Here is a 54,482-nt window from a genome sequence, read left to right as displayed (position 1 = left end):
AAACTGTGTCTGAAGCTGGAAGGAAACATTAGCATAACTGCAGTTTGGTCACAGGAAATTTTACCCACAGTGCTTTACACCTTCTGGAAATGCAAAATGGGCATTTTCCAGTGAACCGCTCCCTCCTTTGCCTAGCTTCCTGCCTCTTCAGCACAGGCTCTCTTTATCAAGTATTTTAGAAAAATGCTCTTTCGATCACGCACCACAGCACATGCCATGTTTAATATCTGTGCAGAAAATGCACATTCTGCTCTGGACCACGAGGTCCCTGACGATAGCCACACCAGGCTGTGGGATCTGAACATGTGAGCTCAGCTGACTGTCCTTGTGCCGCAGGGGCTGCCCATCCTGCCCTCACAGCAGAGCCTCACCTGTCACACACTGTATTTGCTTCCAGAAAGCTCTTCTGTGCACGTGTGAGGAGCAAGGCCACGGGGTGGTTGGAACACAGCCCCCAGGTGCAGTGCCAGGCGTGCCAGCAGCAGGCCACCAGGCCAGAGAAACAAACCCTGCTCACTCTCCCACCAGGGACAAACACCTCCAGCTCCCTCCTGCCGCCTTTCTGGAGCTGAGCTGAGTGGTGAATACTTCTTCACCCTTGCTATCCAAAGACAATGGAACAAGGCAGGAGCAGAAAAAAGCATGGGAAGCAACATCTCTTGATAAAACCGAGAGCAGGCTCCCGGACTAAAGTGATTTCAGCTTTTATTATAAGAAAAAGAAAGCCTAAAGCATGGGGCCCATGGGCCGAGCAGTAGGAGCGCTCCGGTCAAGGACGCTGCAAGGCCGGCGGCTGGGTCTGCCTCAGCAGCGATGTAGCGATGTCCCCGATGGAGCGGCACAAATTCAGTGGGTCAGAAGCCCCTTTTTACCCTGTTTTTTGTCCCTTTGGACTGGTTTCTTTTTGGATCCTTCATTTGCATGGTTTAAGGCGCTTGATTGGCCCATTGCATTACACCCCATTGTAAGGCTGGCTCGTTTCGCTTGCGGTGGAGCACTTTACTTAGGTGTATTATGGGACGTTGAGTACCGTATTTTTCATAACTACCCTTTTAACTCCTTTTACAATATAAAAACCAAACTAACAGTACATGCTTAACGATCTATCAACTATTTTACAACAATTTCTAACCTATTTTTAACATCTCTTACCAGCCATGTCCGGGAAACATAGCTGGAGATTTCTGGATCACATAATAACTCAGTCAACAGCTGCTGGGCGGGTGATTTCACAGAGCCGTGAATTACACACAGCTCTTCACAGAGCCAAAGGACGCCACCACCACCCACCAGATCAGCCTCCAAAGTCACCTTTCTGCTGCTCCTGCATTTATCCCGGTGCAATATGCTTACAATGAAAATTACATCCTGTGTTCTGTTACAGCTGCTTAGCAGTACATGATGCCCACAGCATGCACTGAACATCTGATCAAGATTATCCTTAACCCTTTCAGTTTTTTTTCTGTAAATACTTGCAGAAAGGGCTGGCTGAAATATTTCACAATAAGGGGATTTGTAAGCAGCAGTTCCAAAACTTTTATTACTTTTATTAAAGAACACTTTTATAAAAGTTTATACAGAACACTTTTATTAAAGGCAGAGCACCTCCATCAGGGATCAGGTTTCCAACGGCTGGAATTACCCTTTTCTCTTCAAAGATACAGAAACTGAAATGTGAACCATGAGCAAACACCCAGGCTTTTAATATTCACCTCAAATGACTGTGTTTCAAAGGAACACCAGCTGTCAGACACCACAGACCCGAATGCCTTTTCCCCCTGCCTGAGGCATTTGCATTTCACTCACCACATCTTTCCATGCTTTTAAATAACAACTTGTTGGTCTACTGATGTTACCATATGAAAGAAAAGCAATGCCTTCACCAGGAAGTACTCCAGTGGAGCAAGCTTTCAGTGAACTGTATCATGCTGAATCAAAAGATTGGGTAAATGTCAAAGTTTGCTACAAGAACCATCAGCACCATTTGGGATTGCTGCATATAAAGGTGATGAGCTAGCAAAGCCAGAGGGTTTTTTCTGCACATTGTGTCCCTCTGAATCACTACTGTAAAGTGACACAAGAGAAGCTACCTGAGAGGGAAGGACCAAACACAGCATGACTCAAAGACCCAGCCCAAAAATTTGTTAGCAAAAATACGATGATTGTGCTGAAAGCACTAACTTGTGCCTAGCCCTTTTCTCTTCAGAGAAAACTTTTGGTATTGACCATGCCTCTGCCAGGAAGAAAAAATAGCAAACCCACAAAATTTGCAGTGTCATTTGCATCCTGCCTTCTGATCTGCTGCCAAACAAGCTGCCATGTTGGCCCAGGAGCACTTGCCTCCTTGTCTCCTTCCAGGACCAAATTCCTGTTTTCTCTCTTACCACACATGTAATATTCAGCTTCTCTTTGAGATGTCCTCTCTGTGCCCTCACCTCCATTCCAAAGCAACCCTGAGCCAGACACGCTTGGAGTATGTGACCAGAGGATTTCTTAGCCCTGGTATATAAAATCTTATTTGTTAGCAAAGAAGAGGGAAAGAGGCTCTATGTAACATCCAAGCAGCAAGAGTAATGCATTTCTACAACAAGTTCTTCTGTCTCACCACATCACAGCCTTTTACAGCATGGCAGTGAACTTGGAGCTTAGGACTTGTAAATGTTTCAACATGCTTTTATGTCCCCTCCTGCTACTCTGACTTCTCCTTCCAGCAGTGGAGGGACTGGAATTTCCCTAGGAAAGAGCAAGGGAAACATGCTTTGGATACCATTTCAGCGCACACTGTGAAGAGTTCACACCACAGGTCTGCAACACTGAAATAGGATGGAAGCAGATGGCACCTCAGCCTCGAGGTAACCCTAATTTTATTTTTACTTCACATTCTTCATACCAAGAAGACATATTTAGACTGAAAGTTACTTAAGTCTAAGCTTTTTACTGAAAGAAAGCAGCATAGAGCATATTTTGGAATGGAAAAAGAATTTGTTGTCAAATCTCTTTTGCTCCTTTCTCAAACCTCCTCAGGACCTGTTTTTGTACTCACTGCCAAAATGAACTTCTTGTTATCCTTTTAATAAATTAAGCATTCTTATTGCATTAAATACTCCTATGGCACTGGTGGTTTACTGGTTCTCAGCTAGCCCTTTGCTTTTGAAACAAAACAAAGCCAAAGGGTCTTTGCTCAGCTTCCCTTAGCCCATGGGTGCATGCCTAACATGGACTATGCTTTTAAACTATGGCTCATCTTACATCCCCAGATTTCAGACCCTGGAAATGTATGCAACAGCTCAATTCCAAACTTCTAAGCCCTCTGAGAAGGAAGAGACTGGAAGGCAGAAGAGCAAAACCAAGCATGCTAGTTCTAAGTAAATGCATTGCTAAGCAAAGTCTACTTGGTCCTGTCATTTGTCTCTTCTATTCTTAGGCTTTCTGAAGTCTGGAACTTTTCCATGACTACTTTTAGCTTTAAAGACACTTCTATTTTTATTTCTTAAACCCAGCTGTGCACTCTTGGCCTCATTCAGCTCCAGATCTGAACTAAGAGGGCCATTCACATCATCTGCTGAGCCCACAAAGTAAAAGAACCAGACCTTTGAAGGGGGAAATGCATGGGAAATATTTTTCAGTCTCTTTCACACTTCTATTGCCTGTTCTTCATTGCTGTGCCAGCTGGATATTATATTTTTTTTTCTGTTTTTACCACACTGACCTACCTCACAAAAATGAGGAGCTAATTACAGAAAACCTTTTATCAAGTCGTGCTTGTTTTCAGTTGAACCCTAACCTGGCCATTGCTAAAATGCGGCACTACAAAGATGTAGTGGGATTCCTGTGAATTGGTTGGCTGTATAATGCTTGCTCCTCTGCATTTCCAGCTGCTTCTTTATCCTTGCAAGCTCTTCACTATGAATAGGACTCTATGGTTTTGTTCAAGATAACTGGGCACAAGCAGACAGAGCCACTTCTACTGCCTCTGGGGGAAAATACTGCTGCATGAGAGAGAAGCTTTTGTAGCTCTTCTGGAAGGAGGGAAAACCAGGAAGACTATGGCTGTTATCAGAAGTAAAAATGCAAAAATACTACAGCTCTAGCTACTACTACTACCTAGCCTTAAAGGAAAGAATATTTATTATCAACAAATAAACAGGTAAGAAGCACCAATTGTTCCTTATTACTTATGCAATAGAACAAAAAGGCTGTATGGTTGAAGCTAGTGGCTACATACAAAAGCAAACTCTATCTACATGCATAATATTGTTCAACTTGTTTATCTAGAAGCTTTCTAGAGCAGTAATACTGTTAGGACACTCAAGCTTTGCAAAATGTGCTTGATTTTTCTTTCTACAACAAGGACTACCTGCAAGAGTAGGAAAAAATAAGGCTGTACAGAGAAGCTACAATTATGGGAAGCAGGTAGCAATGTGGAGGTTTGCTTGGATGCCAGAATTTCACCTCAGAGATTAACACACCCTCTCAAATGAGGTGGGGAAGGTCAAGAAGGAGAACAATTAAGTTTATTACGAAAGATTCTAAGTGGTAGGCTTACAGCAACTGAAGTAATTCCCAGCTCAGAAATTTTTTGTGCATGAAGACACATATTTGGCATATCTAGCATATGTAATTACTCAAAGTAATTGACTAAGGTAATTTATTGCCTAACAGTGATACGCTCCTAACCATACAGGCACAGTGAAATGAAAACCTCTTCATTTACATCAGGCAACAGTCTCAGCATCCAGAAGAAAGACACCTCTCTAATAGATGCACTGGGAGCTTTTTTACACTGTGCAGCCAAAAGCCAGGGATGACCTAGATGCTGGTGCTGCAAGAGGCACCATGCGACTCTTGCTGATGCCTTTGATGTTGTCTCGCTGGGCACTGCAGTGCAAGGAACTTCAACCACCACGGTATTTTTACCACTCCATTACACAAAACTAATTGCACGGGAGAAAAGGAAGGAAACCTTTAAAAAAAATAAAATTGTACGACCTCTTAAGATCAAACCTCGGCATCCTTATTTAGTTACTGCCGCGCGGAACGACGCTTTCTCCAGCAAACACAGCACTGGCAGGGAAGGGCTCCCCGGCTGCCCGCGGAGCGCTGCGGGCGGGGCCGTGCGCACCGTGCCCGCCCCGCCGCGCCCACGGAGCCGGAGCCGATGGCGGCGGCGGAGCCGCCGGGAGCCGCGGAGCTGCCGCAGCTGGTGAGCGGGGCCGGGCGGGTGTCCTGCTGGGGGGGCCGTGCGGCCGGGCCCTGCCTTCTGCTTCCCCGCTGTTCATTTTCCCCCTTCCCCCCCAGGCGGAAAATCTGCTCTGCCGGCTGCAGGAGAATTTTGAGGCTCTGACGGAGAAGCTGACGCTGAGAAATATCCTCTTTGGAACGTGGGATGCCGCGGCTGGGCCCCCTGCGCGCTGATGGGTGCGGGCGGGCTCTTTGCTTCTAACAGCGGGGTGGGCTTCTCCCGTAAACATCAAATTAGCCCAGGATGTGGGCCGGGGTAAACGCCTGTGACGTACAGGCACCTGACTTACCCCCGCCCCAGCCTCTTTACAGATCACTTTTTCTAAGAAGGGAACCCTAAAAAGTGTTTCACTACAAGTACCACGGTAGTCTCTGTGCAGCAATTCTGGCTTTCAAGTAAAATAAACATCGAATTATGTGTAAAGATTCCGAAGGTGCATTTAAAAAAGCATCCTTCTCCAAAAATGCAACTCAAACGAGCCACGGTTTAAAAGCAGCTGTTGGCCTGAGCATGACAAGGTGAGCCCTCAAAAGAAGAAAATCAGACCTGAAGGGCCTCTGAGCTGTCTTATTACATGTGCTTACAGAAACTACCTCTGCTTTCTGAAGCTTTTTTTTTTTTTTTTGCAAGAAGCGGCTACTTCCTGAATAATGTTTGAGTAGCACTCATATTCTAATTCTGTAGGTTACCTGTATGGTATCACCTAAAAGAGTTCCTCAGAAAGAAAACAATCACACAGTTCACTCATGAGTATTTGCAAAGGCGTTTGATACTAAGAATTTGAATGCTTATCTGTTGTAAGAGAATGAGGGATTGTATTCTAACAATACCACCTTGTGCATGCTTCATCTTACATTAAACATGAACAAGTAAAAGACTAACACATCTGGAAGAAAGATGCTTGTTCTTCTTACAGAAGAAAAAACTTGTAAACCCTTACTTACAGAAGTTATCTTTAACTTTTTACTGGAAGAAATGGGTGAGCGCATCAATGACCTTGAGAAGCGTGTTGCTGACCTGATGACAGAGGCTGGGGTAGAAAACAGTGATGAAGAATTGGGAGTAAAGACACTTAATTAAGTTTTTCTGTGGTTTATGCATTTCCATTTAGTTTTGAGTGGTGGGCGAGTAATGGTGTTTACGCATTTAGTGTACCTGCATTTTCTTGGATTTGAAAGTGTACTTTAAAAAAAACATATTTAATATACCTTGGGGTTTTTTATTTTTGCCAAGAGACAAAGAACGTGACCACTTTTACAAAACAAAAACTGCATCTTACTGCCTCTATTCCAGCTGAGTGCAATATACAAGGGGGCAGTGCTAACTCACCCCAAGTGTGTAAACCGAGGCTGTCCATTCATAGGGAAATGTGTGTGGCTTGAAGTGTTGCTGGCCACGACTCCTGCCCCTCAGGTATGCTGACCTAGCTGAGGATGCTCGCTGGTGTCAATTTATGTACCTCTGCTTTTAAACCTGCTACAGCTTCCCAGTGTGGTTTGGAGCACACCCCTCACACACACTCACCACAAACACAGCAGTAAGCTATAGTCAATCACTTCATAATATAAAATGATACTACATATCAGGATTGTGTTCTGGATTTTATATCTGTCTCATGCACATGCTGGCCCCCTCCCTGATGGGTGGCTGACTCTGTGCTTTCAGTATTTATGGGGCAGCACTGCTTCCGTGTGCTGTGGATGCAAGTGATGTTGTCTTCCTGTTGTTGCACACTTTCCTGATTCAAACTGAGACACATGAATTCCTCTTGTCATTGGAACTTCTTAGGCAGTGAAAGACATGAATGTCTGTCAATATTCTGAATTTAGGTATCTATTAATTCTGATGCCTTTTGCGCTAGGTATGCAGTAATTTTCAGAAATGCAGAAAGACAATCCACAAAGATGTATTTAACGGTACAGAGAGAGATATCTTCCTATCTCCATGCTGAATCACATTCATGAATAAATCATTAACCTACTTATTCACTGTATCTGTGCAGCACTGAAATGAGGATGTGTTTGAGGAAGACTAAGGTAGAACAGCATAGCACTGACTCTGACATTTTCCAGTCTAGAGTCACACTGACAAAAAATGTTAAGGGAAAACAAATGTATTTGTATCATGTCATAACAGAATCTTGAAAAAAAAATTAAACTATTGTCCCAGGAAAAAAATAGAAAGCTGGGTTTGTTCATCTAAGTGGGGACACTATTTCCTGGAGCTGAAAAAGAACTGTTAGTTTCAGAGAAGGCAAAGCCACTGTTTTGGATAGAAAACTATAATCTATAGAGTGAACTTATCCAATCACAAATGTTTTCAGTGAATGAAAATGTATTTATTTTAATATTAAAACAGTAAGATTTGTTGCCTTTTTAACTTATATGTTCTTAAAATGAGCCATTCTGTACTAAAAAAAATGGCAGTATTTGTAGGCTACAACTGCTCAGTTGTTACTCTTTGCACAAGCCCACACAAAGCTGTGCACACCAGCGCAGGTAACATCACCCAGGTATTAACATTGTGACAATTTCAATTCTTTAATGTTAGCTGTTTTGATGAAAATAGTTTATTTTATTTAAAGACCTGGGAATAGATGAGGAATTCTAGTTACCAGGCATGTCCAGAAGAAGAAATTGGTAGTCAGAAAACATGACAGCTGCACTAAATTTAAGGTGGTTGTATACCAAAACATAGGTACTCTGCAGGGAAGATTTAGTTTGAAATGTAATGGGAACCTTTTACCAGAAATGCAGAAACTGAAGCATTGCCAGCTTAGCAAAATACCTCAGCTAATGAGGGAGAAATGCTTCTATTACAGCCTTCATTAAGATCAAGAAATCATTCCAGTTAAGGCTTTAATCAGTGTAGACTTGCACATACTGTCAGACTGGGGGGAGAGGTTGGTGTGCTGGAGGACAGGCTGGGGAAGTGGGCCAACAGCACCTTGCTGAAGTTCAAAATGGCAAGCTGGGCAGGTGTGAGGGGCTGGCTGGCACTGCTTTGCAAGAAAGGATCTGGAGGAAAGGTTGGCTGAGTGGGCAGGGTGCCCAGGTATGAGCACAAAGTAGGGCCAGCAAGTCATTCCTCCTCCATTCACCCGCTGGAACACCACACCCACAATATTCTGTCAGTTTGGGGGCTGCCCATTCAAGAGATGCAGTGGTGTGAGGGAGGTGAAACAGCCATCAAGATGGAGTGGGCTACAGCAGATACAAGGTTTGAGAGAAATCTCTTAGTACAGCCTAAAGAAAGGACTGTGGCTTTTTGCTGCCAACCATGACCCCACAGCAGAGCACGGGGAACAGACTCTTGTTGAAAGTGTTGTACACCAGGGTTACTTAACACAAGCTGAAACATGGAAAATTCCAGCTAGGTGCAAGGAACATCTTTTGCACCTACGAAGGTGCTCAAACAGCAGAACAGGACTTCCAGAAAGGCTGAAGAATCTCCATCCTTAGAGAACATGGAATCATCAAGGCGTGAAGGCATTTTGAAGATCATCTAGTCCAACGAGCTCAACACTGGACACAAACCTGCACAACCTGACCATGTGGAACCTACTGTGACTGGGAGGCTGACATTCCCTTCCAACATAAATTATTCCAAATCAATAACCACTCTAAACCAGATTAACTTCAGCAGAAATTGAGACGCTTTTGTTTTACTTTCTTCACCCTTTCTAAATCCTCTACAACACACTTGGTAGTAAAAATAATTCTTTGGCTTGTAACAAACCAGGTTTCTTCTTTCTGGAGAAGGGAGCTAGCCTGGTTTGGTTTTAATTAATCCTGTAAATATGCATGTATCAGTTTAAAAAACAAACAAGCCCCCACACAACATCAACTCCATTACCATAAAAGTTGTCAGAAATGCAAATGGAAATTTCAAAAGCTATGCCACAGTGGAATCCAATCCGAGTCTCCCAAGTACATGTGCATTTTGGTATACTGTTAGACAAACTGGAGGTCAAGTGACAGCATGGCTTTTGGTTTCTTTGGCTGCTGTCAGCCAGCTCCAGAAGTGCAATGCACTTTGGCACTGCAGAATTCACCAAGTGCTTCAAAGTGAGTGCCCAGCCACCATGGAAAAGGAGTCTGGCACCACAAGTCCATTAGGCTGATGGGGATGTGGTGGTGAGCAAAGTCACAGGAGATGTTTTCTGAGTTCTGTTAAATACTAATAAATGCACCTTGTTTTAGTCACATTTTAGTGGATACAGGGGACTAGTATGATACGCAAGGAAATCCCAACAGAAGTCCCAACAGACTTGCACCCAATGCACCCATCTCTACTCACTGTCAAATTTCATTAGCTGAAAAAAAATCAAGGTGAATAAGTGGAACTCACTTTATTCTTTAAAAACACTATAGTATAGTTTTCCTAGATATTTGTGTAATAAAAGCAAATGAAACAATTTTAAATGCTTTTTCTGCAAACAGGCTTTTTGTGTACAAAAATATGTAATACCAAAAGGACAACAAAGGAGTCTTTAAAAAAGAAAACCCCAAAATTCAGCTACAATATTACTGCAGTAATATTCAAGATAGTTCCAGGCTTTAAGTTTTCTGTTTCTCAAACAGAACTCAATTATTTTAAATCATTCAAATTATGCTCAATATTCAAGGACTTGTAGGTTTTTTTTCTTTCAATATACATTTATGTACACACATACACAGGAATAAGTGTAACTGGACATAGGATTATGAGAAAAGGCAGCCCAAAGCAACATCAATATCTGTATTTAGTGGAATAATCTTTCGGCGATACCACCAAACCTCGACCTTTGCGGGCTCCTCTATAAACAGTTTCTATAATGTCAATCATCTCCTGCTTATCTTCCATTGCCCAGTTGATCTTGTTGTTATTACCTGTACCTAAATCAATCATGATGTGTTTGTTCCTTTAAACGGGAAGAACAAAAAAACAGGTTAATATGGCATTATAATTCAGAAAGAAATCTTATACCCTACCCCAAATGCTTTGTAGGATCAAAGGAAGCCCTTATAACATAAACAGGCTTGCAAAACAATCATTACTCCTCTCACTTAAACTGAGAATTTTTAAAGGAAGAATAAGAACTCCTAAGATGCCCCCAAAATGGTTACTCAGTGCAATTATACTTCAGCATATTCCTTATTGTTTGTATTTCTTTCCCACTACTGTCTATCTCCAGAGAGACTTCCATGCTTGTCAGTAGAACATTTTATCTCATCAATGTAGAAACCTTAACTCCAGAAAAACCTTACTACCTTTGATTTATCTTGAAAGCAAGTTTGGCAAGCTTGACTGCTATGTTACTACAGTATTCTCTACAGGAAGTTTGAAATTTAAAACTAAGAAAAATGGATAATAAACCCGGTTTTCACTATCATTAATTCACACTCTATTATCAAACATTGTTACAAGGCTAATTGGAAAACAAGCCATTTTCCTATAAAATCAGTTTATTCTTCTGTAGAGCAATGTAAATATAGGCATCAGTGTGCTATTATGCATTTGGAAATGATCTGCTGAGACACTGCATTTGACAAACAAAGTTTAAATGAGTTACATTCCAGAACCATCACATACCGGAAGAAAAACATGACGGTACAGGGATCATACAACTCGTACATCTTGTTGAAGTCTGGTACTTCAGTGATGTCCACAAGATAAATAACAGCAAAGTTTTTAACCTAAACAGAAGAAAACAGGAAATACAAAAGCTATATATATTACCAATTAAAAGGCATAAGCTTTCATTATTGTAACATCTATTTTCCAAATTATTAAGTCATAAAATCAGAATAAACAGCCTTGCTTTTATTGTTAATCACAACAACCAATTAACATGGAAAATATTTTTCAATATAGCTCAGAAGCTCATTTCACATCCAGTGTAAACTGGAAAGATACTATGCTAAATCAACATCCAGAGAAACAAATGCCCTTTATATAGAGCTGAGAACTCACAGTGACATGCACAGCTCTAAAGAAGCAGAATACTTGCTTTGTGCAAGCCAAGCTGACACATTTTGCCTGTGTCATCAACTGCTTACAGACTTCAGAAAATTAATGATCTACTATGCCCTGGTGCCTGCCTCCAAGCATTCTTCCCCCTCTAAAACATACAATTTGTGTAAAATTGTAAACTTATAATTTAATTTAAAAACTAGTAGCTTTTGCTGAGAGGTGCAAAGCTAAAATTTAAAAGTGCAATTTCTAAAGAAGTAAGACCTTCATGAGAAGCTCATGTCTGGACAATTCTGGTAAAACTGGCTTTCATTTTGCAGAGTTACTCAGATGTAAAAGAATCCCTCCGCTCTAGTGTCACACATAATGCCTTCATTTCTGCAAGAAAACCATGGCACATTTTTGTTTCCTTGATGTAGCATACTTGTAATTAAGTGGAATTAGGGGAAATTTTGGTTTCTAAACTCAGCTCATAAGTGCACAGTAAAAATTAACACACTCACACACATTACATTCTAAGTCAGAACGCACAAACTGTAAGGTATATTATCAAATGCTTTTGCACTACACCAGGAGCCCACAATTGTGTCTCCCCATCCTCAGTTATCTGCTAACACAATTTTGGTCCTTCCCATTTGGCCGCCCAGAATTACCAGCCTGAGGTTGACACACATGGTCTAAAATCTATGGCGAATGCACTCTTCATGACAGTACTTCCCACTTGTTAATTTTTTGCTATCAAAAGTCTGGAAATGCTATTATGAGTATAATATCTGCCTGATGGAACAATATTTTATTTTAGTTCACAGAGCTGGATTAGTTTGTATGAGAAAAATATTGTCTAGCTTGTACGTAGACATCCTAGCAGGCACTTTACTGAGAAAGTATGGAAATGGTTATTTACAAAAAAAAACCCCTCAGAAGCACAGAGTAAATAAATTTTTATGGACTTCTGCTTCAAGACAGTTTCAAAGTTATAAAAAATAATCACACTTCAAGAATGCATGTAAGCATTACTAGCAAAGAAAGTAAAAGCTCTTCTAGAGAGAAGCAGCATTTAAAGTCTTTACTGCGCTTTTATGGAGCCAGTTATACTCCTAGGTTCAGTCAACATTCCAATGAAAACATCCCTATGTTCTAAACCAGGCAAGAGGTAAAGCCTTGTAAACTAAAACAGTCACAATATCAAACTCTCTGAAGGGATCCTTCACACCCATTTCAATTTTACATTAAAGACTTCTAAGAACCTTAATGGGATGTTGAAAGGCAGCACAATTTAGCTGAGAAGTGACTGAGGCTAGTCCCTGGTGAGCCCTGGCAGGCAGTTGTGGGGTGGTTGATCCTTTTTTTAGAAAACAAAACACCTGAGGAGCCATTTTCATTTTATCCTATCATTACTTCTTCCACTCTGCTGGCATTTTTAGCAAAAACACCTTCACTATGTGGGGGAATTTCTACAACACGCTCAGCAATTTTGACAGAGCACACCATCTCTGAACAATTACTTAATTTGGAGCTTGCAAAATTATTTTAATAAAATATTCTTGGGACCTCTTTTGTTCGGTGACAGATTAGTCAAGGAGATTTACATGTTGCACCAGAATACCACTCCATAAGCACTCCTAAACCAAAATTTTACTTTCAAGAACTCTGTACTCCAGATAGTACTAGAACAAAAAAATCTTTTTAAAGTCAGTTTGATACTATATGCATTTAATTTAGTTGAGTTGTTGCAGAACCAGAAATGCATGTCACTAGCAGTGCTCATCAACAGCCTAGGATTTCATACAAGAGAAACAGACTATGAAAGTCTTAGTTTGTTACATAAATCTTACTGAAAAGGAGTGGATCACTCAAATCCCCTTTGCAGAGCATATGTGCAAGTCATCACCAGGACCCAGGCATCCAAGACATGAATTAAATCTTCCTTCTCTGACCTACTTTCATAGAAGTGAAACTGATGAGAGTCACCTGCTGAAAAGCTCACATTAAGTCTGAAGCAGAGCTTAAAGCTGGACTCAATTTTTAATTCAAAACTTGAAAAGCTGCTCTGTTCTTTACCCCTCGCTTTCCTAATTTCAAATTTGGCATGATCACCACTCCAAAACAAGCTAGCTTACAAGCACATTGAATGAGGGTGTGCTCTGTTGAGTTTGGGCACTGGCTGCCAAGGACAGCAGCAGGAAATAGGAATTCAGGCCTAAGGAGGGATGAGACAAACACATGGAGAGGGTGATGCAGAAGAACTGCAGGCCTATGGAATGTTTAGGGGCTGGGCAATTTAATGTGCCAGGCTGGGCAAGCTGGTCACCAAGAGGCATTTCATTTCAACACAAGACAAGCCTTGCAGAAACTCAGATATCTGTCTCTTTTTGCACAGTACTGACCAGTTTTAGAGCCTGAAGAAGCAGCTCCTGTCTCAGACACAATATTGGATGCAAGACAGCAGCAGTACAGAGCAACATCTGAGCCAGCTTCACATGCAGCCAGCTCTAATTCACAAAAAAGCTGTGATTTAAGCAAAACCAGGGGAAGTATTTATGGATTCAGACCAGACTGCTGTGGATGTGCACGGTTTGTGGAGACAAACCAAAGGCTGACCTCTCTCTGCTGGGATGTGAATCCATTGCTCAGACAGAACTATCCATTGAAAACCGACATTCCTGTACAAAACCAGCTTTGCTCCCCTGTCAAGGCAGTGGTTGCTGACGAGTTTTCTACCTGATTTGTGAGTTGTAACTGAGGATACAGTATGAGCACCTCAGAACAAGAATAAAATACAACTCTAAACATGCAAATCCAAGTAAATACAAGCAGTTGCAGTAGTTACAAGGGGGACTACACTGAATTTGTTAATATAAATCAAAATTTTACGGTAGAGACAATATGAAAAAAACCTTGTAGTATTTTAGAAGTTAAATACATAATAACACAAGTTTACTCTGAAAGTGCTTAACCTCATAACATACACTAAATACAGTAAATTTGTTGCAGTAAGTCAACTGCTTTCTGAAGAAAAAATCAAAACTCTAGTGAGACACCTCCTTCAGGGCAGCACCTCACTTGTGCAACAACTGAAGATAAAAGCATTTTCAGAGACAGATATTAACTACTTCTGACACTCCTGACTTCCCCTACCTCTCTTTCAATTCAAAACTCTCTCTGCCTTACCAGGCTGTTGGAGCCGCTGTTCCATGGGGACAGAGCAGAGTAGGAGACATAAGTCAAACAGCAGCACAGATTCAAAACTGTGTGAGCTGTTTTCATAGGTTGGGCTGCAGTTTTGCCCCTTCTCCCCAGTGATGGTAGTTTCATAGATCAGCCCCATCAATCCACGTGGCTGAAGATGCATGTAGAAAACCCAAAACTACATTACTGCCTGGCCACTGAAATCTTTACACTGAATGGCTCAAGACTATAAAGCAGAGGAATCTGCAGGACTTTTAACATCAGATAAAGATTCTGTATCCTGTCTTCACATACTTGCTAGTAAACAGGAAACACAGATGTAGGAAAAATCATTTGCCATGGGACTCATTTGTCCTCTGAAGTTCCCCTCCCTGACTTCTTTAATTAACAACATCCTTCTGAAAAATAAGTAAATTCATTCCTACAACATGAGGTTGACACTATGATTAATGCCCAGGATGACTGACAAAAATCGTGAAGTTTCTTAAAATTTCTGTCAGAGGTAAGTAATGCTCCTGTTTTTTCAGTTGTTAAGATTTCAGCTGCCTTTGAAAAGCAAACCTTATAGCCCAAATATCTAAGGAAATCTGGAACAAGATCCAAGATTCCACCTTCTCATCTTTCTAATCAGTTTCTAGACAGTGTTTTTTTTTTGTTTAGAAGAACAAAATACTGCTTTACAGTCAAGAAACTTGCAGGAAAAAAATACAGGAACAGAGACTAGCATTTGCAACAAATGACTTGAACTGAAGGTAGCTGGCAGACTTGCATTAATGAACTGAACAGAGCAAGTACAAACTTGAAAGTCTGTACTGGTGATATTTATTTGAACTTTTTTCTTGCTAATTATGCTGTAAGTTTAGGTGATAAATTTCTAGGGGGAAAGAGGAAGATATTGTACTGCCAAGAGCAGCACTTACAGCTAATTTTGAATACTACAGACATCAGTAAATGGATTAACTTCGCTCAGCTTTTAACTACAAACACCAGTAGCTAACATACCTATATGCTTTTTTCACAGCTACCTCTTTCCCTGCCCCACATTCTTTTCCTCTCTCACTTTTCATGTAACCTTAGCAGAAATGCAGAGGCACAACTAATGTTCGAGGAAAACCCACAGCTATTCACACTTCTGATTATGGTTAAATAAATGCACAACATTTGAAAAATCCTCCCTAAACCCAAACTGATCCAATACAACAGTTACCTCATTTACACTATTCACTCATAAATAAATAATTTCTTAAACAAGGTGCATTAATTTAGCAAACCAATCCCTGTATTTCAGGGGATAGGTTTATAATTATGAGTTCCCTTTAAAGAAAAGAAAAAAGTATATTTTTAGAAAAGGTCATTAAGACAAAATTTGTGAAACTCAATTCTTGCTTCAATCAATGTTTGATTGAAACCTTGACAAAGCAAAAAAAAAATCCAACATCTTACAATTATGATTTGTTTTGACATTCAGTGAAACTTTGCTTCTTTTTCATATAACACAAGGGGAAAAACTCAGTCAGCTGCAAGGGGAGTACATTTCAGTGAAAATAATCTACTTTGTACTTTCACATAGCATTCTAGTTTCTCTTTCCACAAAAGCTGAAAAGAAAACCCTGTTCTCCTATCATAAAATACAGATAAATATTACTGCTACCCAAAAATATGCTGCTGTCTAAAAGAATATTGCCCCAGGGTAACAAATGTAAAATATGGCCACATTGCCTTCACACGTAGCCTGCAATTATAACCCATTAACATTATGTATTATTCTCTAGAATAAACACCTGGACAATTGGAACTTTTACTCACTCTTTAAAACAGCAGAGATCCAAATATGGCTTGTAAGCAAGAGGATGAGGTAGGATCTCCCCCTTTAATTTGCCATTTCTGCAGAGGGAGATTTTTAAATAAGAAGTTACTTTGTTCTTTCTTCCCCCAGTCACCCCTAGCTGCCAACAGGTCTGCCAAATTTCCAAGCATCCTGCCACCAGTCCATACTAACAGTATATGAGCATAACACTCCCACCAGGCTGAATACAAAACAACGGTATTAAAACATGTCACAACTCTTTCCTACATTCTAATACTGCATTCTTAACCCCTGGCTGTGGGTATAGATCTTTAATTGTGGGGATTTTCAAGACACAAGTTATTTAAGAAAACTTCAGAAGGCAAAGTAAACCACAAAAAAAAAACTCCATGTCAATCTATGCAGCATGCACAGAACTTTCTATTAAGGCAGCAAGTTCTGGATGCTCCGTTCCTGGCAGCATTCAAGGCCAGGCTGGATGAGGCCTTGAGCAACCTGTGCAGGACAGCAGAAGAGTTGGAATGAGATAATCTTTAAGGTCCCTTCCAAACCAAACCATTCTGTGATTTCTATGATAGCTGACACCTTTTCCTACCCAAGTTACCATTTCTGATTCAGATATTTTTGTTTCTTCCTTCATGTGGTTCAGTTAAAGAGCTGTCAATATTCGACATCTATCATGTGGCAAAATCTTTAGCAAATATATGAAAAGGTAAATTGTAGCTGATTGTGTATCCTAACAGTCTAATTTTTCCTATCTACGTGTCTTTCTTAAGTAAGTGATCGTCTGTTTATAATCATTCAGTTTCCATCTAAAAACAGCTGTGGGGTTTGGCTCTTAAAATTTAATTCAGTCCATGCAATTCAGCAGAATGCTACTGGTGTCCATGGATAACATCATTGGCAGATTAATGTTGCTGATAGATTAATCAGAATTATATGAGTGACAGATTAATCAATACCATCCTGCACATTTTAGTGTCTCACCATTTTTAAGAGCCAAAGTGAAAGTAACTTTTCAAGCTATTCAGATGAAAATCTAAAGGTACGTTTCCAGTGTGAAGCGAGAGTGCTGCGTTACCTGGAGCCGCAGCAGCCCTAGCACCGAGCACTGTTTCTGCCTGAACGCCGATGCTCCCTCGGTGACGGGTTATTGACTGGCAGCACCCTCGATTTCCGAACACCTGCGACGCTCTTTTCACCCTCCCCCAGAACACTGCAAACATCAGAGCACTCTTTAGGAGACATTCGTGAAAGTGAAACCACACAACTTTCCCGCTGCCTCCTAAAGCTGGAATACCTGTGCAGAACCCCGGTTACAAGCTGCCCCAGGCTCCGAGCAAGCCATGGGGAACACTGAGCTCAGAAAGAGCGGAAAGATCCCGTTTACCTTCTCGGCAATGCTGTACAGGACCTCATCCATCTTCATGCACGTGGGGTCCCAGTCGTGTCCGAAGCGGATGACCACGACCCGGTCCTCCTCCGACAGGATGGCCTGGTCCACCTGCCACCCATTGTGCAAGTGCGGCAGCATGTACGACATCCTGGCGGCCGGCTGGGGAGCCTGCGGGACGACAGGGATGCCCATGCAGCTGACAGCCCGAGCCCTCCCCGGGCCCTCCCGGGGCGCCGGCGGGCACCGAGCGCCAGCAGGGAGCCCCCCCCGGCCCGCCCATCCCGGCGCGGCCCGTCCCCAGCGCACCCGGCGGGCGTCCTCCCTCAGAGGCCCGGAGCGGCGGCAGCGCCGGCACGGGCGGGAAGCGGAAGGGCGGGCACGGGAACGCGCATTTCCGGCAGAGCGCGGGTGGGACTGGCGCGTTCCCGACGGGAGGAGAGCCGGACGGGCGGGCACGGGCTGGGCAGGGACGCCCGCGTCCCCCCTCGCAGGTGGGATGTGGAGCCGTGCCGAGGGGTCGGTGACGCCGGCCAGTACGGGGAGGGTGAAACAGAGGTGATCAGAGCCCAGATCTCCTACTCTCTGCTGCTGACCGCTCTGATGTTGTACATTCCCTGTAACCTCCATGGGATTTGATCAAAGAGATATGCTCAGAGAAGCTGTGGATGCTCCATTCCTGGAAGAGTTCAAGGCCGGTTTGGACGGGGCTCTGAGCAGCCTGGTGTAGCGAAAGGTGTCCGTGCCCATGGCAGAGGGCTGGGTCCAGGTGCTCTTTAAGGTTCCTTCCAGCCCAGCAATTCAGTGGTTCTGTGCTCTGGCATCTCCTGGCTGTGGGAGGTTTTCTCAGTGTATTCACCCACAGCAATGACGATTTTCATGCCCAGCACACTCCCAGACCCGCGCTGGGGTTCCGTGGGGGCTCCCATGGCTACGGTGTTCCAAGTGCCGTACGGGAGCACTCTGGGCAAACGCTCCAGTGGAAGTGGTCAGCAGCAAAACCAGCACATTTCAGCATTGGCTTCCAGAATCGAGCTGGCCATTGGCATAGGCCATCCCAGACAATCTGTTTCCTTAATTCCACAGCAGACACTCATTTGAAAGGTTAGCTTGCAGCAGGCAGGGACAAAAGCATAGTCTCCACTATAAAAAATCCCCACAAACTGCAGCCAGGGCCGTGGGGAACAATTTCAATTGGTGGCAAATAACTTTGCCCCATACTTGCTGAGCTCTCCAAAAGCTATCCCAGTCCTCGTCTTGCTTTATCACCTTTTTAGGACGTCCGGGGAGGGGAGAAGGACCGGGAGAGGGCGGGGAGAAGGAGAGGGAGAGGGCGGGGAGAAGGAGAGGGAGAGGGCGAGGGCGGGGAGAAGGAGAGGCAGAGGGCGGGGAGAAGGAGAGGCAGAGGGCGGGGAGAAGGAGAGGCAGAGGGCGGGGAGAAGGAGAGGCAGAGGGCGGGGAGAAGGAGAGGCAGAGGGCGGGGAGAAGGAGAGGCAGCCCGGTCCGGCTGCCGACAGGGGCGGAGGCAGCGGGGGCGGTGATCCCCGTCCGGAGCTTCCCTGGAAATCGCAGCCCCGGGGCCCGCGGTGCCCGGGAAGGGTTAAGGAAGCGGGGCTGGGCAGAAGCGGGTGTGCCCGGCCCCGAGCAGGAGCCGTGAGCTCCCGGCTCTCCCAGCTGCCGCGGGATCCAGCTGTGGAAGGCGCGTCGCCGGAAAGAAACCAGCCCTGGTCAGTGCTTTGTGGTTGTAATTAGGTGTAATTAGTCTTCTTCTTTAGAGAAGTTAGTCGGAGGAATTGATCCTGGATAATGCAGGCTGCTAATTTTTAATTGAAAACTGGGCTAGGAAAAATTACATCGTTTATTTTGCTATGATTTGTTTAAGTCCAAGGTGATACAGCAGTGCCAGTCAGCAAATCTGCGAGTGAGTGAAACTCCGCTGGAGGAGTGAGTCAAGCTCCACAGATGAAATAAGGTCAATTTCAGTTAGCGCTGAAGTTAATACTTAAACGTATTTGCCCCTTTGTCTCAATCTAAGTCGTATTTTCAAAGTTTTCTCTGCAATGGCAGGACCAGAACTTAGTACAGTTACCTTATATTAATGATTTACTACGATTATGACTGTTTACCTACATGGAAGCATATAGTCTTATGTAAATACAAAAGGAGAAGAGACAACTTTAAAAAAAAGGAACTTGTTGATAATGCAGATGGAACTAGTCCAAAACCAAAATTGTCATATCCTTGGCAGGTGTTACATTTAGCACACTGGACAAGACATCTGATAACTGAATAATTATGTTCAGGAGCAAAGCATTGAGTCTGTCAACACTGATTCCCTTGATGTTTGGCCAGTCAAATTTGGCTTACAAATTTTTTCATCCAGTTACTGCTTCTCATGGACTTTGCTGTCACAGAAGTGTAATTTACAAACAGAGATACAGGATGCACCAACTTAGTGCTGGAAGACAAGCAATAGACACTGGGACCAAGCCTGGTATCTGGAGAGCCCCCTTCCTTCTGTGAGGTTCCTTTAAGTGTTTTTAGTTTCCTGCTATCAGTGTGATTTTTTAAGATTGTACCTGGGGCGAGCAGAACACCAGTTGTTGGGCCAGTGCTGCAGGTGGTGAATGGGTCACACGTGTATCAAACACAGCTGGAATGGAATGTGGCCGGCTCAGTGGCTCAGTATGCCCACACTCGTTGAGAGATCCATCAACATGCCACTAGCCTGCTTCTAGTGCACAGGTTTGTTTATAACTAGACCTTCCTCATGGGTCACCTTTCTGCTTCTGAAGTGTAGGAAGTGCTTCCAAAGTGAAAGCAAGTCTGGCTCTGCCCATCATGTGTGGTGTATTGTAATAGGGCAGGAGTTGGTGATGAAAGCAAATGGAGTAATACGGTGCTGCCTCACTGGCATCTACCAGTCACTTGATCATGTCTGGTGCCCAGTTTTCCCTGCTTAACAGCAAAAGTTTAGCTGCCCTCCAGGTTTACCAGATTCTGATAATTCATGAAGCTGGACAATGCCATCACAATATGACATCTACTCCTGTTTTATTCTATGCATCATTCATTCTGCAACACAAATCTAGTTTATCCTAGTAATGTTGTGTGATACTCTTTAAGAAATGCAGACTACACTTGGGGAAATTTGCACAGTTTTGACATCTACATGTGGCTGACAACTTCAGCTGGCAAAAAAAAAAAAAGATGAGATATATATAAAAACATGGTCTAGCTTTGCAATTTGGCTGCACTGTTCACCTCATTGCTTTGTTTGCAGCAGTTGAGAACCAGATAGTATTATCAGAGACATTGTGGTGAACTGCAGACCTGTCCTAGCATGGAGGCCCCTTCAAGCCCATGTCCAGCAGCAGACTGAAACTGCAGCAGAAATGCACATCAAGGCCAGGATAAAAGAGCGGTACTGGTGCCAAGATTGTAACCATTTAATAGATGTGGTTGGGATAAGTCTGAGTTTGCTCAGGACAAGGGTAAACATGGCTGACAAAAACTTCCAACTTACATTGACATCTTTTTGTCACAGGTTTGAGTTCTGATTACTCACAGAAGGCTTTTGTGAGAGGAGTGAAGCAGCAGGACACAGCTGGCCAGCATTGTGTGCCCAGAATAAATCAGCATACTGTTGTGGAAAATTGTTCTGATTCAGGTAGCAAAAGATCAGGTTTCTTGGATACAAGCCTAGGAGATAGAATGGGATGGAGATCAAAAGTCAGTAGAGCACAGCAAAAAGAATTGTAGGAAATTAGGCACAGCTATTGTTAAGATATGCAGGAAATCTTCAACTACCACTTTTGCCAATAGGAGCTCTAATTAGGTGTTTGGTTGTATGTGGAGCCCCTATCTTATTACAGAGTGCATTTGCTGGAGTGCTGTAGAGAGGACTGGGCTCAAAACTCTCAGGGCAGAGGAAAGTTCTAGCATGAAGGACTGTGTTATCAGTGGTATCTCCTCTAGTGCTCTTCCTCACTGGTTCAGCATGTAGGTGTGCTAAATTTTGCATGAGGTAAGTTCAGGTACAGATCTGAATATTTAAAACACTGAAGGCAAACAGTCTAACAGCTATCCAAGGGTGGCCCTTCATTGTGCAAATTTGTTAGACATAAACCATCCTTGACAGATGTCAGAACCATCTGGGCCTCAGTGCCATCCTACATTGCCTCTGGCTTCACCAACCATAACCAACAGGCAAGAAACTTTGATTAAATTTCTAGCAGCCTCTGTTTCATAGCACTGCTTATAGAAGGCATTGGTGAGTAAGCTACTGGAAAAGCTACTAGTTTTGTATTAAATCAGTATTGATTCTGGAGCAAAATGAAACTCTTTGAGAAGAACAGCTTGTAGGACTGGATTTGGATATAAGAGTGTGGATATTCCTTGGTGTTATAGTCTAAATCAGCACTTGATAAAAGTACTTGGAATTTGTCTGATGTACCACACTAGTACCAAGTGCCTGTGGATTAAAAGCACTATTGAGTTCCATCAGTTTCCTGATCTACACATGTGAGTTTAAATGATAACTTTTAAAGGAACATCATTGCTCCTTTCAGAGTGTTCTCCTAAACAAAGGAGTATTTCTTCTATTCCTCTGTTTCAGGTCATGGCAGAAGGAGAGTTGCCATCTGTTTTGATCCTGGATATAGGAGGAACTCATGGCGTGCTAGAAGACCTTGCAGCACTTTTGAAGAAACACTTTCACCTTATCACCATGAAGGAATTTCTTGGAAACAAAGAGGAAATGAGAAAAAAAATCCAATCCATTTTTGTGTTTGAGTGCAGGCCAGCTATTGACCGTGAGCTTCTAGAAAGCCTGCCTAATTTAAAGGTGATTGCAAACTCTGGGGTTGGAGTGGATCACTTAGACTTGAAAATGATCTCGAGCTTTGGTGTGAAAGTGACCAACACCCCGCACGCTGTGGCAGACCCAACAGCAGACATAGGAATGGCCTTGATGCTGGCCTCTGCCAGAAGACTAGTGGAAGGTAGTGTTTTAAATTTTCTTGGTCCTAGCTACTTCTTTGGCACACCTCGCTTTTGCTGTGAGAGAGATGATCTTTCTGAATCAATGTTTGGGATGCTTTTACAGGGAAAAATTTTCAGAGGCCTTAACTTTCAGAGGCATCTACTTCTCCTATGTCTTACTTCTTTTTAGGGCAACAGTGACAAGAGTAAGGCTTTTGTCTAAATTTTGCGCTTAAAAGTCTTGTGATATCCTGTTTGGAATAATGTCTGGGGCTTCATTCTTCTCTGGCTGTTCACTGAGTGGGTTGTTTACAGCTGTGAAAACTGAATACAGAGTGCATCCAAACTGAATGCCATCACTTTCCATTTCCCCTTGAAAGAAGCATTAGGAGCTGCAGGAAGATACAGAGCATTAGTGGCCACATCTCCAACTCCAGAGCAGTAATTAGTATAAATTTTTCTTTTTCCTACCTCTGTGATCAGTTTGTCTAAACCAGTGGGTTGTATTTCCTGAAGAGCATCAGCATTATTTTTGAAATAGATGATAATCCTTTTGACAAAGCTGTTATAAGTTGTGCCAGCAGCATTAGTCTGTGTCCCTAAAAGCAGGTTGTTTCCCCGCTCCCTTGCTGAGCAATGCTTTTCTGAGGAAGAAAGGTGTCAGTAGAGACCTTCACAAGAAGCCGCCTCCCTCTTCAGGGACTCATGGTCGTCTTGTCACTGCTGCTCCACCCTTGAGCATGAAATAACATCTCTTTCCCAGTAATGTTTTCTCACTACTGTATCTTTTTGAACCTCAAGTTCTTTGTGTAAAAGGTCACTGAGATCCCTGGCTGAGCTGGAATTTGAAACCTTCACCCTACTCAAGGAATGAGAATGGTTTGAGTTGTGATCCAGGAGACAAATGGTGAGATTTACCCCAGTTGAAAAGAAGTGAAGTCAGTGCTTGCAGGTGGTTTCAAAGAAGCTATTTTTGAACTTCCAAGAAAACACATCATCTGTGGAAAAGTTAATTCCCCAAGGAGTTACTCGTTCTAGCACAGTACCCAGCCAGGATCCCACTGTGTTACACAGTCTTCAGGCCTGGGTGCAGGAATTGGCCCTATCCAGGCCCTTATATAAACTGGTCAAAATCAACAAAAGTGTTTTGTAAGGGGTGCTGCAGAGCCCCACTGCTGTAATGGTGATGAACCTTTTCCTTCCCCCAGGCCTCCATTTATGGCTGATTTGTACCCATTCAACCTGTATTTCCACGCAGGCTGCCACATTGCCGTGTCTCCAGACACAAAGTATTTTGCTGTTGACTGGCTGGGAGTGGAAGTAACCAGAGCGACACTTGGGATCATTGGGATGGGCAGCATTGGATACAAAGTGGCTCAGAGAGCCAGAGCCTTCAACATGAGGATCCTGTACCATAACAGGAACCAGAGGTAAAGGTTTCTGCATTTCTGGTTTCTGCAGTTAATTGTCCATGAGGCAGTGACGGAAGCCACAGCTCTGCTCTGTCCTCAGCCTTCCTGTGCACTTGTGGCAGTTGTAAGCAGTGTGACAAGCACCATTGTGCCACCACTTCCTCACTTTGGGTCCCTCCTGCTCCCTTCAGGAAGCCGTTCCCCCTGCACTTGCCCTGTCCTGGTTAGCCACTACCAGTTTGAAACAAGGACTGTGTAAGCATTTGGGAGATGTTGTCTAAGCAAACCCGGTCTTGTGCCCTCATGGTGTTCCCTGTCCTGTCAGACTCTTCTGCAGGCTTCTGGCAGCATCCCTGTTCCTCCCAGCCAGTCTCTTCACCCTAGACAGAACTCTCATCACACTGGCACCAATGACAAAGGCCTTCATTTCTCATGGATCTCTAATTCCCTTTCTTTCATACTTCATTTCTTTTTAATCACAAGTTCTAACTGGCATGTCAGACAAGGAAAGGCTCCACAGGAATTGGCATGGACACAGGAGAGAAGAGCAGGGTCTGGCTGCATCCCCAGCCTCCTAACCTGATCTTGCCTGTGTGCTGTGCTTTCACATATACATCACTCCTCCAGTGTCCCACCACTCCTATAGCCTCTTGCTCCCTCTAGCCCACATCCTTTTCTGCATCCATTCTACCAACTGAGCCTATCAATGCCTTATCCTTTGTATTGGTCTCAAACCTCTCAGTTTCTGTGCTTTCTGGTACTCTCCTAGGGCTGGCTGTTTGTTAAACTCAGGTAGAAATAGTTGTTTCAATTTGGGGATTTGTGCATTTTTTCTTCAGAAGAAAGGAGGATGAAGAGGCTGTTGGTGCCCACTACTGTGCAAAGATGGAAGACTTGCTGCAGCAATCTGACTTTGTTATGTTGGTTGTGAACCTGACTCCTGAGACTCACAAACTGATTGGGAAAAAGGAGCTGGGGCTGATGAAACCCACAGCTACTCTTATAAACATCAGCCGAGGTAGGAGGATCTGAAATCACTCCAGATTGTGGCTCCACACTTAAGGTCATGTTTTGTCTGATTGTGTTGATATTTCCCTCTCCAACCTCAGTCTGTGACATCCCTCTGTTGTTTGAGTCATGAAGTAGCTGACAGTCTACAAATGTGTGACTTACATGGATCATATGCTATGTCTTCAAAGGCCCTGTGGAAATTAGGGATGCTCAGCAGATGGTTGGTTCTCTTTGGCCTTATTCTAGAGACAGAGGGTTTTAGTGGAAATAACTGAAAGGTTTATCATCAGTGAGGGAGAATGGGGTACAAGGGAAAATATTAAGTAACATTTGGAACAGCAATGTAGAAAGGAAGCCTCACATGGGATGACAGCTCCGTTGGCACTGAATGAGCATATGAGAGAGATTATCAGTAAACAAAGCAGAGATAAAAGAGTGGAAAATCTGCAGAGATTAAATTATTTGTCTGTAATAATACAGGAAGTGTCAAAATGAGGAAAAGACTGAAACTGGTCTCATCCCAGGAAAAATCTTATGCAGTGGACCATAATCATCTTATAATTAAAGGTTAAGAAATAAAATCTTTGATTTGTTTGGTTAATAATTATTAAAAAGGCATTCTATTTTCTATGAAGATAAAGATCCTCTAGTTTTTCTCACTTGACCCTGGCGACCTTCCCCCCCCCCCCCCCCCCCCGCAATAGGTAAAAATGTATTCATTAACTCATCAGGATATCAAGATTTAATTCCAATGCAGGTGCAGTTATTGATCAAGATGCATTGGTTGAAGCTCTCCAGAATAAGGTTATTAGGGCTGCAGCTCTGGACGTGACATACCCTGAGCCTCTGCCAAGGTAAAGAAACTTTTTTCCCAGTCTGTTAATCTGAAATGTTTTAAACAGTGTTCAAAGTGTGCTCATAATTTTGCTCTCCACGGGGAGACTCATTGTGTTAGGGCAAAACCTCAGACTGTCTTGCACAATCATAAATAAACAACAAGTTATTCCCCTTTCCCACCTCTGATGGGTCTTTGCCAGCCTGGCTCATGGGCCAGGCAATGAGCAAGATGGATGGAGAAGAAGAAGAAATGTGTAAGCAAGTATCCCCCAGCTTTGTGCTCGTTCTGTGCTTTGGTCTGAATGTGCTGTTGCTGAGGTTCAGTTCTTCACAACTAGCATGGGATAGCAGCAGAGTACGTTCCTTGTGTAACACATTCTGTTCCTTCCATTTCTTCCAGAGATCATCCCTTATTAAACCTGAGTAACGTGATCATAACCCCGCACATTGGAACCGCAACAGTCCAGGCCATCCGTATGATGGCAGAAGAAGCAATAGCAAACATGCTGGCTGTTCTCAATGACCAGCCCATTCCAAGTGAAGTGTTTCCCAAATGATGAGTGGCGGATGATGCCACTAAATTTCCTGTGTACTGGAAAGCACTATTTCTTACCACTTTTAAGCTGAATAAAAAAGTAACCTGTTCCTGCACTGCTCATCATGATGCTGCAAAACTGTCAGACTTGATCTGTTCTGTTACTTACAATTTGTGAAAAATGCCAATCACTTGTTCCAAATTTTTAAAAGTTTAGTAGTAATAAAATGGTTATAAAAATAGTAATACAAATTAGAGCAATAAGAATTTGGACAATCAGAGTTAGGACAATAAAGGACAACAAAAGCAAAGAATTATGAATGTTTGGATGCTTTCCTCTTGAAAGCATGGCTCCCTAACAAAGGATTAACCCTTAAAAGCAATAGCCTGTTGCATATTCATATGTCTCATACATGATGCATACATTCCTTTCAAATGAGAGATTTCTCTGGTTTCTGTTAACTTCCCCTCCCTTAATCCTGTTGGCACCTCAAAGACAAGAAGGAGGTAGTAGAAAGTGTGTATTTTCAGATAAGGAGGCAATAATTCTTCTCTTGGAGATTTAGGTGTCTTGTTGCTGTTATCACTCTGCGAAGAATTTCTCGAGCTAGTTAGAAAAATTATCTTATATCACATAGTTTTTATTTTAATACTATGTTATAGCCTAAAACTATATTTAACACACTACTGAAAAGGATTAATATAGTATAAATTTTTAACATAACGCATAAAATACCCATTTTAATATTTGTGAAAAGCCAATCACAAAATACACATTTTTCACACCATTAAAAAAAATAAAGTGGAACTAATAAAAGAAATTTGTTTGAAGATTTTAACTGAGCAGTAATGCATTTTGATATCTTCAGTCTATTTCGGTGAATAGCAATGTTCTGTTCCCAGTTTTTGCTGCTACATAATGATAAGCAAGTGCATCTGGCAATTTGTGTAACACTCCCCAATCTGTTGAAGATGAACGAGCATAGATTCCCTGCAGAAATTTGACTGTATCCTGAAACGCTTTTCAGCCAATATTCCAATATTCTATTTTTGTATGAAAACACTGAAGAAATGTTCTTTAAAGTGATCATAGGCCTAAGGTTTGCTAATTTAGGAAGAGCCCTACTTCATCTACATGTTAAAGCAAAGCCAATTGTTGAAAAAGTGTCTTTATTTGTTATTAAGGTATCCCTTGAAAACCAAAGTAAATTCCAAGAGATTTAGTTCCTCCATGCAGATACAAATGATGCTTTTATCTTTACTGGTCATGAGAGAAAAGCAGAATTACCATCGAAATCACATTGGTGAGGGTATAACCTAAAGCAAAATTTGTGATCAGTCCTGACTTGCAGTCCAGGGCCAAGCTTCTTCTTACATTCTTTCCTATTAGCAATCAACAAATTCAGAAAATTCAATAAAATGGTTGTCACCTTCATAAAGTCAGGAAGACTTTCCACTATTTTGCAACATGGTCAGGCTCCCTGAAGGGATAGTAAAATGAAGTTCTAGCACAGGAAGTGTAGGCAGGCCAAGAGTTAGACATTCCATTGGAAATCCTAAAATAATACTAGCAAGGCAACAGAACTGCTACAGGATTGCTACTCCAAGATCTTCAGCTCTTGAACACTCCCCACAAGCTCTTCCCAAAATTGCTATTGAAAATCAAAGGTAGCTATATATAGTCTGTCAAAAAAACCCAAAGTAACTCAATTCACAGGCCCTCTTGGGACCAAAACCAGATGGTCAGGGATTCTGAGAAAAAAAAAAAAATCAAAAAATTTAAAGTGTGTATGTCCTTATTGGAAAACATTTGCCTAAGCATATATTATTTTGTTATTTTGGTAATTTACAGTAGGCTTAGGAAAGGGCTCTTCAGTCACTGGGGTCTCTTCAGGACAGGTGGCTGCAAAAAGCATTTAAAAATTAACCTGATAACTCAAAGTTCATGATGAAGCTGTGCAATTTATTTTCATGACGTAAATTTGGCAAAACATTTTTCTAAACTACTTAGGGTACTTTGTGATTTCAGGGTAGCAAAGGAGATTTATTGCACTATGTACTGCAAGCTACTGAGGATCTGAAACTAAGTAGTTAATGGCAAGTGTTGTGTTTTGAGCATAGTAGCAGTAATATTGCTGTGGTGCATATTTTTGACTGTAATTCGGTCCTAGTAGTCAGATTTATAAACCCCCCCCTGCATTTTGTATTATTATAGCATATTTTATTACCAATGGATTGTTCCTTTCCCCCCTGTGTTGTTTTTTTGCCCTAGTTGTTGCTTTTTTTGTTGTTTTGGTCTAGTTGTCCATCTACCCACAGACCTGCCCTTTTGTTCCCTGTTCCTCCTCCCATTGAATGTCAGTTCCTCCCCTTTCTCTAGAAACTTCCCTATCAATTTTGTATCCTTCAAAACCCCATTGGTTCGTCTAAGTTGTTCTTCTTCCCTGTAATCTCCTATCAGTTTAAATATTGTTCCCCCTCCTTGTGTTCGACCAGGAGTTTCTCCCAATTGGCTAAAGATTGTATCCTCCCCTGGACCTCCCCCGTTTATAAGTTGGTGTATGGTTTTGATTTAGTGTATTTCTGTCCCTGACAGCTGTCTGGGGGTGGTTACTCTTGCTGACAGTGTTGGGAGTTGGTCGGGCAGAAGAAATCTGGCACGGCAGCATAATATGGAATCTTAGATCACAGGGACAGAACTTGTTCAGACTGATTATGTGAATACCTCTGTGTATGTATGTGGGCACCTGTGTGTCTGAGTATAAGTGGTAGCATATTTAAAAGACCTGCTTGCTTGTCTTGGTTTTCTTATCTTCCTTTGTGGTTTACAGGATCTCTTGACATAAATGTCATTAAACAGGACATGGCAGTGATTATTCTTTAAAATGTCTGGAAATAATAATATGTGTTTCTTCTGGGACTTTGTGTCTTTCTTCTTTGTGCAGATCATGGAAGAAGGAGAACTACCTTGGCTTTTGGTAAATGAAGTTGGTGGCATACGTGGGATATTGCATAGCCATGTGCCATTCCTGAAGAAACATTTCCACCTCATCACCATGAAGGAATTTCTTGAAAACAGAAAGGATGTAGGCAAAAAGGTCCAAGCAATCTATTTGTGGTGGCACAAACCGGTCATTGACAAAGAGCTCCTCCAGAGCCTGCCAAACTTAAAAGTGATTGCAAATTCAGGGGTGGGGATGGATCACTTGGATCTGAAGCTTATAGCTAGCTTTTGTGTGAAGATGGCTAATGCTCCACGTGCTGTTTCCAGCACCACAGCAGATACTGGGATGGCTTTGCTGCTAGCCTCTGCTAGAAGACTTGTGGAAGGTAACATCTTAATTCTTTTGTGGCTTGTAAAAATAACACAAGATTCGCCTGCTATTAATATGACTTTTCTTACGGTTACCTGTGGTGTACACGGTTTTACATGAAATGTGAAAATGTAAGTATGTTGGCTTGGCAAACAGAATAATCAGTATTTTAATATATTTTATGTATAATAGGTATACTTAAATTACTACATTTGGCATACATAGCATTTATTTTCAAGCAGATATAAATAAAACATGATGGCATTACAGTGCTATGGCCAAAGATCAGATATCACTGAAGTCACAGCCTAGCAGAAGACCTTGGTGTGGGAGGCAGCAATGGGGTATAACAAGATTATATAGAATTGTGGGAGATCCTGAGTTGGAAGGAACCCACAGGGCTGATAGAGGCATGGGCATATTCTTGGAGACAGAAGTGTATTGGTGCAGAATTTGGGCATTTAAGGGGCATTAGGGAGTAATAATAGAGGCAGGCTACTTCAGTTTTTGTTAATAGCGTCGTTTCTAGTTTCATCAACAATTTTTTATTGCTATTTTGTCACATAGACCTACCCTTGGCTTGGTTAGAAAGCCTCTTTCTTCAGAAAAAAAATCCTTCAGATTTATCCTTTTATATTTACCTGACTTTGACTTGCCATCTGTACTACAGGATTAGTAGAAACTCAAAGGGGATTTGCATCCCTCTAAGTTGGTTTCTACCTCACAAAGGGGAGACAGTTTAAAAGAAAGATTAATTTATTGTTCCCATCTACTTGAACTATCCCTGGTGGCATTTCTGATAGTTCTGAGTTTTCTGATAGACTGAGCTTTTTCCTGAGTCATTTTTTGTATCCTTTCACAATATTCTGCTTGTGTTTTAGAAAAACTGGCAATGTCAGAAGATTGAAATATCAAAAGGCTGTCACCTTGCAAGAAGTGCTGACACTGTGTACATAACTGTATTTTATGTGTTGTAGAACTATCCAGAATTGTGCAGGTTTAATTACAGACATTACCAAGTTGTGATTTTTAAAGAAGTCTCACTTTTCTTTCCAAGGAAAGTGGCAGATGTGAAGAGGAAACCCAATATCTGATGGTGTTCTCCACGTAATATCTTCAAACTCTGCATTGTTATTGGCAATAATTATTTTGATTGCTAATGAGGAACAGGGCAATATTTTCATGAGTAGTAATAAAAATTTTGGAGGGATTATATCAAAAGGCTTTTTGTAGTATGGTGAGAATAAATTGGATTATCATCTATACATGTAGCAGGGAGTGATGATATGTTAGGGTGTTACCTAGGACATTACATTAAAAATCATGTTTGTAACCATTACAAGTATGCTATAGTAGCACAACAAGTCCAGGCTCTTTTGCCTTGTTCCTCCGTGTTGGACCCCATTAATTTCCCATATTTATGTGTTTTTCTTGCAGTCCATAACATTTCAGTTTCTCCAAGTATGGACTACTGTGAAGCTGATATTCTGGGAGTTAAAGTTGCTGGAGCTACTCTGGGGATCATTGGCATGGGCCGCATTGGGTATAAGATTGCTGTGAGAGCCAAAGCATTTGAAATGAACATTTTGTACCACAACAGGACACGGAGGTAAAGATATGTCTTGACCCTAATTGCAGCAGAAACTCTTCCAGATAGTCAGTATTTTCTTTTCAAGAAGTTATGAAGAAATATAGCAAGAAATGAGGGAATAGGGTCAAGATTAAAACAAAAGAAAAAAAAAGAATGGTTGCCTGTAAAGAGCAACAGTCCTGTAAATCAGTCCTGTAAAGAGTTACTTAGTGATTAAACATCTGGAAACTTAATTCATGTTTTGTATTAGAAATTTCAGGGTTTCTTGCAAAAAAGTGGAAATCAAGCTTATGCTTTTTTTATTCTTATCACATTGTACTGTGGTGACAACATAACTCTATTTGTTGTTCATTTTTCCCCCATATTTTGAAGTTCAGGGGGGATATTTTGGAAATAGGGGAAACTAGGAAGCATATACTTGGCAAAATATGACTGAGAGCTGTTCTTAAGAAAACCTTGTTTTTTCTCAAAGCAGTTGGAATTTTAGCCAGTATTTAAGTAGATTTCACCCTTTTTTTCTAGTTCCTCCTAGCTTATGTATTTGGGAATCTGAACCTTGTTAGACATTTAGCACAGGGGCTCTTCAATTTGAGGTGAGCAAGACCCCCATGAACAACTCAAGGCCTTTGCAATCAGGCAAGGTGCAGATAATGAGCAGAACAAATATTTACTGCTCTAAACTGTGAGCTACCCTGAGAGGACTTTACTCCTCTGTGACTGGAGGCAGAAGTTACAGTGCTTGGATGTGGCTTTCAGTGATTTTCACCATAGGCAGACTGCTGGAGGAGGGTCACTGCTTTAGCTCACTCTAGGCAAATCACAAGGGTGAATGAGGCCAGGGATTTTTAGCCATGCTTGGCATTCCTGTTTCTTCAGAAAAACAAATGAGCAAACTTACATTTAAAAGAAAGTACTCCTTAAGATATTTCAGAATTTCCTCACAGACCACAAAAAAAAAAAATTTAAAAGGCACAAATCCCTTTATTCTTTTTTTTTAATGTGTATCATCCTCAAGTCCCTCTGTTTAATAGTTTTCAGTTTTTAAAATAATATTTATGTAAGAGTGCTGTGATGAATTATTAATGCCCAGTGCAACAGAAATTAAAAGTCTAAAGTAAATTTAAAGTACATTTACACTTTCAGCTTGTGTGCTGAATCAAGGTGCCCTCTGCATGCTGCAAAACTGGCTGCAGTTCCATTCTGTTCTTTTCCCGCTTAGTCTCTGGTCGTTGGCCTGAAAAAAATAAGACAGTGAAGTGCATTTGTTAGGAGAGACATGGGTCAAAGTTAAATTGAAGTTATTTTCTTAGTGTGATCTCTATTTCTAGATTAGGGAGGAGATAACTTAAAGCCCTTCTCTTGCAACCAGAAGCAGATAATTGTACTCATGATCTCCTATCATTGCTTCTTTATTTCCCAAAGTTCAGACAGCTAAATTTACAGAGAACATAAGAAATGGCAAGTATTCTTCTGCACTGTGGAAAGTCAAAACTAAAACTCTCTCTACTCTGGTAATGTTGTCTGCTGAACACTTTACTCTATGAATGTCCTGGGGCAGCCAGGAGCCTGGCAAAGAGCTGCCTTGCTGATTTCACTCATAAAAAAATGACAGGCTTACTGGGAGTGACAATAGGATGAGGAGCACTGCCATGCCCAGAGCATGCATGGGTGAGTTCTGGTAAATACCATTCCTCTGGTTTGAGCAGTGATTGCATCCTTTGACATGCACAGGGGATCCTGGAGAATGGACTGTGTGCTGCCATTTGCTTCAGTGCTCAGCCTTAGTTCATTGCAGACTTCATAAGAAGCCCTTGGAATCCTGCACTGGAGTGGCTGTGAGGCAGGCATGCAATCTATCTTGTGCTGTAGGGCTTGAAGCTCTCCAGAAGGATCTAAACACTGAGCTGAGGGTAAATTCACCTCTGTTTGCCACCTGTTTGCTATATGGATGTGTGGATAATCAGATCCTTTGTTTGTATTCTGGTGATACCATTGAAAAATAATGTTTCCATGACTGAAATGCTTTTATCCCCACTAGGAAAGTGCAAGAGGAGCAAGCTGTTGGTGCCACTTACTGCAAAAAGATAGACAGTTTGCTCCAGCAGGCAGATTTTGTGATGCTAGTGGTGAGCCTGACACCTCAGACACACAAGCTGATCGGGAAAAGAGAACTGGAGCTGATGAAACCCACAGCTACCCTCATTAACATCAGCCGAGGTACCATCCAGATCCCTTGGCTGGCCTCACAGCGTGGTCCTGCTGTGTCCCACAGCGCCGTGCTGCATCCAGCACAGCTGGGGCACGTGGTGACGGTGATCAGGAAATTCCTCCCTCTCCCTTTCCCTTCTCTCTTTGCTCTCTGCTCTTTGCCTGCCAGGTGCACTCAGGGACACTCTCATTCCACCCCAGGTGCAGTAGTTGACCAAGAGGCGCTAGTGGCAGCTCTGCAGACCGGTGTTATCAGGGCCGCGGCTTTGGATGTCACCTCCCCAGAGCCACTGCCCAGGTTGCCATCTCTGCTTATTCTTTGGGAAGGATGGGGGAGCCCTGCTGAGGCCAGAGGCGTCCCTGCAGCAGGCAGGAAGGTGGCCCCCCTGCCCCTGGCATGAGCTGGGATAAAAGTGCCATGAATGGGAATGGGATGCAGCCCAGACACAGGGGCTGATAACAGACCAAAGGGAAGTCTGGGAGCCGGGAAACAGCAGGAGGCAGGGAAAACATTTAAACCCAGTCCTTAGAATCACCGCCTGAAGCTGCAGCAGTGCTTCACTTGCAAATTGCTTTATTAGAAAGTGCAGCTTGCCAGTTTTAATGGGTGGAAGCTGCATGAGGCCTAAGACCTGCCGCATAGGCAGGAGGTGTCCTTCTCCACAGGCTTCTTTCCACAATACAAGGCTGAAGTACTGCGAACCTCTTGGGCCTAGAGACTGCTTAGCTTCTCTAAAAAGACTGCTCTACCAGGATGGTGCCTTTTGGAATAAACTGTGCTGGCTGCATTTTGGGTTGTGAGGAATTTGGTCTTCTTGTGTCTGTGTGCAAATAACGCCATCTCAGACTATTGTGTGAGGTGAATGTGTCAGGAGGGCTTAAATCTTCTCTTCTGACATAGTTCAAATTGCTGCCTCATGGCAGAAGTGTGTTTTTGGAGAGAAGAGCTACTTATGAAGTCTTTGCTTGTCCTATTGCAGTTCAAAATTACTTCAATATAGGTGCTCAGGGCTAAGTGGGACTTGTAGAGTTGTATCAAATTAACTTTAAATACTGTGCAAAAGCTAAAGCAAGACTCCTCTTTATTTAGATGAACAACAATAGTTAACTCATTTTTTCTTTTCTTGCAGAGATCATGCATTGTTAAAATTAAAGAACGTCATTATAACACCTCACCTCGGCATTAAAACAGACAAGGCCACCTACATGATAACAGAGGAAGCAGTTGAAAACATACTAGCAGCCCTGAATGGTCTCCCCCTACCCAGTGAAGTGCTCCCTAGCTGATGTGTGAAAGGATATTGCCGGATCTTTTCATTCTTCTCTTTGTCTTTTTATTCTTATCTTTCCCCTGCACATCAGCTCTAAAGATCTTGTTAAATATAAGAATGTCCATACATCTCACTAAAGCTTCGAAGGAAGCAGTTTGCTATCCTGTCAGTTGTGTTTTTATAGTTTCTCTTGTCTAACACAGGTCCAAAAGGCAAATAAACACCCTGAGTGGCAGTGCTATGCCTTTTGTTATGTAGGATGACGTTATGAATAGTATTATTTATTCTTAAAATTTGTAGCAAAGTTGCCATTAAGTGCAGCCGGGATTTTGCCTGAAGCCTTAAGCATCTTTACAGAGCCTTTGTCTAGCAGGTATGCTGGCCAAAATACACTTTGTCCCATCACTTTTGCAGCTCCAGGAAACAAGACATTGCAGCTTTTCAGGCACAGCAAATTGGCTGTCAAGAATTTCAAGACTGCCCCAGGGGCCTCCCTGCTCTTTGAGACACAGGTGCCCAGTACACATTTCATTGTTACATGTATAACCTTGAAAAAGTAAGTTAAATTTATTCATAAATAAAAGGCTAAGCAATAAATTACAGAGCTGAAAAACAAGGTTATTGTACAATAGAAAAGAGGAAAAAAATGCCTTTTCTTAGATCAATATCCCAAAACTGCAGAAAACACACCAGTCTTTCGCACATGCAAACTTTTCTCAAGTGAAGAAGCAAACAAAATCAGATACAGTGCTTCACATCTACTTAAATAATTGTACATGCTTGGCATTTGCTTGGAGTTTTACTCCTACATCTGCAGATATTTCTTGCAGATATTAAATGCATCACTTGGTTTGGCGTTGCCTGAAGATTTCCTGCCTCAGCTTTTTTTGCCTGTAATAAAATACTGCCTTATAAAACTTAATGTAGATGTAGGAAATGTATGTCTTTTTCCAGCTTCATGCTTAAGCTATTCTGTACAACCCACCTGAGAGATGTATGCATTGCATTGTACAAAAGTCTTTTATGGTAACACAACACTTCAAAGCCTAATGCTAAGAAACAATTATTATGCAAGCACCTTGTTAACACTGCAGGCTTCAGCTCACCCTGCAGGATTACATGGATACCAACAGCAATATTTAATGATGGGGATGAAGTCCACAGACTCTGCAATACTTCTCTCTACATACCCACAGACCTCACTCATTTCAGTTCTCTGTGCTGTGCTGGTATATCAGATCCCTTTTTGTAAGAGAAAACTGGCACACAGCAATGATGTACACACAGTGAAATTCAGCTTAACACACTGCATGGAGGTCTGTAAGGTAGTCTACCAACTAAATATACTTAGAACATGATAGTGCACTGGTGCAATTGACAACTTTTTTTCACATATGATGCTAAACAGATATAATTTCTGTAGAGCTGTATCAGCTCCTGACCTATAGCTTGAAAATTGGATGTTCAAGTTGCACAAAACAGCTTTGAGAACATCCAATTCTCTCCACATCTAACCACATAAAACACTCATTTTCTTGACATTTGATACATATGACCTGGATTTTTGCTTGGAGTAACATTCCTTTGTGTGTTATTTTTTTTGGCTCCTCTGACTAATTCCTCCTTCATTTTGTTCATTCAAATTTGTGGATTTGATGTACAAAGTAAACACTACTGTGTTGCTCTCCCAAAGGTTTTTCTTTACCTTCAAGACTAAAATGTGGTAGGCCTTCTTCCTCAGACTTGTGTCTTTGAGAGGGACTTTACCAGGGTCCTTTGATCTCAGGTGAGCAGTAAGTTGAAAGCTTACTCATTACAATCTTACCACTAAAGCAGTTTGGAAACTTTTGATGTGAAAGAAGTAATGTGCAATCATGTTAAGTGTTTTTTTAAAGGAAGAAAATGCCAGCAAACTTAACTAAGAATACAGTTAATGTTCTATAACTCCTTATTACTAGTTAAGTAATCTTTGCTTCAAAGTTTAACTGTTTGAACTTGAAATTAATGTAAGCAACTGATACTCAAAAATCGTCACCAGGATAACAAGAACAATATATGGTTTTGTGTAATCAATATTGTTATCATATTTTATTTTTTTATTAGCAATTTTATAGAGGATTGGTGTTAAACTTGACTGTCTTCATGTTCAGCATATCAAAGTGTATTTGACAGAATTCAAGACACCAGCAATTTGTAATCCATTCTTTTGAAAAGCACTACAGTAGTCACGAGAGACGCAGCAGCCCCTATGGCTGGTTATTCCGTAGTGTGAAAGGAGAAAGATCCCTGGATGCCCATAGCAGTGGTGTGTCCTGGCTCCTGAGCTGCTGTGACCCCAGAAACCAGGCATGCACACACCTGCACAGCCAGGGGAATCACTTCAGCACAGCCTCTGTGAACTGAGAACTGAAGCTGTACTTCCCAGTGCCCATCACTGGCTATGGAGATCGAGGGAGCAGGTTCTTCCCCTCTATTCTGCTCTTGTGGGATCCCATCTGGAATGCTGCATCCAGCCCTGGGGTCCTCAGCACGAAAAAGATGTGAACCTATTGAAGTGGGTCCAGGGAAGCCACTAAGTTATCACAGGGTTGGAGAACCTCTACTATGAAGACAAAATGGGAGGGTTGGCATTGTTCAGCCTGGAGAAGAGAAGGCTCAGAGGAGAGCCTATAGCAACCTTACAGTAGCTAAAGGGGGACTGCAAGAGAGCTGGAGAGGCACTCTTCACAAGTAGTGATAGAACAAGGGGAATGGCCTTCAATTGAAGGAGAGTAGGTTTAGGTTAGGTAGTACAATGGGGAAGATTAGGAAGAAATTGTCCTCTTTGAGGATAATGAGGCAACAGAACAGGTTGAGCAGAGAAGTTGTAGATGCCCCATCCCTACCAATGTTCAAGACCAGGTTGGATGGGGCTCTGAGCAACATGGTCTAGGTGAAAGGTGTCCCTGCCTGTGGCAGGGGGTTTGGAAATAGATAGGCTTTAAGGTCCATTCCAACCCAAAACCATTCTGTGATTCTATGATACAGACCAAGTAACCTTGTCAGAAAAATTCTCACATATTCTCAGCTGAAGTTGGCACAGCACTGTCTGTAGCTGACCTTACATCTCAGGTGTCCAAGCACCTGAGCCTGCCCCAGCTGCTTAGCTCTCAAAGAGAGATTTTTAGGGTATTCCTAGAATCATATAGGTTGGAAAAGACCTTCATTTGTACAGTGAGAGCTGTCACTGGTGTCGGTTGGTCAGAGACAACTCTTCATCTTATGTAGACTCATATGCACAGCATGTAATGATCAGCAGAAAAGCCAGACCACGTCCAGTTTTTAAAGACAGTATGGAAAACACAGCGCGCAGGACGTTAACGCAAAATCCCGACTGTACTGAAATCACGAACAGCACAGAAACACTCCTACAAAAACACACAATCACTCATGAGCTCCCCTTGCTCTCTCTCCAACGCATCGGGGTGCCCGTGCCGTGCCCTGGCGCCGCCTCTTCTCCCCGCCGGCCGCGCAGGCTGCCCGGGCGGGGTGCGGGCGGCCGGGCCGTGCCCGCCTCGGCGGCCGCTCCCGCTCCGCCCCGCGGTGCGCAGGGAGCGGCGGGCACGGCCGGCGGGTGAGTGCGAGCGGCACGGCGGGACCGCGCCGGGACCCCCTGTGCCGAGCGGGGACAGGGTCCGGGCCCCGCGGGCGGCCCCGGGGGCAGCACCGGGCCTGAGGGCGCGGGGGCTCTGCCCGGGCTGGCAGCGGGAGGGATCTCGCCCGTTCCCAGCCGTCCTTCAGGGCTGGACAGAGCCCGCGGCCGCCCTCCAGCTCCCTCCTATCTTTAGTCCTGCCGGGACAGGGGAAAGCGCTCCGCCCTCCCTGGGCAGGGAGAACTTGCCGGGACACCGCGCTCCGGGGCGGGTGGCCGGGGCACAGAAGGGGGAGCTGGCCCGGCGGTGCCGGGGCGGGAGCACTGCCTCTCGCAATGAAGTGCGGCGTGAGGGGGTCTCGGCTTTAACCTGAGATCACAGCCTTGGCTCTTTGCAGAGTCAGCAGAGTGAGGAGTGAAGAGTTGGCAAAGCACTGAAGGAGACTGAAGAAAGAAAGGGTAAATTTACATTCATGGGTAACTCCAAAGTTCATAATTGACAATTTATAGCGCTGTTACATTAAATGAGATTTTTACTGAGATAATCTCATCAATGATAATTGCTTAGTATAATTGCAGAAGTGGCAGAATTTGCAGACAAAAGATACCTTTCCACTCACACGACCGCATTCTTAAATTATGAAGACTTTGGCTTTAAATATTGAACATTGAACAGGAGTAACAACTGGTTACTCATTTGTGTAAGTGTTAGCATACTTGGTATGTCAGAAATGTTTTCTTGTTAACAAGATTATATAGAAATTGAACATCCTTCTGAATAACACAGGGAGAAACCAAAAGACTTCTGCATGTGTGAGTGATTATCTTTAGCCAAATCCTTCATCAAGTGAGAAAACAGCACATAATTGAGCCAATCAATTTCTGGTTTTTAGAAAAAAATGTAAAATGGATCTCTTCAGATCATGCCCTTTTGGTTGTCTTTGCTTTTGTAGGGCATGGAGAGTCAGGAACTGCCTTATGTGCTAGTTGACTGTATAGGAGGGAGACTTGGAGTATATAAAGACCATCTTGGATTTCTGAAGAAACGTTTTCATCTCATCACCATGAAAGAATATCTTGAAAACAAGACACTTCTCAGCAAAAAGATCAGAGCTATCTATGTGTGGTATCACAAACCAGCTATTAATGAAGAGCTGCTCCAGAGCTTGCCTAACTTGAAGGTAGTTGCAAGTGCTGGAGTGGGAATAGATCACTTGGATCTGAAACTCCTCTCCAGCTATGGTGTGAAGGTGTCCAATACTCCATTTGTTGTTTCCACTGACACTGCAGACATGGGGATGGCTTTGATGCTGGCATCTTCCAGGAGACTTGTGGAAGGTAATAACTTAAATGATCTTAGTTTTTTCATAGAAAAGATTACTTCAAAACATGCAGAAAATGTGTGCTGATGCAAAAGTAAGCTTAACACTAGAAATATGGGAAATAGGGGCAAAGGAAGAAGTTAAGACAAATCTGTCTTGTTGACAATAACTGGCATCCTATTTCCAAACTGGCATATTGGCAAGGTAGAGTTGTTCCTTCTCTGGACAGTTCTAAATTCAGGCCTCTTCTCCCTCAGCCCACAGCCACTTGTTCATTGTACTTGTTCATTGCAGTCTTGCTTTTCAGGTTGCAATAAAAGGGGATTAAAAGAATGTATTCTCAAGGAGGTTTGAAGCCTGTCTTTGCCAAGCTGCCATGTATCTGAGTCATTATGAACAAGAAATCTGCCCACCATGCTCTGTGTTTCTTTTCCCTGCCAACCCTGGTATATCTGCAAGGAGGCTGGGAATCAGAAGCCCTTACTGCTGCTTTGGCCTTACCTTCCTTGCTTCCTTTCTTGCCAAAGAGAGGCTGGGTATGTTTCTCTCCTGAGCAAGAAATCAGTGTCAGCAGTCCTGTGTACAGTGCAGCATTACTCACTTATTGTCCAGAAACAATACATTACATGACGATACATTACTGCTTCTGTGCTTCTGCCTAGTCCTATGATAAAAAGTGTGTGTGTGTGGGGGGAAGTAGCCAGATGCTGGAACATCCTTTAGATTACATAATTCTTCTTTTGCTCTTCCAAGGCCATGAGATGGCGGTCTCCCCTAACACAGAGTATTTCCCCGTTGACTGGCTGGGGGTTGAGGTTTCTGGAGCAACCCTGGGAATCCTGGGAATGGGCAAAATTGGTTACAAAGTGGCTGAAAGAGCCAAAGCCTTTGAAATGAAGATTTTGTACCACAACAGAAATCAGAGGTAAAGCTTGTTGCAGTTCTAAGGCAACTCTATTTTGTCGCTCCTTTTATGTGTTATTTGTACTTTTCGCTGTGCTTTCACTTTTTACAGTGCTCTTTATTTTAAGTGGAAAAGTACATACACATATTCCAAGATGGTCGTTAATTTCCCAAATTTTACAGAATGAAAGTCAGGAAGGAATGGGAAAGATATAATTCATGGTTCTCCCTGTTAGTTGGGGCTCCTGACTTCTTGCTGCCATGGTGGTGACATTGCAATGGACTGGAAAGGAGAAAACTGGCAGGACTTAACTCCTGTGATTTCAGTGAGGCAGGGATTCAGGCAGAGAAATCTCACCCTTCCAAAGCCACGTGACAATATAAAGCCAGACTTGCCAGTCTGTTTGCTGTCTTCTAGATGAGGTGTATCTGCCCTGTGCCCTTGTGTTCCCATCAGGCCCATTCCATTCTTTTCTTTTGTGGGAATTTGATGAGAGCCAGCCAACCTCATCCTGATACCGATCGAGTGTGCCAGCAGGTTCTGCAGCGTGTGGTTTCAGCGAACCAGCACTGATGCGCAGCACAATCAGGCTGTTGCTGACATAGATTTGGGAAGATTTAATCCCTGCCCTGTCTTGTCTGTTTCCTCATTTTCACATTACTTACTTAAATTAATTGATTTTCACAAGACATCAGTCTCGCTTTTGGGTAGGAAAAGAATCCCTAGCACAGAAATTGTGACAAATATGCATTTGGTTTATCATTTATTCAGTGTATTTATGTGATACCCATTTCTTACTTTCCATCCCCACCATACTGCACATTTGTGTACAGTTCACTTGGTATTGTGGGAAATAGCTTGATCTTTTTTTTACTGAGTTTCAGACAAGCAGCTAACCGCTTTGAACTACACAGCAAAGATAAAGATACATTTAAAGATAAATAAATATTTTCTCTACTGGTGATTTGACATTTCCCTTGTTTCTTGCTACTGCAGTTTAATTTTGGGATTTTTTCCTTCAGAAAAAAGGAAGAAGAAAGTGCTGTTGGAGCTATTTACTGTAAGAAGATAGATGATTTGCTCCAGCAGTCAGATTTTGTATTATTGGCTGCAACCCTAACTCCACAGACACACAAAATGATTGGGAAGAGGGAGCTGGAGCTGATGAAACCCACTGCTACTCTTATTAATATCAGCAGAGGTAAGGTGCAGAATAAACAAAACTGCATTAAAGTTTGGTGGCATGACAAGTCCTGGGAAAACCTCCAATATAGAGGCTGTCCCTCTGAAATTTTCTGTAAATTTTCTGATTATTAGTTTATTTAGACACCCATGGTCATATCTCAGTAAAATATTTAAGTGTTCCCATAATAATGAGAAAGTAGACATCTGAAATGTTAGTGACCTTGGAGTGTTAGAAGCTCATGTGTATCTATATATCTCCTACTTAAGCTTTTTATTTATTTAATGCAATGTTGCTGCTCACACACATTAGGGTGGCACAGCCCACCCTGACACCTGGCACTCGGTTTCATTCTGCTAATTCCCTGATGCACATACCCAGGCTTCCCACTCCCACTCCACTGCTGCTTCTGCACTGTGACCCTAGCCTGCCCTGCTGTTTGCCTCACCACTTCACCCAAAAGAATACGGAGAGGACATGAAAATAAACATATCCTTCTTACTGTACCCCAGGTCTGATAGTGGATCAGGATGCTTTGGTGGAAGCCCTTCAAAACAAAGTTATTAAGGCAGCTGCTCTGGATGTGACATATCCTGAACCTTTGCCAAGGTAGGACATGTATTTATGTTAAAAATAAAAGGGTGTATGTGTGATGTTCAAACTTGAGTAAAATTTTGTTAATAGGAGTATATGAAGTATGTGCACTGGTCCTGCTGAAACTTTGTCCCTAATCCTGTTTCAGCCAAATAAAATTCACACTTACTTATTTGGAGTATTTGTTGCATAAAACCCCACCACGCTGGGCAGCACTTTGAACTCCTCTGAATATACGTGGGTCATGCAATTAGGTTTTGTTTTATTTTTAATTATTATTTTCCCTGGCGGCCTGCAATACTGATGAAATACTGATGAGTGTGCTGTGAGTGACTAGTTCAGCATTTCTTTTCCTCTCCCAGGGATCACCCCTTGTTAAAGCTGAAGAATGTTATAATAACTCCTCACATCGGAAGTGCCACCAAGAAGACGCGCTGGGTTATGATGGAGGAAATGGCAGAGAGCATAGAGGCAGGCCTAGTGGGTCTTCCTATCCCTCGTGAGGTGCTGCCCTGAGCAGCTTGCATTTAGGATTAATGCCATCAGTGCAGAAGCAGCAATTTGATCACTTTTCATGTAGTTACTTCATGTAATTTCATGTTATGCAGATAAAATATATAAATCACAGGTTCAATTTATTTAATATCCAGCAGCAGTTCTGTGTGGAAAACTGCAGTGTTTTGTCTTGATCTTCAATGGAAAAGTCCGGAGCACCGAGTCTTGCCTCAATGTTATCTACTTTCCTCGGATCCCCTTACAGCTGTCCGCCGATGCAGCAGCGAATTGAAGGACATGTAAATGGTGCCTTAGAGGGACCGCCCGGCACAGCCACAAGCGCAGCCGGCGTGTCGGGGCGGCTCCTGCCGCTGCTCCGGCAGCAATCCCGGCCCTTGGGTGCGTGCTCCCGCCGCGGGCCGGGGAGGGAGCCAGGGTCTGAGTGTGTGCGAGCCCTGCCCAGCCTGAGGGCGGCTCGGCCTCTCTCCCTCCTTCCCTCTCTCCTTCCTTCCTTCCCTCCCTCTCCGGGACCGGCCGGGACACCCGCAGCCGCGGGCCCGGGCCTCCGTGCCGGCAGGGGGAGCCGCAGCCGGAGCCTGAGGCACAGCCGGAGCGGAGGTGGGAGCTCCCCGGGCCGGGCCGCGGGCTAGGGCAGCAATGTGGGGCGCCCGGGTGGCCGTGGTGCCGCTGTGCTGCCGGGCCCTCCGCAGCTCCGTCGCCCTGGGCGGCTCCAGGAACTTGCTGCGGAAAATGCTACGCAAGAATAAGTAGGTGCGGGGCCCTGCCGGCGTGGGCTGTGGGCGCTGGGGCAAGGGGAGTCAGAGGGGTGTGAGGCTCGGGCGCTCCCGGCACCGCGGAGGGGAGAGAGACACCGACCCCGAGCCGCCGATCTGAACTGGTCGGCAGCGGCTGAACTTGTGCCCAGGGGACCAAGAAGGCCAATGGCCCTGGCCTCTACCAGCAGTAGTGTGTCCTGCAGGACCGGGCCACTGATCGTCCCTCGGTGCTCTGTACTCTGGGTGAGGCCACACCTCGGGTGCTGTGTCCAATTCCGGGCCCCTCTGTACGGGAAAGACATCGAGATGCTGGAGCATGTCCAGTGAAGGGCAGCGGTGAAGAGTCTGGAGCACAAGTCCTGTGAGGAGCAGCTGAGAGAGCTGGGGGTGTTCAGCCTGGGGAAAAAGAGACTCGGGGGGACCTTATCACTCTCTACAACTGCCTGAAAGGAGGGTGTAGCCAGGTGGGAGTAAGTCTTTTCTCCCAAGAAACAAGCGACAGGACAGAAGAAATGGCCTCAAGTTGCACTAAGGGACATTTAGACTGTATATTGCAAGAAATTTCTTCACTGAAAGGGAGGAATGGTCAAGCAATAGAACAGGATCCCCAAGAAAAGTGGTGTAATCACTGCCTCAGGAAGCGTTCAGAAAACGTGTAGAAGTGGTGCTTAGAGACATGGTTTAGTGCTGGACTTGTCAGTGCTGGGTTAACCATGGGACTGATGATCTTAGCCCTGTTTTTGAACCTTAATGATTCTCTGAATCTAAAGAAACCTGAGAGCTGTTGTTTTCCACCCCCTTCCCATCTATGTGCAGCTTCAGCTGTGGGTGGGAAGAATTGCTCCCTGCACCCCAGCTGTGAGGATAGCGACTTGTATGGGTGTTGTGTCCTTTCGGGCAGGTGGAATATTAATTACACAGAGAATCCTTATTTCTCTGAGCTAATGAAAGATAAGGCTGATTTCCTTTCCTTTTCCCAAAAGAAAGAAGTACTGGTATGACAGCCCTACCCTGGGATCACAAACGGTAAGTGCAAGCTCTGAAGGCGATTTGTTTATTTGTGCCAGGAGGAACAGACTTGTGTTTCTGCCATTGATTCTAACTTTGAAGCATTTTCTGATGGAGAAATAGCAGGATTTTGTGAGCAAAGAGTAGGGCTCCAGTCTGACTGTGACAGGATTGTCATTCAGCTTCATCCTTGCCAGCATCAATGCTCTCTTGCACACTCCTGAGTACTGATTCAAGTTAAAACTTCTATTCATAGAAGTTAGTTTAATGAAATTTTTTTTAATGTTTGCTTTTCAAACAAGCAAAACTTTTCAGTTTTGCTTGCTGTATTTCAGTCATGCATGCTGTATTTGAGAAAACAGATCTATGGAGCTTCATAACTTGCTACAAAATACACAAAGAACTTTAGAAACTTTGACTGTAGTACACAAATGTCAGAGATTTTGTGAACAGAAGTATTCTATATTGAAACACTTGATATGTAGGACTTATATAAAGCCTTCACAGCTGCAATAATGAAATAAGAGCATACTTCGTAAAGTGCATGAAACTGTATATAGTTGCCTAATAAAGTGTGTAACTACTGTTTAATGTGTTGTTTGTTTCTTTTTATAGTTGTATAAACCAACCAAGTTGGACTTTTTAAAGAAAAATGACCTTACAAAAACAAGGAAAGAAGACAATGTGCGCTGCAGAGTCTTGAATGGGCTTATTCATAAAGCTGTGTTAGAGATGGCCACTACCTGTGAAGTCAGTCAAGAATTTTATGATCTCAAGCTGGAAATCTGCAAGGCAAGTGCCAAGGCTACAGCTTGTGCTGAGCCACTCTGATTACGTTGTGAGGTTGGCATGGATGTGCCAAAGGAGCTCCCCTGGGTGTTGTGATGTGTGCCAAGAGGAGTTTTACAATATTGCTTCTGATGTGGCAGAGTGCAGCAATCTGGCACAGGAGTACACATGAGCAGAGCTTTGCCTCTGTAGTTCCTGACTTAGGAGACCTTTGCCACTCTAATGCAAATGCAACTCAGGCCAATTCAATGATGATTCTCATGATATGACTTTTTCCCCTATTACTCAGACATAAACTCTTTGTCTTGCCCTTTCAGAAGGAGGAACATGGTTTTACGAACATAAGTGTATCTTTCCAAGAATCTGTTCTTCTTGTAGCTGTGTGAGAGTTGTCACCTGCTTGTGTCACTCCCCAGCAATGTTATTGGCAGAAGACCTAAGTGATGCATGAGATTAGTTCAAAAAAGAGGCCAAGCCTAAGAAAATGTCATTGTCAAGCCAGATCTGAGAAAGAATTGAGATTTGTATGTAATTTTATCTAGCGATGTCATAATTTGTGGATTTGAAAGGGAAGTTAGAGTTCTGATACAGGAACTAAGTCTGTCTCTGCATTCTTTTTTGTTGTCTGCAGTTTTTATCATCTACATTTGCTGTTCTATAAAGATTAAATTATGCCAGTGTCTGGTTTAAAAGCTTGGTGGACTTAACTTTGATATTAGAAGCATGGAAAATGATACCTCATGGCTGCATCTATGACAAAAGGGTTGTCATTCATTACTAAAATAGATGTTTTTTCCAGCTGAATTCATTCTATTGTCAGACAAGCATTCAAAACTACATGGACAAGATGAGTCTTTCGGCAGTATATGTGCAGCATCCTTCACAGAGTATTTCTGTCTCACTAGAGCTTGTCTCAGATCAAATGTCTGCATGTGAAAATGCTGGCTGGTTGTGGGCAAGACAGTTCTTTCAGGAGGCATTGCTGTAAATTAAACGACTTATAACGTGAGAGATGGAAAGAAACAGCCTTCTTCCCAATACAATACAGATTTAATAGCTGCACAGTGTTTGTGCTGCACTGGGACATGACTGGGCGTAGATCAGTCCTGATTTACTCATAACCTGATTCTGGTCTGATATCATCACTTCTGTTATCAAAAGACATTTTCTATTAGGGCCTCTGCAATCCGTCACAGACTTCATTGTATATGAGGTTTGTGTGTACATATATCATCTTAAAGAGAGATTTGCCTCTTCTCTAGGTGTCCCTGTCATCCAACTTTTCAGCGTGCCGTGTGTACTGGAACCCTGCTTCCACTGTGGAGAAGGACAGTTACGTTGAAAGTGTGCTGCGAAAGAGTGCTCCACGTATTCGGTACTGCTGGGAGATAGACAGGCCCCTTCCTCATCCAGAGCCATTTCTTCAGGACTTCTGACAGTCTAGACCTGACCTATGGGGATGCCTTAGGTTTTTAGATACTTGGAGTAGAGCATCTCATCATCTCTGTGATGAACCTCACAGGGAAGGGTGGCTGTGTCAGACCAGCTGTGTGATCTTTTGCTGGAGCACAGCTGGCTTTTTTGGCTTCTGTGCTTTCCCAGGGCAGGAGTGTGTCAAGCAGAAAGCAAGAGGAGTGTGGCACAGGTCTCACTCCTGTGTCCTCGTGGTGGTGGCTTATTACAGTGAATCCACGATGTAACGCATGACAGAACTCCCTTCTGGTCATCAGACAACAGCCTCGTTTATTGTGTCTGGCCCCCTTTTATCCCATTCCAAACTCCTGGGTCGAGACAGCTCATTGGTCTGTCTGTGCCCCCAGACTCTGAACCAGTGAGATGCCTGCATCCTAGGAGAGTTCCCTTTAGCTGTGAGCTTCTGTCAGTCAGCCCAGAGGCTGCTCCCTGGAGCTGAGCTGTGCTGCTTATTGTGACTTGATCAATACTACTGCAACAGTGGCTGGCCAGGCTGTGCGGGACAGGAGCCCAGGATGGGATGCTGTACAGGGGACTGACAGCTGCAAGGATCTCCTTGCAGATTCACTGGGCAGTTCTGATTGCTGGGGATGATTTAGGCCTCCAGAAAAGGATGACTGTTATTACAGTAGTTCTTCACAATACTGATACCAAAAAACCCCCCAAATTGAGAATGTATTGTGATGCTTTCCCTCATTTTTCCAACACAGAGTCCAGTGATTTTTCATGGTATCATTGAGATTTTTGTCTCTTCCTCCCTTTCCTTGGCTTTCCCTCTGCTATCCAGGCAGTCTGTGGGAAGTTCAGGACTTCACCCGTGTGGCAGGTGGCATAGAAGCATACTTGTAAAACCATTTCCTTTGTTCCTGTTTCCATAAGCTGTGTAATTCCTGCTCCAGCACAATGCTCTCTTCTACTCCACAGCTTCCACTCTTTAAGAAGGAAAGTTGCTCCTGGGAAGAAGAGAAGGGGACCCCTGTCAATCCTTCCTACAGCTAGCATGTAGGATAAGTTGTCTTGCCCTGCTCTGAGGGCTGTATCCCCCACTGCTCTTATCCCTACAGAGGGGATAAGGATACCAAATGAAGTGGGGAAAGACCTGTGCCAGACTATGTACACAGATATGGACAAACCTAATATCATGAATACTCAGCTGGACCTGCAGCCGGTAGTTTTCGTATGCCATGCATTCAAAGTTGGGGTTCTACAGTGATGTGTTGCTTAGCATCAACCTGGATAGCTCCTCATCAGACTGAAAGTTTTGCAAGCCATATCTTTAAATGTGCAGTACTGCTGGATTTAATTTAACACCTTTTACTTGTCCTGCAGATGATATACTGATACTCATGCTGGTGAATGCTGTGTTTTTGCCAGGTATCTTCTGAAGAGTCAGCAGATTGTAGGAAATGTACCCCCAGTAGTATTTATAAAAGACAAAGAAGCTGCAGCTGTAAAAGAGGTAAATCTAATCTTTGACTCAGTGTACAAATATAGGCTTAGCAGAGAGCTGATAACTTAGTTGCTCTACCAATTTTCATTAAAAATCAGTCTTTCTCTATAGTTGTGAAAACCATTTTAATAAATAATCTTGAGTAAGATTGATGCCTATATAATATGTAGAAGTATTGTAGGCAGTATCATTAGGCCAGTGAAGAATTTTTAAAGAATTAAATTACCATTTTAAGGAATAATACAGTGCTGCCTGGTGTATATGATTATGGAAATGAGGTTGGAGGAGCTGTTTTCCACATTTCAAATGTTATGTGCTTTTAAAATTCAATTGAAAAACCAGTGATTTTTTAATTTTTATTTTTCCCCCATATCTTTTTCCATCTGTGAATTGTTAAAATGTTTGTAGGGAAGTGCAAATCTTTGCACAGGGGATGTAGGCTTATTCATACTACATTTTTTTCCTTAACTTTTAAAATTGTCTTTACTATTTTATGATTTCTGTCAAGGTGTTGATAGCTTTAAGTAGTTGACATAATACTAGAATACTGATGTTTCCTGGGAATTTGCTATCATTGGACTGTGAAGCGAGATCTCTAACATAGTGAGATTTCCAGGAGAGAAGGATGACACCAATGAGTAGAATTTGATGAGAAATGTCTCCTCAAACTGTTGATGTGAACAGAAGTTGAAAAGAACAGGTTCATGTTTCTGTGCCCTGAAGTGCCTTATTATTTATAATAGTGTTACTGTTACAGCCAGCTACTGTTAGACCCTTATGGGCTCCTGCAGTGTGCATGAGCAGAGCTGGAAGGGATAAAAAGAATTTCAGATTCTCTAGAAATGCAATTAACTGCTTGAACTTTCTGTGATCAGAAAAGTTCTGAGTTTGACAGAAGTAAAAACCCTCTTTATATCACATCTGTCAGGGAATGACACTGGGGAGCAGATAGATGGATCATTTTCTCCCACTTCACAGTTCATCAGATTTGTCAATCCCAGATTCAAATAACACGCTGAACTTGGTTTTTAAGTATTGTAAGTAAAGGGAAAAAATATCCAATTAAACTCTTAGAATAATTCAATTAATTAGAAGGGAATGTAAAGAAAATGTAAAGAAAAGCTGAAATGAAATTTCAAACAAGAGAAATTTTTCATAATTACATATAGTCTGTGAGCACAGCATATAATAATGCATTAATAATACATTAATAATTTGTAGCATTTACTGGTTAGATGCCATGTTAAAAGGGATTTGGGACCTCCATAGTTGCCTGTAAGAGAAATGCAAACTTGCAGAAAGGGAGAAGAGGTGAAAAAAATCTCAGTGTAAGGATGTTATGGAAAAGGATTTGCAAGACTGAGGTAAGAAGAAATAAACCAAAAAAGGTATATGTCAAACAATCCCTAGCCAAGGGATTAATGCACATAAGGCAAAAACCTTTGTAGGAGTCTCTGGATCCACTATTTGACAAAAACATCCCAGGAAAGAAGTATAAGCAATTCCATGTAAAAGAAGGAAAAAGCTGTTTTAAAGTGATTTTGCTAAGTAGTCCAAACATAGAATTGTTTGTTGGATACTTGCCTGTTTCTTATGTAGATGGGAACAAAGTAGATTTAAACAGTGTAGATTTAAATGAAGTAGATTTAAATATGTGTGGCCTTCATGTGTTTACAGGTGGAGGACTTACTGGCAATTGCTGATTTTGGACCTCCAGAAGAAGAAGAATCATCTCAAAATGATTTAAGGTGGGTCTTTTTGGTTCAGAATTGTACGAGTGTCTGTTTTCATCTCTGCTGGTCAACTTAAATTGGGTATTATTTGACATATTTTAATTAGGTCTGTACATTGTTACTCACAGACCTGATACTTGTTCTGGTATTAATATCTTGCTTTTTATGAGCAAAATATATGTAGAACTTCTGAGATTTCAAGCCTTGATGTGTTGATGATAATCAAAATTTTAAAAATGCTCTACAGCAGTAATGTTTGTTTTTGCTGGCAATTGTCTCATGAGGATGAAAATGGCATTTACCAGTACTGCTCTACTTGTCCACTTTGTTCTGATACAAGTTTGGTTTATTATATATGGATTGCAAGTTTACTGATAAATCTCCCTAAATTGATTTAACATTATTCTGTGAGGGATTTTTAACCTTTGAGAGATAGGGCTGAACAACCTATTGGAATAGTGGTTCTGTGCACTGGATGCTCTCAAAGCCAACAGCCTTTGCACCTGTGTGCTGTAGTCTGTTGGTAGAAATGCCTTCTGTGCCTCAGCATCTCACAGGATGGTCCATCAGGTGTGATTCAGAAATCGCTTCCTGTGGGAAGTCATTCCTGTGACAGATTTCCCAAAGGGAAATCTTCCTCTGTGTCTTGGGGAAATAGTCAAGTCCAGCCTAAGGTGTCACATCGCTCTGATGTGTTTTAGACAGAGGCTGCTCCTTCTCACTTCTCGGAAGAGCTGGGAGAAGTCTTGAGCTCCTTGGGTCTCCCAGGTACAATGCTCACCTAGGTACATTTTTTCTCAGAGACTGGCAGTTTCATCTGGCATCTTGTTGCTTTATTGGCTTTCTCCCATTAAATCTGTTGACACAACCTGTCCTTGGATACATGATATGGTGGTATCTCTTCCTTCATAACATAGGGGACACAGAGTGTTAATAAAGTTAAACTGAAAAGTCCAGTTTATTTCTGTGTTACTCAAGTTGTCAAAAATAGAAATATATGTGGGGGAAAACCCAAGCCAATACTTGTTTTCTTTCCCACAGTAAACTCTTCCCTTCAACAACTCAATCTTCAGATTCACCCATGCGGCCTAATCTGTTTGGTGTTGATCATGAACTGCTGAATAAACAGATAATGGACTATAAAAAAATGAAAGTGTCAAGACAGACACAAAGCTTTGTCTGGACAGAGAAGCAGCAGCAGCAGCTTTCTAAGATTCAAAAGAAAATGAAAAAGAAAAAAGCAAAGAATCCTCCTGACGATGATGACGTTACGCCCCAGAAACACTTACTGGACAGATGTGAAGCTGATTACTGGGATGATAACACTGAATCAGCCTCAGACTATGAGCTGCAGGATGAATTACGGGAAGAGGTGAATGAACTGGATGTAGATGATGACAAAACTTTAAGTCAGCCTACTGGTAAAAGGAAATGAAGTGAAAAAGCCACTCTCTTCGAAATGAAGGCTGCCAAGCACAAAAAAAAAGAAGACTGCCATAGCTACTGAAAGATTCATTTTGTACATGTTTACCACTTCCTCATTCAAACGAATAGATTTGCCACATGTGAACAGGTTTGCTAGCACAAAGTATGTAAGAAAAACTGCCATTACTGACATGCTGTTAGGCAGCTTTTAAGCTGCTGCAGTTGAGGGACTTTCAACCAGAAAGCAGTTTTGTAACAAATGATAAAATATACCAATTGGAGCACTGAGTTAAAACTTCTTGCAGTAATGTTGATTTATTTCCAATAAAATTATGGTTTCTATATTGCCATATTTCTTTTATTATTTTTTTTAGTGACCTGTATAAAAGTTACCACTAAGTGATGGTCCTTGTTATTCTGATAGAAGGAAGGAAGAGGGAAGCAAAATAATGACAGTAGTGTTCAGCTTCATCACACAGAGACAAGGACAGGGTCTTCTCTAGAGGACCAGTCTAATGGGGAAACACATCATCCCAATGATGGCCAATAAAGTTACAACCCTGAGGAAAATAAATTTATAGTTGTGCAAGGGGAACTGCATCAGAAAAAAAATTGAGAACTGCTCATCCATTGGGTAAAATCAGGCAAAACATTGTGACTTAGAAAATGTATTAACAACTTGAAAAGCAGAGAAAGAGCAGCGGGGAAGAATGTTCCAGAAATTGAGATCTGAAAATGAATAGGGAATCATATAAAAAGAGAATAAAACTTTCTGACTCAAAGCACATAAAAAATAATAGCAAGAGTGCATAAAGTCAGAAGGCTGCAAGCTTCAAAGAAATTACAATGAACAAGGTAGTAAAAGAGAATTCTACCAGAAATACAGAAAATTTAATTCCAGTAGTTAATGGGGAGGTAAAGAAAATCAACATGGGGAAGGAGGTTGCCCTACAATACAGCAGAACCACAGAATGGTTTGGGTTGGAATAGACCTTAAAGATCATGTAGACCCAAGCCCCTTGCCTGGGCAGGGACATCTTTCGCTGGACCAGGTTGCTCAGAGCCCCGTCCTACCTGACCTTGAACACTTCCAGGAATGGGGCATCTTGGACAAGCTTCTCTGGACAACCTGTGCCAGTGCCTCACCACCCTGAGAGAACAATTTCTTCCTCGTACCTAATCTAAATCTACTCTCTTTTCATTTAAAACTTAAGACTTGTCCTGTCACTACACTTAAAGAACACTGCAATCATCAGTCATAGTCAATGCAGGTGCATTAAAAAAAAAGTCCAGTTTAAATAATTTACTGTCCTGTAATAAGGTCACTTGCCCAGCAGATGAAGGGAATGCAGTGGATGTGTTTTTCTGGGGTTTTGCAAGGCTCTTGGTACTGTACCTCACAGCATCCTTTGGGACATATTTTCCAGCTGTGGGATGAGTGAGTTCATGGTGCACTGGGTGAAGATCTGGCCGAAGGACATCTGGCTGGTGACTGGTCACCAGTGGTGTTCCTCAGGGCTGGTTCTGTTCAATATATTTCTTGGGGATCTGGATGCAGAAATTGAATGCACCATGAGCAAGTTTGCTGATGATTCCAAACTGGGAGGTACTGTTGGCATTCCCAAGGGACAAAAGGCCTTGCAGAGGGATCCAGGTAGCCTGCAGTATTTGAGCAAACATCAGTGACATGAAATGGAACAAGGATAACTGCCAGGTTCTACACATAGGAAGGAGTAATGGCAGGCAAAAGTCTAAATGGGATGAGGAGTGGCTGGAGAGCAGCCCTGCAGGAAGGGTCTGGGGGTGCTGGCTGGCAGGAGGCTCAGCAGAGTCATCCGTGTGTGCCTGGGCAGCCCAGGGGGCAAACCATGTCCTGGCATGGATCAAGGACAGCTTCACCAGCCACTTCAGAGAAGGGATTATCCTGCTGCACTTGGTGTTGGGGTGGCCTCACCCTGAGTGTTGTGTGTACTTCTAGGCCCTACAATTTCAAAAGGATGTGAAGGTCCCGGAATGAATCCAGAGGAAGGCAGCAAAGCTGTGGAAGGGACTGGCAGGGTGTCCTGTGAGGAGCAGCTCAGGGCACTGAGGTTTTCTTGTTTGGAGAGAAGGAGGCAGAGGGGCAACCTCGCTGGTTGTCGGGAGTTTAGTTCAAGCATGGCTTAAAGAAAAAGGCCACGAAGCCATGCAGCTGAGAGAGGAGTAGCAGGTAGCTGTGAAGCAGTTTCAAAGCAGCTTCCAGCCTGACTTCTATAAACAATTAGTCTCTCTCAGGCATCCTTGTATAAGCAATAAAGTTCTCAGGCAGTCTTCCCATAACAAAGGTAACATCCTCTCTGGGAAAAGATGGCACCCTGGGAACAGTTATGGAAGTTTTGGGAACCGTTCGTATCACAGTGAGAACACTGATTTTGTTTGATGTAAACAATCAACGGTATTGTAAAACAAAAGGAGTGGTTAGAGTTTTCTCTGTTAGCCTATCATAAAGCTGTATTTTGGAATATGCATGAAGTTAATTAACACTGTTATTTAAAGTGACTGATCGATCAATAAAGTTGGAGTTCGATGCATTATAGGATGGTCGTTCTCCCCCTCACTTCAACAAATTGGTGACCCCGACGTGATAGCGGACACCACGACGATCGCGGCCATCACGGGGATTGCGAACACCAAAGGATAAGTGAGGAATGGTTCAGGCTCCGAAGCAGCGGGAGCGGCAATAAGCGCGAAATTAAAGCGGAGGAAAAAAGAAAACCGCCGATACGCGCCGTGCCCTGGCGACCATAATTAGATGGGCCAGCTGATACGTGCGGCATAGAAGTCTTGGAATACGCTGCTAGGTGAAAGTGCGCACTTAAAAAGAGGTATGGAAAGACAAGCCGCATATGAACTTTTTATTACATTTTTGCAAAAAAGGCAAATTAAGGGTATAGACTTACAGAAAGAATTGC

At 42.7% G+C, this 54,482-nt stretch overlaps 6 protein-coding genes across 7 annotated transcripts; 5 read left to right on the top strand and 1 right to left on the bottom strand.

Annotated features, from left to right (window-relative positions):
* The first annotated feature begins 5,158 nt into the window (after window positions 1-5,158).
* HSBP1L1 (heat shock factor binding protein 1 like 1) lies at window positions 5,159-6,950 on the top strand. The gene is given in 5 exon segments (XM_059479767.1): window positions 5,159-5,203; window positions 5,299-5,365; window positions 6,210-6,304; window positions 6,536-6,548; window positions 6,551-6,950. Coding segments are annotated over 5 exon segments (294 nt in total). The 3' UTR covers window positions 6,625-6,950.
* A 2,628-nt stretch (window positions 6,951-9,578) lies between these two features.
* Window positions 9,579-17,949, bottom strand: TXNL4A (thioredoxin like 4A). 2 transcript variants are annotated; one of them, XM_059479748.1, is made up of 4 exons: window positions 17,896-17,949; window positions 17,584-17,757; window positions 10,817-10,920; window positions 9,579-10,145 (listed from the first exon to the last, which is right to left on the bottom strand). In XM_059479748.1, exons 2-4 carry the CDS (start codon window positions 17,734-17,736, stop codon window positions 9,974-9,976), a joined length of 429 nt encoding a protein of 142 aa, XP_059335731.1. In that variant the 5' UTR covers window positions 17,737-17,757; window positions 17,896-17,949; the 3' UTR covers window positions 9,579-9,973. The 2 variants fall into 2 exon arrangements, with proteins under 2 accessions (XP_059335731.1, XP_059335739.1); XM_059479756.1 differs by lacking the exon at window positions 17,896-17,949 and adding an exon at window positions 16,193-16,270.
* A 1,154-nt stretch (window positions 17,950-19,103) lies between these two features.
* Window positions 19,104-26,678, top strand: LOC132076418 (probable 2-ketogluconate reductase). The gene is made up of 6 exons (XM_059477485.1): window positions 19,104-19,313; window positions 22,205-22,589; window positions 23,828-23,999; window positions 24,821-24,999; window positions 25,750-25,846; window positions 26,230-26,678. The coding sequence occupies exons 2-6, from the start codon at window positions 22,208-22,210 to the stop codon at window positions 26,384-26,386; spliced, it is 987 nt and encodes a 328-aa protein (XP_059333468.1). The 5' UTR covers window positions 19,104-19,313; window positions 22,205-22,207; the 3' UTR covers window positions 26,387-26,678.
* A 2,279-nt stretch (window positions 26,679-28,957) lies between these two features.
* Window positions 28,958-36,882, top strand: LOC132073184 (probable 2-ketogluconate reductase). Its single transcript, XM_059472014.1, has 6 exons — window positions 28,958-29,095; window positions 29,310-29,694; window positions 31,116-31,287; window positions 33,308-33,486; window positions 33,679-33,775; window positions 34,608-36,882. The coding sequence occupies exons 2-6, from the start codon at window positions 29,313-29,315 to the stop codon at window positions 34,762-34,764; spliced, it is 987 nt and encodes a 328-aa protein (XP_059327997.1). The 5' UTR covers window positions 28,958-29,095; window positions 29,310-29,312; the 3' UTR covers window positions 34,765-36,882.
* A 1,387-nt stretch (window positions 36,883-38,269) lies between these two features.
* Window positions 38,270-43,037, top strand: LOC132073191 (probable 2-ketogluconate reductase). Its single transcript, XM_059472028.1, has 7 exons — window positions 38,270-38,361; window positions 38,778-38,838; window positions 39,333-39,717; window positions 40,455-40,626; window positions 41,628-41,806; window positions 42,301-42,397; window positions 42,745-43,037. Exons 3-7 carry the CDS (start codon window positions 39,336-39,338, stop codon window positions 42,896-42,898), a joined length of 984 nt encoding a protein of 327 aa, XP_059328011.1. The 5' UTR covers window positions 38,270-38,361; window positions 38,778-38,838; window positions 39,333-39,335; the 3' UTR covers window positions 42,899-43,037.
* Window positions 43,038-43,229: 192 nt separating this feature from the next.
* On the top strand, window positions 43,230-51,881 carry RBFA (ribosome binding factor A). The gene is made up of 7 exons (XM_059472001.1): window positions 43,230-43,644; window positions 44,637-44,679; window positions 45,277-45,453; window positions 46,713-46,825; window positions 48,298-48,382; window positions 50,051-50,121; window positions 51,148-51,881. The coding sequence occupies exons 1-7, from the start codon at window positions 43,535-43,537 to the stop codon at window positions 51,539-51,541; spliced, it is 993 nt and encodes a 330-aa protein (XP_059327984.1). The 5' UTR covers window positions 43,230-43,534; the 3' UTR covers window positions 51,542-51,881.
* The last annotated feature ends 2,601 nt before the right edge of the window (window positions 51,882-54,482 follow it).

This window comes from Ammospiza nelsoni, chromosome 1 (genome assembly GCF_027579445.1).
Source record: "Ammospiza nelsoni isolate bAmmNel1 chromosome 1, bAmmNel1.pri, whole genome shotgun sequence".
In the NCBI taxonomy this organism is placed as follows: domain Eukaryota; kingdom Metazoa; phylum Chordata; class Aves; order Passeriformes; family Passerellidae; genus Ammospiza; species Ammospiza nelsoni.
This window is presented reverse-complemented; position numbering and strand designations above follow the sequence as displayed.

What these genes read in the sequence shown, in the direction of transcription:
- TXNL4A (XM_059479748.1), bottom strand. Translation starts at nt 17,736, where the DNA reads ATGTCGTACATGCTGCCGCACTTGCACAATGGGTGGCAGGTGGACCAG. An exon ending in TGTACAGCATTGCCGAGAAG is followed by an intron (nt 10,921 to 17,583) that starts GTAAACGGGATC and finishes TCTTCTGTTTAG; the next exon opens with GTTAAAAACTTTGCTGTTAT. An exon ending in ACCGTCATGTTTTTCTTCCG is followed by an intron (nt 10,146 to 10,816) that starts GTATGTGATGGT and finishes TCCCGTTTAAAG; the next exon opens with GAACAAACACATCATGATTG.
- LOC132076418 (XM_059477485.1), top strand. Translation starts at nt 22,208, where the DNA reads ATGGCAGAAGGAGAGTTGCCATCTGTTTTGATCCTGGATATAGGAGGA. An exon ending in TCTTATAAACATCAGCCGAG is followed by an intron (nt 25,000 to 25,749) that starts GTAGGAGGATCT and finishes ATTCCAATGCAG; the next exon opens with GTGCAGTTATTGATCAAGAT. An exon ending in TACCCTGAGCCTCTGCCAAG is followed by an intron (nt 25,847 to 26,229) that starts GTAAAGAAACTT and finishes CATTTCTTCCAG; the next exon opens with AGATCATCCCTTATTAAACC.
- LOC132073184 (XM_059472014.1), top strand. Translation starts at nt 29,313, where the DNA reads ATGGAAGAAGGAGAACTACCTTGGCTTTTGGTAAATGAAGTTGGTGGC. An exon ending in CCTCATTAACATCAGCCGAG is followed by an intron (nt 33,487 to 33,678) that starts GTACCATCCAGA and finishes ATTCCACCCCAG; the next exon opens with GTGCAGTAGTTGACCAAGAG. An exon ending in TCCCCAGAGCCACTGCCCAG is followed by an intron (nt 33,776 to 34,607) that starts GTTGCCATCTCT and finishes CTTTTCTTGCAG; the next exon opens with AGATCATGCATTGTTAAAAT.
- LOC132073191 (XM_059472028.1), top strand. Translation starts at nt 39,336, where the DNA reads ATGGAGAGTCAGGAACTGCCTTATGTGCTAGTTGACTGTATAGGAGGG. An exon ending in TTCCAGGAGACTTGTGGAAG is followed by an intron (nt 39,718 to 40,454) that starts GTAATAACTTAA and finishes TGCTCTTCCAAG; the next exon opens with GCCATGAGATGGCGGTCTCC. An exon ending in TATCCTGAACCTTTGCCAAG is followed by an intron (nt 42,398 to 42,744) that starts GTAGGACATGTA and finishes TTCCTCTCCCAG; the next exon opens with GGATCACCCCTTGTTAAAGC.
- RBFA (XM_059472001.1), top strand. Translation starts at nt 43,535, where the DNA reads ATGTGGGGCGCCCGGGTGGCCGTGGTGCCGCTGTGCTGCCGGGCCCTC. An exon ending in AAAATGCTACGCAAGAATAA is followed by an intron (nt 43,645 to 44,636) that starts GTAGGTGCGGGG and finishes TTTTCCCAAAAG; the next exon opens with AAAGAAGTACTGGTATGACA. An exon ending in AAGCTGCAGCTGTAAAAGAG is followed by an intron (nt 48,383 to 50,050) that starts GTAAATCTAATC and finishes ATGTGTTTACAG; the next exon opens with GTGGAGGACTTACTGGCAAT.